The sequence below is a fragment of the Emydura macquarii genome, unplaced genomic scaffold, assembly GCF_026122565.2.
Source record: "Emydura macquarii macquarii isolate MOO-44397 ecotype Brisbane River unplaced genomic scaffold, CSIRO-AGI_Emac_v2 contig_67, whole genome shotgun sequence".
NCBI lineage: Eukaryota > Metazoa > Chordata > Testudines > Chelidae > Emydura > Emydura macquarii.
The window spans coordinates 7,028,362-7,089,309 of NW_027130204.1; the positions used below are offsets into that span (position 1 = coordinate 7,028,362).

At 44.6% G+C, this 60,948-nt stretch overlaps 1 protein-coding gene across 8 annotated transcripts; it reads left to right on the plus strand.

Moving 5' to 3' along the window:
* The first annotated feature begins 11,110 nt into the window (after positions 1–11,110).
* On the plus strand, positions 11,111–60,275 carry LOC137147156 (WASH complex subunit 2A-like). Of its 8 annotated transcripts, none has more exons than XM_067539005.1 (30): positions 11,111–11,327; positions 12,261–12,425; positions 14,994–15,059; positions 15,838–16,011; positions 17,055–17,148; positions 17,567–17,622; positions 18,493–18,540; positions 19,301–19,411; positions 20,204–20,297; positions 21,352–21,420; positions 21,899–22,014; positions 24,267–24,339; positions 25,253–25,309; positions 27,333–27,500; positions 28,086–28,219; positions 29,270–29,362; positions 30,012–30,122; positions 32,226–32,342; positions 33,938–34,098; positions 36,656–36,767; positions 37,568–37,747; positions 38,739–38,924; positions 41,322–41,450; positions 41,665–41,760; positions 43,860–43,985; positions 46,586–46,663; positions 47,291–47,503; positions 50,727–51,329; positions 51,942–52,116; positions 59,774–60,275. In XM_067539005.1, exons 1-30 carry the CDS (start codon positions 11,235–11,237, stop codon positions 59,911–59,913), a joined length of 4,038 nt encoding a protein of 1,345 aa, XP_067395106.1. In that variant the 5' UTR covers positions 11,111–11,234; the 3' UTR covers positions 59,914–60,275. The 8 variants fall into 8 exon arrangements, with proteins under 8 accessions (XP_067395106.1, XP_067395143.1, XP_067395124.1 ...); XM_067539042.1 differs by having other exon boundaries at positions 46,601–46,663; XM_067539023.1 differs by having other exon boundaries at positions 30,012–30,114; positions 32,224–32,342.
* The last annotated feature ends 673 nt before the right edge of the window (positions 60,276–60,948 follow it).

Sequence of the window (60,948 nt, forward strand, 5' to 3'; positions counted from 1 at the left end):
GACTAATGTGGAAAGGAACTGTATTTATGTTTGTGTCATGTACAGCACCAAGGTCAGCATCAATGCTAAACAAGGGATTTGCCATTGTCACAAGCAGAAAGAAAGCAATACAACCAGGCAAATAGGTTTGTTTCCAGCAAGGCTGCCTCTAATACCAATAGGTAGAATGTAAGCTAAAGAGAATACAACTATTAATCCAATGGGCAGAAAAGATCTCTTGTGGAGCTGTGACTTTGGGAGCTTATTTATTCAAAGTGTGGCTGGCGAGAGCATCATGTGGTTTTCACGCTGGAAATATGCTGCAGGTTCTGTTGAACTTACAGGGAGCAACAACGTATTCCATTCCGGCCGCAGCCACATCGGTAGCAATTTGCAGTCCAAGAGGAACCAAACTGATGTAGCTTTCCATCTTGAATACAACCTACAATAGAACAAAAACCGAAACTCTTCCCTTAAACTTCAACAGATAACTAACAACTGAAACATCTCTATGCATCTTGTGAATGATCTATGGGCCTCTGTTGGTAAAGTGCAGCTGAAATATAGTTAATTCCACTCTTTGTGTTCACCTAATTCACATTTCATCCTTGTTTACTATTTTGACAGCACAAGCTTATTTTCTCTTCATTTTCTGCACTTGTGGGACAAACCTTCTGTGACACCGAGCAGTAAATAGCTGGGCCATATCCTGCCAGAATAATGCATTTACAGTAACGTCATCGACTTCAGTGGGAGTTCTGCTTGAAAGAAATGATGGCAACCTCACTCCATCACCTCCAAACCTACTAGAAAATCTCTGGGGACCCACAGATGTGGAATCGCTGTACTGGATGGAGCTGCTTCATCAGTCGCTTACATAGAGATAGTCTTGTGTCCCCTATTTTGCGTTTGGATTCATGTAATTCTTTGATTCCTTGGAATAGAACACAAAAGGAAGGGGTGCAGCTAGAATGGATGCTGTCCCCATGCAGCATCAGAACATACACAAGCTGCTTCCTTGAGCCAAATCCATGGGAGGTCTGTCATATGTGATGCTTTCTGTGTATTCCTCTTGCTCGCTGCCTCCCACTCGAAATATATAATTGTGTGGGTCTCCTACATTCCCCTCTTGCTTCCTCTCTCCTGGCTATTCTCAATGGCAATCAGCTAATATTGTCCAATCCACAGAGAGTTTTTGTGGTTTTTACCTTTAGTAGATTTCAGTGGGTCATTTAGTTCAAAATAACAGTCTGCATCGCATAGCGTCACCAGGACGACAAAGGCAAGAAGGATACCCAGAAAGCACTTCTGTAAGAGAGAGATAAAGCCCAGGGTGGGAATTAGGTGGCTTTTCCATGGTTTCAAGATAAACCATAGTCATTTATACAAAGATGGAAGAAATCTTGGTATGCATAAAAAAAAAATCAAAAAAATCATTCCAAAGAGCAGCACAAATTTTTCTTAGGCTACGTGACTGATTTCTGATTAGGGAAAGCAAAAGAAGAAAAAGAACCAGTATAAACCTCAGTAAGAAAGTGCATAGAGTGCTACTATGAATAGACTCGCAGCTGTGACCCCTACGTCCCAGCAGATATGCAGCAAGACTCATGATATTTAAAGGTGCACTATGCAGAAAACTGAATCATAACATTTCCCCTTCATTTACAAATTTACATACACCAAGGAAACTACCTATTCTGCAAATCCTACACCCATCAAGAGATTGTCAAACTCTGTCTTTGGTTACACCTATAACTGTCATGGAGTTGCGCGGGTGTAAACCAGAGCAGAATTTGGGTTCTGTTCTCTTCCCATCTTTTGAGGGATGCCCAACTGGTCAGATTTTGCAACCTCCTCTTGAAGATAACACAGTGCTGGAGAGGACTCCTGGTATATCAGAAGATGAATAAAGGAACTATATAAATTATACAAAGTTTGTATTTTCCATCTGGAGCTTCTGATTCTGGTTCTAAACAGCTCCAGAATCAGAAAGGCTTTTACAAAGGGGCTGACTTTTCCTAGAATTAAAATACCAATAGGCAAAAGAGTCACAGAATTACGTGTACAGCTCCTAGCAAACAATTAAACAAAATTCATTGTTTTCATAAAATTATGGCCATGATCTCAATCTCTTTACAGACTCTTGCAGATATTCAGTAACATATAGGCAAATCAATTACATATCTCATCAGGCATTTCACTCTAATACAACCAAATAGCAAATTTAAAACAAATAGCTTTCTCAAGCACTATCAACTTTTAAAATCTGAAACAGTTACCATTGTAAAATGTGTTGCTCACAGTCTCTGGGAAGTTTTCTGCAGTGAATTTTATACACTGCATGAAAACAAGTAAAGCCTTGTTTGTGCAACGCCTAGTATTGAGCAATTTGAATGTGTACCAATAACTCGTTCAGAAGGAGCCATGCTGAAAGTGCTGTAGAAGTTACTGAAATTTGATCAATTGGCAATAGGAAGTTTTGGCTCGGTGAGGCACAAAATGAAGTGAAAGGCTGTACTGGAGCTCTCTGTTCAGGGTTTCACGCTCACGGTTATAACAAAAGTCTTTTCTTGTGATACGCAATCAGTGACGGGTCTTCAAGACAAGCTTGCATAAGAGAGAAGAAGACAGATACAGTGTAATGCTAAGAAGAGTGGCGGCATTCTACTGCTCGTACTGCTGCGTTCTCTAAAAGACCCTAGAGATTTCACAGGAGGCATCATTGCTAGGCATCTCCTGATTCAGAATGGTGCCATTGAATTAAGGGGTGGATTGTGGCCTACTGGTTAGAGCATGAAACTGGGAGTGAGGCATTCTGAGTTCTAGTGCCAGATCTTTTCTTTAACTGATCCATGTCAGTGCTCCGATGGTACAGTGATGAGTGCTATACAAACACCTAAGATTGTTGGACCTTGTGGATGTTGAGAGCAAAAAAGCCTCACATCTAGGAGCATGGAGGAAAGATCTTAACCTTCAGGTCTCAATCAAAGCTGGAACACTCTATAAATGTCTTGTCCAAATTCCCTACCTTTCCTCACACTATCTGGAAAACCAGCAGAAGGAACGTTTCCACTCTGACTAACTCCAGTTCTGGAGTTTCTCTCGTCCTGCAGGAAGGGACCATCTAATTTTAGAGAAACTCTGTACTATTGACTGGACTCCAGCCTTCTGCAACTGAATTCTGTTCAAATGCAAACCAGGGGAAACGTCAAACGAAATTGTGCAAGTAAAGCTACCATAAGACGCTACTGAGCAAATACATCAAATGAGTCTTAACTAAAGCAATTTACTTCTTGTAAAGAGGTTCTCTTGTAAAGAGGTAAATTGATTTGCTCACCCATTCTCACCTCCTACTCAATGGTTGTCATTAGACCTCAAGTACCTGGCTTTTATCCACCTACCCCATTGTTCTCTATGTGTTTGTATATGATGCCCCCTATATGTTACCTATTTGCTGTATCATTTATACCTACTGCATCTGAAGAAGTGAGCTGAAGCTCACGAAAGCTTATGCCTGCTGAAATTAAATGTGTTAGTCTTTAAAGTGCCACAGAACTCTCGTTGTTTTTGCTGTATACAGACTAACACAGCTACCCCTCTGGAACTCTTGGACAACATAGTTATCTATAGCAAGTTATGGGACTCCCAATCTGGACAAAGTAGCTACATTCTCTGATCACTGAGAGAATCCAGATTAACAGCAAACCCCACTAAATGTGCAACTCTTCCCCTGTGAGAAAGTATACTCAGTGATAGAAAAAGAATGATTGGCTGCCAAATGGGCAGAGACAGATACCTCATTTCACACAGACCAAACAACTAACAGATGGCACATTTCTGTCACCAGGTACCTAAGCTAAACTTGAACCAATAACCTGAACATGAAAAGCTCTATAATAATTAGTCAATAAAGAGGAGAGAAGACTGGGAAATTGCAAAAGAATCTAGCTAAGCTTAGTGATTGGACAAGTTTACAGCAGATAAAATTGAATATGTGTAAGTACAAGCATTTGAACAATTCATAATATTACTAAACTAGCTATGTGGGGAAAAGATCCAGGCATCATTCTACATTAGAACTGTGTGAATAACATTGGCAATTCAAATAAGTAAATTTTTAAAAAATTGTTTCAGCTTGAACTAAAAAAATTTTTTTTTAAATTTTGGTGAATTTGATAGTTGAAAAAAATTGTTTGGGGTCAAACAAACAAAATATTTTGAATTTTGGGGCCTTTTTTAGTGTTGTTTTTTTTAACTGATACAATCTGGCAGAGCAGACACAAAATCACCAGACCTTTTGATGTTACCAAATCTGCTTTTTTCCCCCAAAAAAAGTTTCAGATGAAAAATGTTGCCCAGCTCTATTTTAGACATCTCATTAAAGACATCCACTGAAAAACTTGGATACCTTCAATAAAGCAAAACTAGATATTAGATTATGACATTCCCCTAGTGTAATCTGGACTGGTGTATTGCTGTGACTCCCCAATCCCTCAGTCTTGGAGCCCATCTTACCCTGCTCTGCTGTGAGAACCCCCACTCCTGGGGTGTCCATACACAGCACCAGAAAGGGAGTTCCTCCTAACTGAGTGAGTGATTGCTTCTAGACAGCCACTCTTTGGATTATACAACAGAATGACACCAGTAACTACCCCCCAACCCCAGATACAGCCCTAGAAACCTCCATTTTACAATGTTCAGTGATGCCCACTGAACAGTGCAAGCTCATGTAAGGTTGTCCATTTAGCAAAGATCGGAAAAAAACAGGGAAAGGAAGAGAGTTAAAAACATGGAAAGGCTTCCATCTGGGGAGAGAGAGAAAAGATAAGGACTGTTTAGTTAAGAGAGGAGAAAATGGGATGTGATAGTTATGTAAAATGAGAAACAGTGTAGGGAATTGAAATCAAGTGCTCCTCTTTGCCCTTTCGTAGTGCAAGAGCCAGGGGGTCTCACGATTAATTAGAAAAGCAACAAATTTAAAACTGATTAAAGAGAATACATTTACACAATGAATAATTAACCAGTAGAACTCTCTGCCACAAGACCTTGAGGCAAAGCATTTAATCTGATTCAATAAAGGATTAGACGCTGACATGAATAATAAAAATATTTGGAGTCACACTAACAAAGGTAGACAAGTATACGGGATAGAAGTCATAACGATGCAGGGCATAAATCAGCCACTAATCAATGACGTTGAGAAGAAGCTGCCCCTAAGGGCAGGTCATTCCATAACTGTCCATATCTGCGTTTCTTGCACCTTCCTCTGAAGCAGCTGGTACTGGTCACTATCAGAGACAGTATGTTGGAGTAGCTGGTCCATTGATCTGATCCAGTCCTGCTATTCTTATGTACCAGAGTAAACACGATAGGGACTAAACTAGCAGGCAACTTGAAATCAGCCCTTTTACAGTAATTAGAAAAGTGTGATTCTAAATGGCTTTAGCAGCAGAGGTGCTTTTACAATGCCCACTTCTCCCAACAGTGAAATTGTTCATTGGTATACTGATAGAATTACCCTCAACCTTTCATTCCCTTTACTGACCCTTCCAGTTATTGCTTAAAATTTATGTAAATCAAATACCTGCATAGTTGGGCAGCCTTTACTAACCCGAAGAGTAACTCAAATAAATAGGAATATAGTCTGCGTTCTTTTAAAGCGAGAGGTGCACACTTTGACTTACCATTGTGAAAGTTTTCCCCGCCAGAGCTCACACAGCCCGTGGCCAGTTGTGTGTTTGGCGGATTTATAAAGAATGTAAGAACAAGTATTTTGCAATGCCTAATGATAAGAAAATCGAATGTATGCAAATAACTCCAACAAATATCTGCTCAGAAGTCACATGGATGGGTATAATTGACATTTAGGTCAGCTGGCAGTGGAAACTTTGACTCTGGTAGGTAAGTGACCTGATCCAAAGTCCGCTGACGTCAATGGAAAGAGTCCCAATGCCTTTAGCTGTTTTTGGATCAGTCCCCGAGGGCCCTGATCCAGCAAAGCCCTTTAGTACAAACTTAGCTTTAAGCATATGAGTAGGTCCATTGTCTCCGTGGAAACTACACCATGTGCTTAAAGCTAAGCACATGCTTGAGTGCTTTGCTGGATCAAGGCGTAAACAAATTTAAAATATGAACTGGCAGCCATCTTGGCCCAGTATCTTCTCATAAGTATATATCACAATACATGCTTTTTCGGGTGGTGGGAAGCCAGCATGGTCTAGGGGTGAGGGTGCAGAGCTGGGATCCGAAAAACCTGGGATCTGATCCTGACTCTGCTGTGGAACCCCTGGATGACCTTGGGTAAGTAATTTCCCTCTCTCTGCCTCTGTTGGGCAAGTGAGCCTTTCCAGCCAGAGCAGGCAATCCACGCAGGAGAAGGAAGGCTGCAATTCCAAACCAAGGATGTCAGCCCCGGCCTGCCAGTTTGCAAAAGCTCTGACAGTCGCATGTACTCTCTGGGTCTGCGGCACCAACCCCAGTTAACAGGACACACTAAAGCAAGGAAGTGTTTTTGGATGGTCTTCTAGACACGGTTGCTTACAAAACAGAGAGCAGATGTCATGCTCAGAAGAATGGCAGTGCTCTATGGTCCTGCAGCCGTGGGTCAAAGGTCCTAGAGAGTTCATCTGAGGTGGCATTGCCAGGAGTTTCTTGTTCCAAATTTTGCTAATGAATTAAGGGAGAGTGCATGAGACTTGGAGTCAAGGGATTGGGATCTTTTCCTGTCTCTGACACTGACTTTCTGGGTGACCGTGGGCGAATCCCTCGCTTACAGTTACTTACCTACTTTACAGGGATGTTGTGAGGCTTAATTAAAGATTGAGCTGTTGTAGAAGTGCATTGTATTGATTTCTGTACATGCAGTGTTAGCTTCTGCTACAAAGTATTAATCTAATATTCACCTTTTCAGCTTCTTTTTAAATGTATATCTCTTATTTTACTCTCAATTCAATAGGTTCCAGTCCAGGTTTCGTTCCCTAAGGCTATGGCTTTACACTGATATGGGTTCTTGGGATCTAGAGTGGACAGAACCAACACACTTTTGTAGTTCAGGAGGCAATGAGAGTTCAGTGAGTCAACAAAGAGGCCATCAGCTGGGGAAGAGTCTTGATGGTGGTGAACATTTTGAAGTCTTCCATTAGAAAGTAGGGCTAGCAGAAGATCTGCTCTAGGTTTTAGGTTCCTTGAGGGTCCTTTATAGCCTGCAATATATGTTATATATAGCTAAAAGGAAGTGGACTGGTCTATCAGTTGCCACTGTGTGATATTTTTCCTGCAGTTTTCTGGGCATATAAGGAACGGTGATGCGTCTGAGTCCTGATACACGGGGACATTTTTAAAATTGATATTGTCTAAAGAAGATCTGCTTGTCCAACCTACCTAATTTTGAATTCCTCCCTTGTGCGCATGATATTAGACAAACGGAATAGTCCATGTTATCGCTTCTTCTTTGTGCATATGCAACAGACATAAGTAAAACAATACACAGTCCTAAATCAAACAGAAAGAGACCTTTTTGTTGACTTCTGAAAGTTCTATCTACAGATAGGGGAATGGCAGGTAGCAGAAATGTTTCAAAGGCTCTGCTTTTGACTTCAGCTGGCATGAAGTTGGCCTACTCTGTTAATCATTTTTTACACTCTTTGCCTTTGGAATGAACCAGATTGCACCAAGCATCACATATTTTAAAAAGTATTTCCAGGGGAGGAGAGGGCTGATTTCTTCTCCTGTGGAAATCAATCAGCAAGGCCCCCAGATTTGCAGCTACTTGGCAAAGGGATGACACCACTGTTCAGAAACAAAATATATAACAAATATAGTCCCAATCCTATACTGAAGTCTGTGAGGCTCTCTGCAGGGTTTACTGGCTCAGAGCTAATTGGATCGGGGCCATACTGAGTGAGCATGAAGATGAACTGAACTTACCAAAGACAGCCTGCTACATTATTTAATGTTGGAGAGCATGGAGAACACAGAAAGCCTGTGAGAATAATATTAGATCAAACCATCTGTTTGGCTCTACATTTTTGTTTGCACAAAACATCATTGTGAAACAATTTGCCACGCCACCATGCAAACTAGCTTGCGTGGATATTTTTCTACCAATAGTTTGTTGACTCTGCTTTATTAACAATCTATAAAAAATATTTTTCTATTAAGGTTCAAGTTCAGAGTCAATGCAAAATTGGTACATTAGGGGTCTCTTTGCCCTTAGAAGTTCCTATGACCCCAGTCTCGCAAAGCACTTCAAGCGTGTGAATAATCCCATTTAAATCAACACTGGGGCACCTGGAGGTTTCTGTGACATATTTTTTATTGTTTAAATACATACAAAATCCCAGAAATGCCTGGCACTTGACAGATGACAGATGAAAGACATATCTCTAAGGACCTTTGGTTTTTCACAAGACCTTCTGTGGCACTGCTGTAGATAACCAAGATAGAATTCAGACTGCTACAAATAGACCTTGTTAGTCTTAAGTAACTCAGTTAATAACTGAAAGAATAGCCGACGTTACTGTCATTTCCTTTCCTGTCAGTTCATTCAAAATCAAAGACACATGTAACACATTAGTGTCAAGTGGTGTGTTTGTTTTGTTTTCAATGACCACTTCGCCCTTGGAATGAATTATTTCTGAAGGCACAAGAAATGGAAACAAAGAGGAAACAGTCACCATATGCGAAACTGGTGTCAAAAACCCTGGAGTCATGGCTAGAGCCAGAGGGTAAATATTGTTATTGTTGCTATTATGTATTATCCTACCGCATCAAATCCTCACTCATGTCTAATCTCTACTGAAATCAAGGGGTGTTTTACCTGACTAAAGGACCGTGTAAAAGCTGAGCAAAGCCATGAGGATTTGGGCTGTTTTTATTTCGTAGTAATATTTATAAGGCACCTAACGTCTTCATATCAAGGCACCACATTCCATTGGTGCACAATGTTGTGCAACCTATCACCACCGTAACTAGCTCATAGACCTTCTCCTGCTGCATTGGAGTCTTGTCTCCTGTCTGAGATAGGGTCCTTGAAATGCATGTTTGAAATGTGGAGTTTCTCGGTCATTCCCCCTAGTTATATATACGCTTGCTCTCCAGCAACTGCAGGATTGGGTTAATCAAATGGGGTGCAGCACCCAAGTCAAACAGCAAAGCATGTGAAAGAAAAGAGTCGATATCCTTGGAAACAGACATGCACCTTGCAAGGGGGTGTGTGGACACCGCTACTATGGAATTGTAGTCTCTGACATTTGGCTTAGTGTGTTTTCTCTCTCTCAGTGCTTAGTGTTGGGGAAGGTTTGTTTTGGGGGCCATTCTGTGGTAATTGGGCCTACAAATTTACCCTAGCTATAAACTCAACTGTAAAGAGTGAGTGAAAGATCATAAGGTGTCACCAGGCCTGCCGATGGAGGGAGCAAAGGGGGCAATTGCCCCAAGGCCTGGCAATTTAAAAGGGCCTGGGGCCTCTTCCGCCCGTGGCCCCACCCACACTCCACCCCAGGCCCTGCACGATCCTGCTGCTCGCTGTATTGCTCCTTCCTCACCCTCCTCACTTGGTCCCCCCTGATGTTGCTTGCCATCTCAGAGAAGGGAGAGTGTGGAAAAGAGGAGGGGGACTGAGCGGGAACGGGGCATGTCAGCGAGCATGCCAAGTAGGGGATGCGGCGGGGCCTGGAGCAAAGTGGACGGGGCTGCAGGCAGAAGAGGCAGGATGATACTATTCTGCCCTGTGGCCCAGAATTACTGTCAGTGGGGCTACACAGCTGCAAGGGACAGGACCTCTACTGATGAAGCTTTTGCATGGTTACATTGACAACATTTGTGGCTGACACATTTAATTTGTAGCAGCAGCTCTGCCAGTTGTCCAATACTCCACAGCTACGACCCCTGCTCAATGCGCAGTCTGCACCTTACTGAATTTACTGGGACACCAAAGCAGGCAGTTCATTTCTGCACAAGTGTTTTTTATACTTTACAGTATCATTGCCAATGTTACCCAAACCAGTTTCGCTACTACCTTGTGATTTTGCTTACAGATGCGGTGTGTGTGTGTGTTGTTTTGCTACTTCAAACACATTTGAAATTCAAGAGCCGTCCAGGTGAAAGAATCACTGTGCTTTCTGGCACCGGAGTTCTGGCGTCTAAATACCTGCAGTTCTGTGGCAGGCAAAGCAGCCAAGAATCTCCATGCTCAATCTCCGTCCTCGGAGTCTCTCAGAGCTCAAAGCTGAAAGGAAGCGCAGAAGATCACTGAGCGGTGGCAGGACTTGGGTACGCGGTTGGCTAAGATAGAAAGGTTGCCAAACTTGGTGTCTTGGAAGGCAGTGGGATCCCCTTGTTCAATGTGTGTTAAACATCCCCACCCAGTGGCTGGATCACACAGGACATGAGGTTTTGGAATGGGCCACGCCTACTGTATACTGCAGGGCCCATCCTGCCCTGGGGATGGACTGCAGGACACCAAATACACCTGTCCTCTAGCCAGATTCTGTGCTTCCCCTGCCATTAACACCAACAGCTGCTGGATCTGCCTGTAAACCCGCCCGGTGCATGGCCACCCTGTGGCCCCACTGTCCCTCTAGTGGGATGAGAACGGGGTGAGTGAACCCTGGAGGGGCTACGGTGTGGGAGGTGACAGAGCCATGGTGTGCGATCCTTGATGGGAGCTGAGTGCAGGTGGTGGATGAGCCCCAGTAGTTTGCAGGGTGTCAGTGATCTCCAATGGGAAGGGAGAAGGGGGGTGGGGACCCCGGGGGTGGGACTTGTGTGCCCTTGGCAGGGGGGAATCAGCCCTGGAGGGTCTAGGGGTGAATGAGCCCCTATGGGAGGGGAGGGCTGGGTGGGTACAGTGGTGAATAACCCCAGTACATGGGGAGAGGGCGTGATCCCCACTGGTGGGTGGGTGCAGGGAAGTCAGGGATCTCGGGTGGGAGGGGAGGTGTGGAGTGCAGCTGAATGGGGCTAAGGGGTCAGTGATCCGGAGCCGGAGGTCAGGAACAGATCCCTGGGGGAAGGGGTGGGGCCGGGGTTCGGCACGGCGGGGCCGGGAGCTGGGGGCGGGGTCAGTGATGCCGGGGGCGGAGCTGAGCTGAAGAACGCCGCTTCCCACCCCCCCTCCTCGCTCGATCCGAACGCAGCGGCAGCGGCATCTGGGCGCGCGCGGGCCACGTGGGGTGGGTCGGCTCACGTGATCGGGATCAGCTGACGGACGGACGGGCCGGCCGAGCTGGGGGCGGGGCAGGCCGGGGCCGGCCATGGAGCGCGCTGAGCCGGTCTGGGAGCGGCCCTGGGCCCTGGACGAGATCCGCAAGGGCAGCCAGAGCTGGTCGCTGGCCGCGGACGCCGGGGTGAGCGCGGGGCGGGGTCTCGCTCTCGGCCCCATGGCCCGCCTGAGCCGCCCCCCTGCGGTGTGGGAGCTCCAAGGCCCGTTGCCCCGGGTGTGGCTCATCCGTCCCCCCGCCGCTGGGCTGGGCTGGGCTGAGCTGGGCCTTGAGCCGGGCTCCGCAGGCAGCTGCGGGGCCCCCCTCTAGCGGGAGAGGTCGGGAGGGTGCCGGTAGCGGGGAGTAGTGCGGCCCGGGGTGTCCAAAGGCTGAGCCGGCGGGAGAGCTGAATCCCCCGAAGTGACTGCACGAGTAGGTGGGGAGTCGCGGGTCGGGGGGGTCACGTACAAGCTGGCCGTGGGGCACCCCACAGATGCGCTGACAGCCCCCGCCATTTCCCTGGGCGCCCCAGGGGCGGGCAGCCGCTGTGACTTTCTGCCCCTCTCACCTGTTGAGTGCAGGTACGAGTAGGGACAGGGGCAGCGTTAATTAGGTTCAGAAATTTCTCCGGTGGGCTGTGAGATTGGTGCTGTGGACAGCTGCCGTTCCGGGCTTTGCCCCCACTTCTCCGGGCCCGTGGAGTCCTCTGGGAGTCGAGGTGCCTGGGGATGGGTACCATGGCAAAAGGAGAGGGTGTGAGACCACTTCAATCCAACCCCCCAACAAATCGGTGCAGTTTTCTCCTATTTCCGTCCTGTCTTCTTGTATGAAAGGGAAGAGCTGGCCCTGAGTGAAGTGCAAAAACTAAACTACAAAAATAATGGGAAAAGAAATCACAATAACATCTAGTGTGAGGCATTAGTAATTTGGGTCAGGAGTTCTCCAGTCTATAATGTCTCTGGTTTGTCACTTCCCTGTTTTTAATTTGATTGAATAGCTGAGTCTTTTTTTGTGTGGCCATTTTATTGTGACTAAAGTTACCTGAAATTAAGCACCACTCTCTTGTGTGTTTATAAATAGCTTCTGCATTTTCTGCAAGAGTTTTCCCAGCAGACAATCTCGAGGACACATGAAATAAAAAAGCAAGTGGATGGACTGATTCATGAAACGAAAGCCACAGACTGTCGCCTCCATAATGTCTTCAATGACTTCCTTATGCTGTCCAACACACAGTTCATTGAAAATGTGAGTACACCAGAATCTGACAGATTTAGATATCCAATAGGTTGATGTGAAATCTGTTACGGTGTAAGAAAGTGATATACTTTGGAATATGTTAAAATAGAGAACATTTCTCCTGGATCTCTGTTCTTTAATAATTTTTGTGTTGCAATCCTGTGCTAGTAGAATGATGTATTGTTCCTCATGGGTTTTGTCTTTTCTGAAGTCACTTGCCTATTTTTTTTTTTTTGACATACTTTAGAGATGTTTGTGGTTCTGGTTTCTTTACACTGCTACAACTATAAGTGAGCAGCACCTTTCCTCCTTTGCCCTGATGCCTGCGGGTCCTAACCACTAGGGGATTTCCTTTTGGTTTTTAAATCTCACCTGCTTAGGTCTGACATACAGGGTATATCCTTGTGACCCACTTCTGGGTCACAGTCCCCTCCCATTCAGAATGGCTGATGTAGCCCATGTTTAAAGATGGTTCTCCACAGTGTATTTTTAGTGTCTTGTTCAATCCAGTTGTAAATGGCATATAAGGAGACTTTGGTAATCTTGGAGACTCTCCACCGTCTGATCTGAAAAGCAGTCAAGGGTGTTTTGTGATGGTCGTCTATATGAACGTATCTCTTGATATGCTGTTAGTAGGGAGAGTGTTTGTACAAGCATTTGTTAACCCAGCGTTTCCCAAACTGCATCTTGAATCCCAGGGGGATCGCAAGAGAGGGGATTGTGAGAGCTTTGAAAAAAAGATGGAGGGGGAAAAAAATACAAGAAAGGATTTCTAAAGGGTGGCAGAGGGTGAGGGGAGGGAATCAAAATCCTGGCACATTGCAACCAACTGTCAGCTTGCACGCATGCGTGGCAGTACCAGCACCGGTAGCCATGTAGCAATCGGCTCCCAGTTCACATGGGTGCTGAGCGTGCTGGCAGCCAGGTACTGCTCAAGCATGCTGGGCCTCGGTGTGCCAGGCCTCCATGTGCCAACGTGGCTGAGGCTTATGATCCTCTTGGCATCGGGGACCCAAGGCTCCCCAGCAGCGAGGGTGAGGGGTGGGGCACCTTTGAGTGGATGTTAGGGGACTCCCTCAAGGACTCAAGCTCTTGAGAGGGGGTGGGTCATATGAATAGGGGCCTGTGTTCGGGGGGAGGGCAGGGGCTTTTTGTGTCTGACCTCAGGGGCTCCCCCTTTGAGGACTCAGGGAGGCTCTGGGCGGGGGTGAGTAGGGGCTTATGGGTGGCAGTAGGGGCTTATGGGCCATGATGGTCAGTCTGGGGGGGCACCTGAGAGGGGAAGAGCAGTGGGGCCACAGCCAGCGGCCATGTTTTTTGTGCCTTGGAGGTGGCACCCCTATTTATAACTTTCAGTATAAAGGTTGGGTCACATTATTGCCATATCTGGAGTAGCAGAGTGGTCCAAAAACATTCTTTTGTGCTTTTCATTTTCAAACCCCCCCCTCCCATCTCTGACCCCTGGGGTTGCATGAACAGAGGTAAGCCCAAAGGGGGTCACAGCGTGAAAAAGTCTGAGAACCACTGTGCTAAATCAAAGTACATTTCCCTCTAAATACCCCATCTTCCGCTCACCATTTGTTACAATACATGGCAGATCCAGGAATGGGACCCAGAATTCTTGCTCTAACCTCTGACGTAGGCTTCACAATGAAAGTAAGTAATCCATAATAAATAAATAAAGCCATGTCCATCTTGATTAACTGGAATCTTGTAGAACAAAGATTGTATGTATGTTATGTTTTTATTTGTATACCTGGCCATCAATGTACGTGGTGGATTACAAAGCACATTAAGATGCCGTCTTTGCCCTGAAGAGTTTACAATCTAAACTGACTAGACCAACATGTAGAAATTAATTCAGAAGGGGGGAAGGGAGAAGAGAGTTGACAGTCGTTAAACCTCCTTTCCTGACACAGAGAGAGAAGATTTAACTTCCTTTTCTTTTGTGTCTGTTCAGTCTTGAATAACTTTCACATAGCTAAAAAATAGTTATAATAATCATTCCTGTTTTTAGAACTTCACTTTATTGTGTAATGCATTTTTCTGAGTACATCAGTTAAGTAACTTGTTTTTTGTAATTAGGCATAAGTATCTAAGGTTAAGGCTAAACCTACCAGAGACCATAAAGTCTTATTCTTTTGTTACTATTCTGATAAATTAGTGCTTTAAAATATGACCATTTGTGATGTTTGACCAGTTTTCAATTGACTAGTTATTTTTGGAACAGTCAAATGCCCAGCCCAATTCATAAGATGGCTTTGAGATCCTTCTATGAAAGGTGCTATAGAAGTACTAAGTGTTTTCTTCTAAACTGTAGAAAAAAGGCCCAATCTTCTAATTGTAAATTAATGTGTGTTTCTAAATAAATGTATTAAAAACAGTTCTAAAATAGCATCATGCTGAATCTCTGTGATGTAAATGATCGTATTGGTTGGCTGTTTCCTGCAAATGTAGTGGGAATTGAGAGATTCAGTATGTTTGTGCATTTTTCCATATATTGTGCATAGTATCTGTTTTTCACCATCTGCATCAGAATGTTTATATTAATTTGAATCAATTCTCTTGAATCCATAGAGAGTATATGATGAAGAAGTGGAAGAACCTATTCTCAAAACTGACATAGGAGACAAAGCAGAGCAGGTAGATATTTACATTATTACGAGTGCTGACTGTGTGTTTGGAGCTGTGAAAAACATGGATGTTGACACACATTTTTCCTCCAAGGCACTTGCAACTTAGAGGCCGAATCTTGTTTATGTTACTCGTGAAAGTCCACCTGTTGGATGACTTGAGTCTCACAAACCTACGAACTCAGGAGCACTGTTGAGGACGACTGGTGTCTCATAACCTATCAGTGGCCTCTTTAGCTCAGTCTCTTGTCTTGTCCAGTAGTCCAAGCTTGTCCAAGCTTACATTCTAGTTCATGATTGTAGCAAAAGGGCCAGGGGGCCAAACATTCTTCCCAAATCCTGGAGTGTGATTTAGAGACAGGATTGTGACCAAAATCCTCTAATGGTGCAAAGCCAGAGAGTCTTTTCTTCATTTGGTAATTAAATGCACTTGGAAGCTAAAAGATCTGTTGTGTTTTGGGATTGGTAAAATGGAATTTAATCTCCAATGAAAAGATGTATTCAATTCTATCAGTTTTAAGCTTACCTCAGGTGTGTGTTTGTCATTTTAACTATAGTGAGACAGCTCTGTTCAGATACAGCAATATTCAGTCACACTGCCATGTGCCTATGGCAGTATTTGAACCCAGGACCTCACCATCAGACTTGGGAACCACTATGCCAATAGGGCACCTGAAGATATCTGTATTGCAAGTGCTGATTTGGAGCTAAACTCCTGCAGTCACGTTTGACAGTGAGAATAACTTTGACTGCAACTAAACAGGAATATGGTGTTTCTATTACTAAAGGAGAAAACACGGGAACAAAAAGAAGCAGATCTGATTCCTAAAATCCAGGAAGCGGTGAACTATGGGTTTCAAGTGCTGGACAGTGCATTTGAACAGCTGGACATCAAAGCGGGCAATTCAGACTCTGAAGAGGAAGAAGCTAATGAAAGGGTAGAACTAATACTGGAGCCAAAGGTAAAAAAACCTGCCTTTGTGCGGAGCTTGAATCTTATCTCATTTACACTAGGGCAAGTGCAGAGCAGTACCAGCCAAGTTGATTATGCAGGCGTAAAAGTGATACAAGTTGCATCCGAATCGGGCTTATTGTTTGGGGCTGAAGTGGCAGCCGTGCTCCTGGCTGAGCTATCCATGGATTTGTGTAGCTAACTTCTGTGTCTTAGAGTCCACCAGATAATAGTTTTCTGTACATGGGAAGAGTACATTAAAAAGGCCCTGCCTTTTCTCTGGGTTTTCTGGTGCATGTTGAAGTACAAGTGGTAGTTCATGTTGATATGTTTAGGTGGGGGCATAAGGAGGTCTTAATGAATATGAACACTTTGGGTGGCGGGGGGCGTCCCATCTTTATGATGATCAGAAACTGTGGTCTATATCAATTAAATTATCTCCATTGGACCAATGAATAAGAGCCCTGACCTTCAATCATAGATCTAGGACTCCAGCATAATATGTGTATTCTGCCAGTCTTCATGCACATTATTCAATACCTGGTTTGGAACCTAAAACTGTTTGAGGAATAAATCAATGTTTATCACCAGAATTGATAGCAGCATTCAACTACCTGAAGGGAGATTCAAGGGAGGATGGAGCTAAGCTGTTCTCAGTGGTGGCAGATGACAGAACAAGGAGCAATGGTCTCAAGTTGCAGTTGGGGAGGTCTAGGTTGGATATTAGGAAAACTTTTTCACTAGGAGGGTGGTGAAGCACTGGAATGGGTTACCTAGAGAGGTGGTGAAATCTCCATCCTTAGAGGTTTTTAAGGTGTGTCTTGACAAATCCCTGGCTGGCATGAATTAGTTGGGGTTGGACCTGCTTTGAGCAGGGGGTTGGACCAGATGACCTCCTGAGGTCCCTTTCAACTCTAATCTTTTATGATTCTATGAATTGGTCACTGACTAACCATCTGCATAGTGTAGGGAGTATTGTTTTGAAATAGGAATCAAAGTGACAGAGAGATACCTAAATATATAAAAAAATTACCCCTCTTTGTCTCTTTACAGGATCTCTATATTGATAGGCCCTTACCTTATTTAATTGGCTCCCAGCAGTTCATGGAACAAGATGATGTTGGGTTGGGGGATCTCTCTAGCGAAGGTTTGTGCTGGTGCTGATCTTATTTATATTGCTAACTAGTTCATGGCTTATTGCTTTGGTTTATGTTGAACTGAATGGCTCTGATTCTGTTGTGCGGTGGGGGTTTTGGTGACTGATGCAACTAATGGGGCGGGGAGTGCACCATATCAATTATCTGCTAAGAGCTAAATGTTATATTGGAAATTGGCCAAGCTTAATGTCTGAGTGTTCCATGCTTACAAGATCTGGTGCTTGTAAACGTGGAGTGGAGGGATTATTATGACCTGTGTTTTTCAAACCAATCTCACCTTTGCATTGTGCTTAATTCTCTTACTGAAGCCCACTTAAAATGCTGTAGGTTAGATGTCTGTGTTCTGAAGGCATGTGTCAGTGTGCTGTATGAACTGAGCTCCTTTTTCTGTTTTTCTTCTTTAAACAGAAGAGTCAGTAGATAGTGATCGTGGGAGTGTGATCGACAGTGAAGAAAAAGATGAGGTATGAGAGGAAGATAACTGGCTTTTTAAGCTTGTTGGGGCAAGAGTTGTCTTTATTCTGTTTGTACAATGCCCAGCATAATGTTCTGGGCCATGACAGGCGCTCCTAGGTGCTATGGTAACGCAAAAGTTATTTGTTATCAACACTTGGGCTTCTTGATTATTTGGTGGCCTCATTATTCAGAATGATATTTTCTACCCCAACATCACTAAGGGTCAAATGTCCTTTTTTTTTTTTTTTTTTTTTTTTTTAAGTTGTATATTTTAACTGTGATGCAAATATTTCACATTACTATTCTTGTGCGATTCCTTTTCCTGAAATTAAATCTTTTCAGTAGAGCAGTAAAGAAACATTAGTTCCAATTCTCCTGCCTGTATTTAGCAATGCACATTTGGCTGAAATATTTTCGGCCTAATCACATTCCGTGAAATCACAGAAAACTAGATTTTCCTGTGGCATCCCAAGCACTGCAGGTATATGCAATAATCCAGTATGGTAACGGAAGGTGAACAACAAAAATCCCATTCCCTGCTTGGTGTGTAATCCTGCTTGGTTCCACTGATTATGGTGAACCATTACTTGTGGTTTTATATATTTACTGTATCACATCTTTTGCATCTGACAAGCTATGTTTACAATGTGTACAGTACATGTACCAGCTGTGTTCTAATTTGTGGAAGCACACTCTCCTCTGCTCCTGAAAAGTTTTGCTTTAAGCATTTTATAAGAAGTGTCTGATTTCCTTTTTAGCCTATTAAACTGCTATTAAAACATGTTGAACATTTCTCTAAAAACAAAGCCTTAATAAATCTTGATCATGGCCGATTGCGTTTATCAAACTGTGTTTATCAAATCTCTCTTGCGTTCTAGGAATCAGATGATGAATTTGGAAACCCAAGTGAGGATGACCAAAAGCCGGTAAGGGCAAGTGCTTTGGAATGGAACGAAAGGCTGGCTGATTTTTGAATACTTTTTCTAAAAGACCTGCTCTAGGAATTATTTGGGGAGAGTTCTGTGGCCTGCGTTATACAGGCCAGACTAGATGAACACAGTGGTCCCTTCTGGCCTTGGAATCGATGAATCTATGCTTGGTATACAATGAAGATGCAAGGGAGAGGAGGTAGGGTTTTATAGGGACAGCTGTTGAAAGTCGAGGTTAAAACGCGATTCATATAATCTTTCATATCTTGTTTGTTTGCTCAGTATCTTTGGATCTGATGGTTCCTGGTTTGGGGGTGGGTGTGTGTGTGTGTGTGTGTGTGTGTGTGTGCGTGTAAGCTTTAAAGATTAAGTAAAGCTCACTTGCAGTTCAAGTGCAAACGGTCAGAAATGCACAATGTCACAGATAAAACAGAAAATGCAAAGTAGGCGAGGGATGAAGCTGAAGGGAAGCTGGAAGGTAGAAACGGAGGAGGGAGGGCTGTATAATATGTAATGGTGAGGATGCTACCTTAATTATCAAATTCTTTGTAATCTCTTCTATGCACATTTTAGTCAACTGGATAAATTGTCTATTAGTGCTGAGGCTTTCTCTCCCACCTACCCCCCCCAAAAAAAACCCCAAACCCATAAAACCTAAAACCAGTTGAACGTTCATGTAAGCTACTTCAGTTCAGTCTGCTGGCCTTTCTGTTCCTCGCTGTAACTGACAACAATGGCTTGTGGTGTTGCTTCTCAGAGAAGGACGTTGGTGAGTGATGAAGAGGAGGAGGATGACGGCTGTGACCTCTTTGGTGACTCTGAAAAAGAGGAAGACGAGGAAGAAGATTTAGAAGAAAATGCAAGACTGGTAAGAGAGAACTGCTGCCACGGGGAATGGGGCATGAGTCCCTCTGGTGGGTGTAGAGGAAGAATTGCAATCCTATCAGTAAATGAGCACAGTGATGGCTAGGAGTTCTCTGGTAGAGATGTTATTGCTTGTGCGTGATACCTCTGGGGGTGCAAGAGGCCCAGGTTGGCTCCAGAGCAGCTTTCTGAGACTGTGCAAAAGTAGCTTGTTGTGCTACTGCACGCAAATGTTGTTTGTCTCTCACTCTGGGGCCTGCCCAGAACCAAAGTGACTTTAAGAATTTTGAAGAAGAGTGGGAAAGGGCTTGTTTCTTGCTTCATGTGACTCATTAAATTACCTGCTATTTTAAACTTGCACAACACCTTCTCTCCTGAAGGATTCGGAAGGGCTTCACAAATCACTGGCATATAGCCCCAGTGAAGCAGTGCTGCCTCTAGTGTGGAGTATGGTAGCCACTAGGGGAAGGGAAGTGATTAGCTCAGACTTGTTGGGACAAAACCCTTCTTACACATAGTGCTAGGATGTGAGCTCCCTTGTCTAAGGTCTGATCTCGCCCCCCCTTCCTCTCTCATGCAATTACGGGGTTGTAACTTTGTATATTAGCCTCAGGCGAATGAAGGGCTAGTTGATTCTGCTGGCATCTACAGGGAATCTAAGTATCAAACCTGTTGCTTGTGCTGCTAAGCCGTCCCCTTGGGTAATGTTTTTATCTCTGCTGGTAGGGTCAGTCCAAACACCCATTGAGAGATTAAACACGATTTCACAGTATTCTCTTCCTTTTCCTTGTTGTAGCCTCAGAAAAAGAAAAGACCAACATCGTTTGCAGATGAGCTGGCAGCACGGATCAAAGGGGATGTGCCTAACAAACAAGATGAAGAGCAGTCCTGTAAGCTGCTCTTTAGTACATGTCAAGGGTCTTGAGGCTGTTTGAGGAAAAGTTTTGTGTAGTAGCAGAATAGTATTCTCATGTGTGTGAGTGGGTATTGTGTGAAAGCAAGTAGCATGGATCTGTTTTCTTGGAAAAGCAAGGAATGATGATATTGTAATAACACTGCATTTGAGGATGGGATGCTAAAGGGGCCAGGGGTAGGTATGAATGTTTGGCTGGAATTTGTAGAGAGAATCCTTCCCCATTCAGGTATCTGCTGACCCTTTCTCCACTTCCCTGCAGATTAGGTCAGAAAGGGGATTCTCACCTAGGCTGCTCCCTGCATGGTTTAAAATTGCACATTTGGGCACGTGCATTGTTTGGATGTTACAGATGATTTAGGGGAAACGCTGGCCTCTTCCCCTTATGCCTGTTCTAAGAGTGAGAGAAATAAAATATCACATCACTTTAATATGTTCCTTCATTTAAATGAAAGCGAAACTGTCCGTATCACTTGTACTCTGAGAAACATTCCTTGCTGCTGATGTTAATCCTACCATAGACTTGAGACTGGGAGAAATTTTTAGCATCTTATTTACCCTTGATCATTTAGGCCACCTGCTTTTTTTCTACTTTGCTGATCTTGAACAGTCAAACTAGATTGGTCAATTTCATGCTCAATTTGCAAAATGTACTCCTTTAGGAAAACAACTGAAGGACTCTTCCACATACGCCCCTATAAAATACTTTTAAAGTAAAATCTTTAATCTGTCTAGTGCCTGACACAATGGGGTCCTGATATATGACGTTTCTAAGTGCTACTGCAATAAAACGTGACCAATTTCTATTCACCTCAGGCTCTGAAAATATTCACCCAGTTGAACAATGGGCATAAAACTAGTTTGCTGTGTTGCTTCAGGAAGCTGAGCAATGTAGAAAAATATGCAAGCAGGCCCTGGTTTTGACTCATTATGCTTAAGCTGCATTTATAGCAAATTGGTCTTGGGTAATAAATCACAAGAATAAAGGTGGACTATTTTTAATTCCCTCTTCATTTTTTTTCTTCTCTAAGCCCTGCCAGCAGAAATCAAAACAAAGAAGGTGGTGAAAGAAAAAAAGGAAGTTAGAGTTCCATCGGACGGTAGGGCTTCCTCCTCTTCTACTGTAACTTCTGCTTCCAGATGGTGGGAGATGAGGTGGATTCTGATCCTTCTGGAGAAAGTGATACTGTATATTCCAGAAACCCCACTTCAGCATTGTATCAATTAGCATCCTTCATTTTACATGAGTGGCAATAGAATAGCCTGCTGCAAGAAGCAAGAGTAGAAATGGGTACAAAGGAAGTTCCTTGCTCACATGTGATCTTTCTTGGCTTGGTCAGTTTGCTACAAATTTCATGCTTGGTTGCTATAGTGAGGAGCATGCTATAAGAACTTGCATAGAATAGACCGACCCAGCTGATTGTTTCCTGTGCATATACATCTGTAAAATCAAAACAGGTTGCTGCCATGGAGCATGTGTAATTATTTGGCCACTTCTCTGTGATGCCTTTCCTGAGAATATGGAGGAATAGGCCCAGTTAACAGCTGTCCTGCAGTACATGTGTGTTGTATTTCTAGATGATGAGGATGACCTCTTCAAACCTCCCAAGCTGACTGATGAGGACTTCTCGCCATTTGGTTCTAAGGGTGGCCTTTTCAGTGGCGGGATGGGACTCTTTGATGACGATGAGGAGGTTAGTTACCGTCGGGGTGGTGGGACACATGGCTTCCTGCACAGGTGTCCCCTAAAAATGGGATTGATGCAGTTGGAAGGTGAGGAGAGAGGAACTCCCAAATTTACTAAGACACCTTTCCTACTTGATCCAAACACATAATACTCAAGTGATGTTCTGCCTTTTGTTCCTCTCTGCACACTGCCCTTTCTCCAGTAGTGGAGCTAGTATAAAAAGCAATGAGGGATAGCTTAGCGTTCCAAAAATAATATTTGAAATAGATTCCTTGGAGCCACAGGTTCAGCTCCCAGCTGGGTTGATTCAGCTCTTCTCTCTCAAGGAAAACGCAGTTAATGGAAAAGACCCATGCTGAGTAAAGACCTTTAAAAGCAGCTCTGCGTTGATGCTAAAAATCATGTGCTCTCTTCAGAGAATGGGTTTGATGCTGAATTTTTGGACAGAATGTCCCTCCAACTCCCCCTGCGCCATTAGCATGCAGGGGTGCTGTCAATAACTGCTCTGCCACCTCTACGCCAGAGGTAGCCATATTGCAACAGTGCATTATATACATAGCTCATGGAGTGCTGTGTGATTCCTTGGAATGGAAGGCGAGCTGTATAAATGTAAAACTAACATTTAAAAGCTTCCCTGACACATCTTAAACTCTATTGATTCATCTCTTGGTCCTGTTAACCTGTGATTGTACAACTCCTGGGTATCTGCACTGCCCAGAAAAGTGTGTGTGCGTGTGGAATTGATTTACAGAGAAATGCAACCACTCTTCACACCCCCCCCACCCCCCAAATTTACACATACCTCAGTTCTAAGCAGAAAAATGCTGCCACTGTGAAAAGAAATTCTTACTTTTCTAATAAGATTCAAGAGTCTGGAGGTAAACAAGAAAGAATTGCTTGTGTGTTGTGAGATAGTCAGCTAGCTAGAGTCAGACTGAAGCAGCAATGTTTTGGCTTTTGTGGCTGCATCTGTGCAGCTCCTCAAACAGGATATTGAGTTACTAGTCACGACCAATGAGACACAAGACAGAAGCATAACATTAACAAATGCACCCACTGATTCAGATGTTCCCCAAGGACAAGATTTTGCTATCTAGTGACTTCTAGAGCAGACTTACCCTGGAGTGGGTGTCCATGAGATCACAGAAAAATTCTGACATTTACTGGATACTTTCCAACAGAAGAGGGAACCTCTTTATTATAGATAATTGTCCTCCCACCCCAACTCTGCCTTCATCTGTTTTAAAGTTTTCAATTCCTGCTGCTTAGAGACGAAGTGTATTTTTAATACATTTCCTCTCTAAGCAGCAGTAATTAATTTTTTCTTTCTCAGGATTGTAGATTTGATTTTTAACATCAATACAGATTTGGGTAAAATCATAACTCAGCTCTCATTTATTGCAAGGGTTATCTTCATCTTCTTAGTTTGCATTCAGTGTTTCCTTTTTCAGTATAGACACTTTCCTCCATGAAGCTTAGTAGAAGAATGAGTCTGCAGCAGAATTCTCCCAGGAGCCTATTTTCCAACCACTGTGCCCAAATCTCCCTTATACTCTAGGACTGGGATATTTTTTGAGGTGCCTGAGGGAGTTAGCCGCTCAACATGTTCTGAGTTTCAGTGATGCCCAGCTCTTAGGATCCTTAGGTACCTAAGGATCCTGATTTTCAAAGTGCTCAGTTGAGTGAGCAACATAGTGCAATTGGAAACTGTGTTGACAAAATCTGTCATGCTGCGTGCTATGACGGGTGATCTTTGCCCTTTCTTTTGTCCTGGTCTGAAACTCAAGAGGTTCATGCTATGCCCCCATCACCCGCACTGGTCCTTCTTACATCCTGTCTACATGGAAAAAGTTGCATTGGGATACCCGAAAGGATGGATTTAAATCTATATAGTTAAAACCATTGCAAAACCATGTGGATGCTCTACCTTGATATAGGAGGAGTGACTCTTTGGTTTAGCGTAAATCGGTTGGGACCAGGTTTAATTTAAAGTGAATAAAGCTACTCTTACACCAAAATAAGGGTCCATACAAGTTTGCACTGGCTTAACTAACTTGGTGCAAGTTTGGGTGGCCAAGCCCTTAGAGCACCAAGTGAAGCAAAGGGGAAGAATTTTCCCTAACCCAGAGTGAAAATGGAAACGTTGAAATCTCTGCATTTCTGCTCCTTCGCCATTGGCTATTGCCGCACGTCTGTATCCTTGCAGTCAATTGATAAATTTCTCATGCTCTTCTGTTGTGCATCTTTGTCGTCAATCAGAGTGATCTTTTTGCTGAAGCACCAAAAGGAGAGGATTCAAAGGAAAAAGAGCTGCGAGCCCCAATAAATGACGGTAAGAACTGATTGGTACAAGTAGCAGACATCTGTTGCATTATAGGTGTCTGCATTGTCTGTAGCTGGTAATCATGTCTCTCCGCGGGTGACCTGAACCAGAATAGATAAATAGCAAACTAATAAACTAGGAAAGCAGTTAACTCAAGTAGATTCCCAACAGAAACATTTAAACGTTTTCTGTTCTTAGTTAGGGAAATGTTCACATTTTTCTTTGATTTAAAAAGTTTGATGTTTCTCCACCGTAATTTTTTTTTATAGTTTATAGCCCCATCAAGTTGCAGAGTGGATGGCGTTCCCTCTGGGGGCTCAATGCAAGCTCATGCACCTTTCAGTATGGAGTAATGTGCAGTGAGGCGGGAGGAAGTGTATGGCCAAATGTTTTCCAGAAGTGTTCTGGCCTAAATTTATGCTTCTAAATTCATATGTAAGCACCTAAATAAATAGGCTGACTCTCAAAAGTGCTGCATGCCCAGCAGTTCCTACTGAAGTCATCTAACTCCAGTGGCCAAATTTTCAAATGCACCATTGGCTTCTAAGTGATAGCTGTTGTTTTTTGGGTATAGAGTGGATTTTTAAATGATGTATAGTTGTGGATACAAACTCTTGTAAATAACCACACAAGAATTCTTTTTATTCATGGCCTTTTAGTTTCATGGGCATGGTTTGCAACACAGCAGGAACATCTGGACTCACTTTGTGTCTTTCAAGAAAAAAACCCCACAGAAATTCAGGAAGTGTGTCTAAAGCATGTTGATTTGAAGCCATTTGGCCTCCTGAACAAAAAGGAGAGAGCTCAGTACAATCACTACGCTTGGTTTTTTTTATACTAGAGTATTGGAGGCTTTAATTGTACAAAACAAATATTTTCATCCATCCGTTATTGGCTTGTCTTGTATTTCCCATATTTTCAGAGGCATCAACAAAGGCTATACGGAAAGTTCCTGCAGGTGCGGTCTCTCTTTTCCCAGGTATGGTTCAATTGACAATGACCTGCTTCATGCATGGAACATGTCTCTCTCTTTAAAATATACTATGATGGTTTTAAGGGAAAAAACACAAGCTCAAAATGTAGCACTGCTGTATTGGACATTCAGCATCAAGCATATGAACTGTAAACATGCTAGGACTGAACTGCAGTGTGCTGAGGAAGGAATTCAAGAAAAGTGTGAACACCAGTCAGGTTGAACGTATCGTTACTAAACTGGCATAGTCTTATTTTTAAGAGTGCCTGGTATTTGTATCAGTGATTCATATACTGAATGCATAAGGGCAGGATATTTGCATGTATTAGTATGCATACAATTCAGTCCTATTCCTCTTTACAGCAGTAGTACGAGCTGCATTTAAAAAGTAGGTTCTTATCTTTATGGCATGGTACCTTTGTGCACTTTCTTCAGACTAGCATGTTGTTTTTGAAGAAGTCAGTTAAACTTTTAGTAATAACTTGTTCATTAGTCAGCTTGTTCTGCTCTTTTTCATCATGGGAAAAGAAGTAGTTACAGATCACCCTGCCCCCTTAGTTTCTCTCAGGAAGCTGATCTGTGTGGGGAAGAGCTTTTGCTCTCAAAAGTATATTTAGTTCGCTCCTGGACAGGATATTGCACATTTTATCTGTAAGTTTAGTGACAAAAACAAACTGAGTTAACGTGTTTGTACCAAAGTCTTATTTTTATATATTTGACATGTTTCTTCCTATTTTATGCCATACTGGGTTGTTCTAAGACTGGCTAGATGAGCTCAGAGTTCCTCCATACCTTTTTCTTGGAGACACTAATGCATCAGGAATGGCTTTGGCACTGTGTTAAGTCAGATGCCGTCTTGCTCTTCTGAGGTGAGAGCACACTTCGTCAGTATTGGAGCGGGCTAGATCTGTTGAAAACAATTGAAGTGATGAATTTAGTCCTCTCTTCCTATTCAGGAATTGTGCAACTAGATCATGACTTCTGTGAATTTAATCACTGTTCAAAAATAGCTGGATAAATCACTCTTAAATTTCTTAGTGAGTGTTCAGTCAGTTATTCAACATTCAGAATTCACCAGTCTGGCTTTGAGTGGTCACTCAAGCCGCATGTCGCTGGTTCTTTTCCTTGATTGGATGATCCAGGTTTTATAAACTTAAGCTTCTGCTCAAAATGCATGTTACTTGTTAATTTAAAGAAAATATCAGTAACAGGTATAATCTGCCTTCCGCAAACCTTTGAGTAAAGTTTAGTCATACAGATTCTTGGGAATAGCAGGTAATAAGGGGAACAAATAGGCAGACTCGAAACCCGACTTCTGATGTGGTGAAGCATCTTCAAACAGGCTGTTAGCCTATTGGAACAGGTATAGTTAACACTCAGACAGGACAGCACACCAGAATCAAATGCATGAGAGACCAAAAGTGTCAGGCTGGTCCAGTTTGAGCACTGCCTTATCTGAAGTACAGAGTGGACACTGTGCCTAATTCTGCGCAGAGGTTAAAATACCTCTGAAGTCCATGTAGTTGCATGAGGGCAGAACCTGGCATGTGCTCTCTTCTTGGTAAGTCGTCTCCTCCTCTTCTCCCCAATCCTCCTGTCTTGCCACACTATGGAGAGCGAAAATGGAAAGTCTGAATGGTTTATAAAGCACTTTGAGATCTTTGCTTGGTGTTTATATGGGAGCAGAGAATTAAGACTAATGGTCTTCTGATGTCAACACAGTTGCTTCATTGACATTCCTCCTGGAGATACGTGGGCTTGCCACTTAGCAAGAGAGAAACTGATTGCAGTGTGTCTTTGAGAAAGAACCATCTTGAATTCTCTGCTGCCTTAGGTAGCAGTTTCTCTCTTAATGTTTCTGTCAAGGGGATGTTTCAGGAACACACTAGAGGCTTCTGCTGCATGGATAAAACCACCTGCTTGACTCTAGTTAACTGAAGCAGAGGTGTGAGGCTGGTTTCTGGAAACTCCAGTGGTAGCTTCTTCAGGTGTATTAATGGTGTCTGTTTGTTTCCCCTCTGACTTGCAGGTGGGAATGACGTGTTTAGTTCCGCCTCGGTTCTCGTGGAAAAAGAAAACAAGAAGCCTGGGGAGCAGAATGCCGACAAAGCCCCCAGACAGTCTGGGAAAGCCAGTCTGTTTGATGACGACGATGACGACTTTTTTGTGGAACCAACTAACAAACATTCAAAATCGGGTAAAGTGTGTTCAGAAAACTATAAAAGGTTATAGAAACTAGGGCCAGTGGGGACCTCTAGATTGTTAAATCCCTCCTGCACCTGGTGCTATTTCAGCCTACGCTACTCCAGTGTGTCTCATCTGTATGTGATCCCTTTGAACATTACCATCATGGCATATCTGATTTTTCATGGCAGCTGTTCTGATGGCAATTCGCTCTTCCTCTTAAAGGCTTTTTTTTTTCCTGGGAGGCTTTTTAGTCTAAGGCGATGTCTAGTTTTGGTTCAGAACATCCGTATGTGTCTAGATGGGCATGCATATTCAGTGTGTATGGGAAGGAAGTGAGAAATGCAGCACCCATTGACACTGTAATGGCTAATGACCATTGTGTTCAGCTGACGCTTCACCTTGTGAGTTAGCCTGCACACGCCTCATGACCAAAAACTGAGACTTCTGGTGTTCATTGCTATCATTTGTCTCTCTACAGAAGAGACTATATGCCTTTTATAGTGTCAAAATCTTGCTTGATCAATAATAGCTAGTTTCTTCTAATGAAAAATATGCTCCAATATGAATGTGTATTCTTTCTCTTTTTTCAACAAAGTCAAATCCACTGCTGATCTCTTTGACAATGATGAAGGCGACTTATTCGAGGAAAAGCCTGAAGTTGTTCCTGCAGCTGTCAGTAAGGCAGCTAAAGAAGCCGAATGCCGTAAAGAAGCCATGGGAGGGGGAAAGGTAATGTTAGAAGTGGATTTTTCCATTGTGAGCAAAGAACTGATCTGAGAGGAATAGTTAGGCACTCTGACTCTTAACTCTGCTGGAGTCTAGCCCACAGAATAACAGGAGCATGTTTTGTCTTAATGAACGTGATGCTTGGTTTCCAGATTCCTCCCCAGCTAACTCTGGGGTTGCCTGTGTGTCTTCCCTAGATCTTTGAATTTCTAGGCTTCCAGCCATGGGTTTCCTGTGCCAGGGGGTTGGTCTCTGGGTGTCTCACCAAGGCTGGAGTTGGTTTTCTTGGTCATGTGACCATGGTGCCTCTCTTGTTCCTCCTCCTTGCTCTGTAGCAGCTGGCAGAGGTTGGCTGTGAAGTAGAGCTGGGTGGAGTTTTCTGGCCGATGAGTTTATTCACCGAAAAATACAGTTTCAGATTGACTGAAGCCATTCATGAATTCGGGTCCAACTTGGCTAATAGTTTTGGCTGAATAAAAATGGGGAACATCTATTTTCAAAAGCCAAAATTGTTCATTTAAACTTTTGTTTCTAAACAACGTCTTGTTTAGAAATTTAGCTAGATTGATTTAATTTTTTTTTTTAAAGGATAAACACCCAAACATGAAACAAAGAAAAAAAAATCAAATTTCTGATTGAATGAAATGTTCCGTACTTGGTACTTAGAGCTATTGTACTCTCACCATTGGCTAGTTCATCTGTGTTGCCTCCATATGGGAGTTTGTCTTATCCAGAAAAATATAGCCAAGCCATACCATGGAATCCCTACAAGCAGCCCCTGTTGAAGTCAATGGGAATTATATGCAAAATAATCTGTGGCCCTCACTCAAAATAGTCCTCATGTTGCTGAGGCTCTGCAAAAAGATCTGTCTTCCAAACCACATGTGTTGGATTCTCTAGATCTCTGAATTAGAATTTTCTATGTTTTAGCTGACCCGTTTCAACAGCTGGGGCACTTAGTAGCTCTGCTAGTAGCTGGCTTGCTAAAGAGGAAATGTACAGTGTGCTGTTTGCATTGATTTAAATGGCTGCTGATGTGTTCTTGTTTTGAAGGGTCAGCCATCTTCCACTGAGGACTTCAAGTCTTTATCTGAAATGCTCCCTAAAAGCCAAAAAGGCCTATTCTCTGATGAAGAAGATTCTGAAGTAAGTGCTAAATGCCCTTCTTAGACAGAAATGGAATTCCAGGTGCCTTAGACCAAAATGTGACAGCATTTCTATGGCCATATTAACTAAAACCCATTCCTGTTGAGAGATGTCTCAAATCGTTGCTTGTCTCCAAAGAATTGGATCTCTGGTATGTGGTTCCCCTGAAAACTGTCTCCAGCAGGAGTAGTATTTGTGTTCCAGCATTTTCCACCAAATTTTAAAAATTGTATTTTGCACGCACACAGTGGCATGAGCTGCAAGAATGAGATGGAAGGTTAGAGGAAGTAAAAAGGAGGAAAGAGCATCAGATTTGCTTCAATATGTGTAGGGTCATGCAAAATCTCCAGTTCCTGTGTTCTTGCTTCCCTGCTTGGATATGCTCTACATCAGGAGTTGCAGGTGTTCAATATCTCTGAATCGGGCAGAAGGTGTCTTGAGTTGGGCCCCCAGAATCAGTCACCTCTTCTGAAAATGTGAGCCTCAGTTTTTAGGTGTGGTGAGAATCAACTATCTTTCTCCTCTTTGGTAACACACCAAACAATATCATTTTTTAAATGAAAAGCAATATGCACATTGCATTTGAGTTCTTAAACCCTGTTTTGCTTGTATCAAACTGTCTTGCTAAGTGATTGTGTTTTGGTTCTAGCAGGACTTGTTTTCATCGAGTCAAACGGTGAAGTCGAAGAACACATCCCTACCACCTAGCAAGTCAGCCACAAAAGCCCCACTCTCTCTCTTTGACGATGAAGATGAAGAGGTAAGTGGCCCTCCCCAGTGCTAGCCATGCTTTCTCTTTAGCCCGCTCACTGGGCTCTTTCAGGAAGGTAAATCAGTTAAAAGGGCCACTGTTCACATATCAGGGTTTAATGCTGTGTAAAACTTGCCAGTGTATCTTCTCCTGTAACAGAGTGAGCTCAATGGCAGCTTGAGAAGAGGTACAGGCAATAGTAATCTTTGATTTAGTACTTTGTGCTCTCATAGTCCTCTTCTACCCTTGAGCTAAAGCAGTGTCTGTATCCTTCTCACTCTGGAGATGAGGAAGCTGAGGCAGAGGTGAACTGTTTTGCTCAGGGTTATGTGGTCAGTGGTGCCCTGTTCTCTGGGATATGCCGCCTCTCCAGTGGTTAACTACTATTGACAGGTTCCCTGTGTTCTTTATTTAACATGTGGTAGTGCCCGAGAGCTCCTGTCCTAGGCGCTGTACAGACACTCAGGGAAACAAGACCTCCAGCTCTCCAAGGGCTTACGGTCCATCTTTGGACACCCAGCCCCCATAGTAAACTAGCCTGTTGTACAATCTTCCCCTGAGTGTGATGAGGTGTCAGCAGATAGTGGCAGGCCTGTGGCTTATGCAAATTCCAGAGCCCTCATCTGAGAGCCCCCTGCCTCCAGCTCTCATCTCTTCCCATCTGGGAATGTTAGCAGAAGCTTCCCATTGCTTAGCAAGCCCCTCCTACTAGGCATTCATGACTTTGGTTTTTTGCAAAGATTTTATCCAGGAATCCAAGTTCAACTGGAAAAACTTTTAGTGGATTTCTGGGTTTTATCCCACTTGACAAGAAACTTCCATATGGACAAGTGCTGACTTCACCAGGTGTCTTTTTTTGCATGTACAGCAGGCCACACGAGGGTTGCAGATCAAGATCTTGGTCTTTTTCCCAGATGCAGTAGAGCTTTCTTTGCTCACCTGTCCTGTTGGAAAGAGTCCCTTCTCCATCCCTATTATGCACAGATGATAGCTGTGTGTAGTTGGCTGCTGAGCTACAGCAGGGCTGCTGAGCAGTGGGTTGTGGCTGGGAAGACCTGAACTGCAGTAATGAGCTTGTCAACATATGGGACCACTGTTCCTGTGATGGAGAAATTTTCTCTGAGGCCAGGGTCAGAAAGTTGTTGGGGATCAGCTATTAATGTTCCTGAGGCAGTTTCTCTGTCTCAAAGAATAAATGTGACTACATCTTTTGACTGTCAGAAAAACTTCCTTCTCATGAGACTCTTAGGAGATATACTGTACTTTGTCCTTTCAAAAACTCTGCCATAAACAGTCAGTCAGAATGTCATAATTGGGAAGATTTGCACATGTCTAAACTGAGTAACTGCTTATTGATATCATGCTTGCCATGTTAGATCACCTTCTTGATGTCCTTTCCACTGACCTTGTCTACCCTGGCAAACTTCATACAGCCATAATTTACCACTGCACAGCTCCACCACTTTTAGCAGGGCAAGGCTAAGGTGACATGGTGGCTAATGCTCCTGGGTCCTGTTTGCACTTGTGGTGATTCACAGCTGCAAAACTGGCTACTGTAGACGTGAGACCATGGCTTTGTCCATCATGAGGACAGAAAATAAATGACAATGCGAAATAAATGATGGAAAAGTGTACATGCAAGGTGCAATCAGTAGAGAATCTCTTTCAAAGTGGTGGTGTGGTCTTTAAAATACCATGTTCAGATCCTAGGGTTAAGCCTGGTCGAATCGTATTATAAATCCAAAGTCTCCAGCTGAAACAGAAATTACAGAATAAAAGCCAAATCCTGCAATGGGAAATTGACTTCATTGGGACTGAGGGCCCCTGACTAGCTGATCCCATTGCAGGACTGGGTTCTAATCCTATTTTGTCAAATTGTTGAAAGCGTTGATACTTAGAGGCTTTTGGTCTGTAACTTCTCTACTAAACATCTATCTGTGCATGCCACGGCTGAGAACCATCTGCTCCATGATCCCTGAAGCTGTTCTCCTTTGAATAGGTTTTGGTGGAAGAATTTATTTCCTTGACCAGTTGAATGTCACTCAGCCAAGAAATAGATGTTGATAGGAACCTGAGTCTGATACTTATCTTTCTTGGCTTTAATATTTTTAGGATCTCTTTGGTACTGCACCCATCAAAAAGCAGCAGTCAAAACCACCCCAGGAGAAAGCAAAACAATCGGAGCCTCTCAAAAAAGCCTCTGGCTTGTTGTTCAGCAGTGATGAGGAGGTACAGTCGAGCGAGATGCATTTTAGTATTGGGCTTAAAAGGTGAAATGTTGTGGTGTATCTGTGTGGCTGAGGGAGCTCTGTGTTCTCTTTGGCTGCATGCACATTGGGACTGGCTGGCAGAGGCACGATGGCTGGGAAAACTAACAGGAGGTAGACTATAAATATCTAACAGAAAATGGCCCAGCAAGATGGCTGACTTAAAGGTAACCTAAAAAAGCGTGTATGCTCCTTTACTGTTAGTGTATAAAGAAGGCATGAAAGTTTTGGGGGGATCGTCTTTTTTTTTTTTTTTTTTTTTTTGGGGGGGGGTTTTTGTTTTAAAAAAAAAAAAAGAAATATGGGGGAATTGGAAAACAAGATTTGACCCGTCTCTGTTGGGAGGGCTAGTTGGATGACTCAGTACAGGGCTTGGGAGTTCTCCCAGGCCTTTATCAAAGTGTTGGACGGTGTTGGATCTTTAATCAAGATTTGCAGCCAAGTAGTTGAATTAAGGAAGTGTCAGCATGACCCAATTAAAAGAAACTTTACTGTGTGAATAAGTCACGTTCTTGCTTAATTCATCAGATTTCACTGTTTCTTTGGTGTCTGTCATAAAACTACTGCCTCTCCAGTTAATCTAAAGTGGTTTTTTTTAAGGTAGATAAGACATGAATATCTAATGTAAAAATAAAGCAAGCCCAAATTTAAAAAAGCCTTCTAGTCATATTTTAATGCATAACCAAGGAAAGGGATGCGGTCTTCTCCCATTTGCAGACCACCTGTAACATTAGGGATAAAGAGACACACTGTAAACATGAAAACAGATATTTCTGGAATTTGCAACATTCCGTGTTAATGCAAATTCTGGCTTCTCACTTAGATAGGTATTTATATATTAAAATTTTCTCTCTTCTGGGACAAAGCTATGCCACTGATCTATTAACCCAGCCTTTCAGAAAACTGTCTTCAGCCAATCAGTTTTTAGTAGCAAAGGCATACAATCAACCTTTCTCTTCCTATTTCAGCCCATTCACCGCCAAATGAGGCATGAACATAAGTCTAGTTGGGCCATTGAAGTGTTAACACTGTATTCAGCATAGTCCCTATTTTTGTTAACCCAAGAGGAAAAACTGTCTTTAATATTACAATTAAAAGTCAGGAAATGAGACAGCGTTGTTACTAATATTATCTCAGGACACCGTGCATAGTGTGTTTTTTCACACTTGTCTAGCTGTCTAATCAAAATGTTATGGGCCAGATTCTCAAGAGGAGCTAGCTTCTCCCTTCTGTGGCTGCACAACATGCAGTCAGGTGCACATCTGAGATGTTCGTATTCATTTACATCTCCAACTCATTTAACACCTGCTAAATGGGAGCCAGGCCTATGCCCTTCTGAAAGCTTGTGCAATAGGGGCTAATAACATTGTTTTCTGGCCTTGCCTTGCATTGATATTCATATTTGATGCACAGATGTAAGAACAGCCCATGTACTCAAAGGAACAAGCGCTGATTCTAATATGCTGACTAAAGTAGAGAAGATGAGGAAATGGCTGGAATGACATGTAGGAAATAGGCTTGTAAGAGAGTAATTCCTATATGATGATTATTTTTTAGGACCACTGGAACGTCAGCAAGCAGGCTAAACCAATTTCCGAAGACAGCCGAAAGGGGGAACCTACAAAACCTGGCAGTGCAATCAATCCAGCTAAGGTTGCGAAAAAGACCAGTCTCTTTGAGGATGAGGAGGAGGATTTATTTGCAATCACTAAAGACAGGTGAAAATATTTGACTCATTGACTCAGACTGTAAGGTCAGAAGGTACTATTATGATTATCTAGTCTGACTTCCTGCACAATATAGGCCACAGAACTTCACCCACCCATTCCTGTAATAGACCCCTAACCTAACACTGAGTTATTGAAGTCCTCATGTATTGATTTAAAGACTTCAAGGTACAGAGACTCCACCAGCAAGTGACCCATGCCCCATGCTGCAGAGGAAGGCGAAAAACCCCCAGGGCCTCTGCCAATCTGCCCTGGGAGAAAATTGCTCCCCGTCCCCAAAAATGGCGATCAGCTAAACTCTGAGCAGCCAGATACCCAAAAAGGAGCATGTTTCTCTCCAAGCTTTTGGAGCAGGCTTACCTATTCCAATAGTCTGTCAACGTATTAGGGGTTTCCCTTCCTGAAATAACACAATACCTCCATTTTCCCAGGAGGCTGAGATGCTGTTCAGGAGTCTTAAAATCATTGTTTCCTGCTGTACACGTCTGCTGTTCAAATGTTATACTGATGATCTGGTTGCTTGTCCTGGCTGAAATGCTGATTTCCAGGTGGAGATTAAGATCTTGGTGTTGGTTTCCAGGTGTTGGTTTCGATCCTGGTTTCCCATGACCCTATGATGCTGCCACAGCTGTGATCACGGTAGTAGGCATTCAAGCTGGAGAAACCTCTTTAAAGGGGCTGCTAGCAGGGCATTCACAGTACTCTTGACTCTGGAGCTCCCCTCCTTCTTTGGGACCAAAATAGCTCAGATGGGATTGCCTGCAGGGCACATGGCAAAGCTCACCTGTTCACAGGATTGGTGGGGAATTTTTATTTGCCTCAGTGTGGTGTGGTTGTATGGATGGAGGTCAATCTTTTTTTTGCTGCTAATTTTTGCATGGATCTATTAATTTTGTGTAAATATCGTCACGAACAGAAGTGCAGCCTTGGATCTGCTTTTACTTCTTGGGTGCAGCGTGGTCATTTTGGGGAATATCCACTTGACTTACAAAATGTTTGGATCCTGAAAACTTCAGATTTTAGGCCAAAAGTCTAATTGACTGAAAGGGTGTAAGAAAAGTGCATGGTTTGAGATGCACAATAAGTTATTAATCATCCTCCTTTTTTTTTTTAAAACCTGCAGTCATCCAATCATGCAGCAGAATTGATATGAAGTGACTTAGGTGACTGACTTACACACCAGGAATAGCATAGTCAAAGTGACAGCTTGTGAACACCTCGATAGGCAGAACTGTCTATAGAATGTGCCATTGATGCTTAAGCGGTGACTAATGGATTTGCAAAATCCAGGATGGGTTTGTGCACAAGGCTGCACTAAGAATGAATAATTAAACTAGTTGTAGTGTCCAAGTGGACAGAACCCCGTGTTCTGGTGAGATGATTCCACGGCCAGAAGGGACCATTGTAATCCTATAATCTGACATCTTGTGTGGGACAGGCCATAGAATTTCCTCCAAAATAATTCCTAGAGCAGATTTTTTTTTTTTTTTTTTTTTTTTTTTTTTTAAATCGTGATTTTAAAATGGCCAGTGGTGGAGACTCCACCACAATCCTTGGTAAATAGTTTGTGGTCAATTACCCTCACTTAAAAATTTACATCTTCTTTCCAGTCTGAATTTGTCTAGTTTCAACTTCCAGCCATTGGATCATGTTATACCTTTCTCTGCTAGATTGAAGAACCCATTAGTAAATATTTGTTCCTCTAGGTACCTCTAGACTGAAATCCAAGTCATCTTGTAGCTTTCTCTTGGGTAAACTAAATAGATTGAGCTCTTTGAGTCTGTTGCTATAAGACATGCTTTCTACTCCTTCAGTCACTCTCATGGCTCTGAAGCATCTCCAATGTTCAAAGTGATCTATTTGTTCTGTAAATACAAAAGCAAAGTCCCAGTGATCACACTGAATTAAGGATTTTGATCAGCGTATTTCAGGAGTGTATATGAAAGTCTTCCTGGAGTTCACCCCCTACTGAATAGTGACTTGGGCCTATTTCCCCCAGCAGTCCTGCCATGTGCATCCTGACTTGAATGTGGGAAGGATGTCAATGTCAGAGGCCACAAAATCCTGCCTGTGTTCCCCTCCAATAGTGCTGCTGCTTTGCTCCTTATGTTAATCATGTTTTATTACAGAAGTGCCTAAGGACAAACCAAGACTGGGGCCCCGGTGTGCGTTGCACTATACAATGAATAGTAGACAGCTTCTGCCCCAAAATACTTGCAGCCTAAATAGGCAATGTGGACGTAGGGTGAGGGAAAGGAGTATGTGTCACCTTCATGTGAAGAGGTGAGAGATGAGACTCCAGTGCTGCTGAGGTTAGGAATGGAAGCAACTTGCCCTGGCACTGACACATCCTAGTATGGACTGAGGCTGGAGGCAAGGTCTCCGACTGGAGCAGCAATCCTGGGCCTCCGTAGCCTAGGGAATACCTGGCTTTGATCGTACTTTCAAACTTTGTGCTTTTCTATACTGTGTGCCTAAAGAGGACAGTCTAAAATGGCATCGTTTGACCAGTTAAACATGTCTGATGTGCATGGATATCTCTCTACAGTCAGAGGAAGCACCAGAAGTCGTCTCTTCTGTTCGAAGAAGATGCTGTTAATGGAGGATTGCTCTTCAGCTCCCAGCCAACCCCTTTTCCTTCAGCAGCTAAAACCACAACGGTACCTCTTCTCCTGCATAAATCTAAAGCAGATGATTTACTAAATGGCACTGTTGTAGCAAGGCAGGCTTCTCCATAAGTCATGAGCCAGGGCTTTTAGATTAGATGGATTCCAAGCAATTTATAATAGGTTTAAAGTGGTTGGAATTTTTGGCTTAAAACGACTTGCCTGCATTAGGTTAAAATTCTACTCTGAATGCGGCCTTCTCTGGGGCTGGGCCTGGTCACATTGGCCTGTGAGTATTGCTGAAGGGGTTTTGAGAACGGTCCTTGGGGTGAAATCCTGGCCCTATTGAAATAAATGGCACAAGATTTCACCCTCAGTGTCAGACCCACCAAGCTCTGACTCTCTGCATGCGGCTTTCGTTTTCCCCAGCCCACCCTCCATAGGAAGCTGGGTGACTTCGAAAAGCCCGATCATCCCAGCCCCATGTGCTGACTGCTGGGGGCAGGGAGGAGATCTCTGGTGATTTTAGCAATGAACACTCTGCCACCCAAGGCCATCATATCTGTGTTGCCAGCCCCAAAATACAACTCCAAACAGCTACTGTAGAACCTCCTCTGACTTGCCGTATAACAGCCCTGAACCTCTCCCTTTCCCAAGACCACTCACTATGTGTGGAGCACAGACTTCTCCCATCTGTTAAGCCACTGGGAATGGGGGAAGCCTTGTCTACCTATCTCCTGTCCCAGTATGGGCCAGAGACCCCACTTTCTCATAGATTCAGGCCTCTTATACATATCCATCTGTGCACATGTTAGTCCTCCATGTGTGAGTAGTAACATCCTTTAATTTCACAGGAAAAACCAAAAACGCCTCCGGCACCACCTTCGTTATTTAATGAAGAAGAGGAAAAGGAGGATCAGTTGGACGCATCGAAGACTAAACTGATGGAAGAGAAGTCAGGGCATTCAAAAGAGCATGGAGCAGTTCCAGTAACTGGAAAAACAGTGGTTGCAGGGCAGCAGGAAAAAGAAAAGGTAAGGGATACTCTTTTAGTTAGAGATTTGGCAGATGCTCACTTAAAAACTGAGTGCATTTAGCAGAATTCTTCCTCTATATGTTTTATGCTTTGCAATAATCGCCGCTCCCCTCCCCCCCCATTCCCTGGTTTCAAAGTCAAGGGTGCAGCCCTATTTGTTGGCCACCAAAACCATGCTTAGACTAAAACAGCAAACTGAATAATTGCATTTTTTTTTTTTAATGTTTCACAATTAGGTCATACTGAGAAGCACTTCTCTGTATGCAAAACATCAGTCACACAGGCACAGCATCCCTTTCCAGATGGGAATTGGACAGGCTGTTTTACCCACACACACACTTTGCAACACAAACCCAGTAATGGTTGTGATGCTATTGAAACATCCTGTTTATAGGTATCACTTTAGTGTGACCATGGATCACAGACCTGCTAAAATCATGAGTTTCTGCTTTCAGCAGCAATATTTGATAGCTGAGTGGCTCAAGTGTAATGTGGGACCAGGTCAGCCAAATACAGGCCAACTTCCAGCTACTAAATTGCTCAGTAACTGTTGTGGGACTTGCTGGGCAATGACTTTCTAAGTACTTAATGCTGCTAACAAACTTCATGTGCTTGTAGAAAACTTTTCTGAGCACATCTACCGTTCATAGGGTGCTTTCCATTTCAAAAGATCCAAACTGTTTAACAAACTGGATACATGCAGCACAGCTATTGAAAAGCAGCTATCTCTAGAGTGCAGCAGAAGAAGCCAGGCCAAACAAACCCTGATGCACATCATTCTCTACAACAGTACCAGGGTGCGGGGTACTGACGCAAACCTGTGTTCTTCTGAAGGAGGGATATGACGTCCTCCAGTAATGTACATAGCACTCCTTTATCTACCTGTTTGCCATGTTACTGGATCCCTGAGTTCTGGACTCTGCAAACATCCAAACCAAGATAATCCAGCAAAATTGAACCAAATTCCAGTCTGTGCTTTGTTTTTACAGTCTGAGCCTTTCGCAGCATCGTCTTTGGGGCCGATCAGTCATTTGGATCTGTTCCCAGCCTCTCCACCACCGCTGGAGAAGGAAGCCAAAACCAGGGCTAAGAACGTGCTGAGCTTGTTTGAAGAGGAAGAGGAGAAAACGGAAGATCAAGACATCAGGAAGATAGAGCAAAAAGAAATAAGAAAGGTGAGCAAAGAGTAGGGTGACCAGATGTCCCGATTTTATAGGGACAGTCCCGATATTCAGAGCTTTGTCTTATATAGGTGCCTATTACCTCCCATCCCTTGTCCTGATTTTTCACACTTGGTATCTGGTCGGCCTAGCAAAGAGACCCATTGGCTCCCTGGCTTGCTTGCAGACCTAGTCTCCCTCTAGCCCCCTCTCCTTGCAACGTTCCTCCCCTCTGTCTCGCCTGCTGTCTAGAACAGCTGTTCTGTGTCTCTGCTTCATCAGCTTTCCCGATCCTATGTGAAAACAGCTTTACTTTGGTTGCCTGTTCCTCTGGATCTCTCTTCTTCTCTGATCAGCTTCTCTGTAACTAGGTCTAGCTCTGCAAAGTGTTCCTAGGAGATGCTGTGCATGTGCATCCGATACTGTCCAAAATTAAACTGTTCCTGTAAACAAAGCTGCGTGGGGTTGGCCTGGCACACAGGACCAGAGCTCAGATCCTGAGATTGCTCTGGCAGGAGGGGCTGGGTATGCAGAGAGCTTCTGATACCTCCCTTCACCGCTCCTCTCCCCACATCGGAGCAGGTGGATCTACCAACAGGAGCCATTTCCCATTATGAAAGGGGCCGGGGGGGGCTTAGCTCAGAGCTGCCTGTACATAAGGAGTGAGTGAGCCCCGAATGCCTGTTACACTAGTTTGTTGTGGGGAGGTGCCTGTCCTGTGCCAGTGAACCCCATCTGGTATCTCTACTGTTGCCCTCCCGTGAGTGTTTCACCAAGGGACAGAGACACTGCGTTCCTTTCTGCCAGGGGCACTGTAGGAGCTCTGCCAAGGGGAGGCTTCTCTGGGGACACCCTGAATCAACCCACGTTTCCACTGCCCTTTTCCAGTAGGTGCTGCAGCGTACCTGATGTTCCATCATAGGGACTACCTGGGCCGGACCTAGCGCTGCGTGTGTGCGTGTGTGCGCGTGTGCGCGTGTGCGCTAATGCTTTTTAATACAGGAGTACAATTAAGAGAACTTGTGAACAACTTCATTCACTTGCATTTAGGGGCCCACGGCATTCTAATAAGTCTGAGTTCTGTCACATTGAGTGGACAGCAATGTCTGGAGCTGATGGAAAAAACCCTGCTTCCATCCCCCACCTGTTTGAAACCAGGTGGCTGTTGGCTTCCGCATCTCTGCTGATTGCTGCTATGGAGGCATCCCAAGTACCTAGGAAGTACTGTGGGATACTTGAAGTGCTCCCAAGCAGATTGGGGCACATGATGGGTTTTTTTGATTCACTGGCAGTTTTGAAAAATTGGGAGGGTGGAAATGATGGGCTTTCAGGCAGTTTGAGGAAAAGCAAGCAAAGGAGTCAAGCAACAAAGCATGGTGGTGGGCCTTGGCTATAAGCTTTGCCTAATGGTTAGGGTACTTAACCTGGGCCTCTCAATTCCCCTCTTTATATGATGTGGAGAAGGGATTTGAACGTGAGTCTCTCCCCTTTCAGCAGAGTGCCCGAACCCCTGAGCTATGGGCGATTTGGGTGTGGGGATCCCTTGATCTCTCCTGTTGAAAACCTTTTATAAATAAATTAAACTGTAAATCCACTTTTAATAAATAACTAAAGTCATTGGATTGGGGAATTAAACTTGGATCTCCCATATCATAGGTGAGTGTGCTGATCACCTGGCTGTAGAGTAATTCACACTGTTTCTCTGCCCCAATGACTATAGAGTCGTAGGGCTGGAAGGAACCTGGAGAAGTCATCAAGTCCAGCCCCCTGCGCTGTGTCAGGACCATGTAAACCAAGACCAATCCTGACAAGTGTCTGTCCAACCTTCTCTTAAAAACCTCTAATGATGGGGATTCCACAATCTCCCTTGGAAGCCTGTTCCAGAGCTTAACTATCCTTAGAATTAGCAAGTTTTTCTTAATATCTGCGAACTGCTCCATGGTCTGCATTTGTAATGGCAATGAAGTAATATATAGACTGTACGTGTTCATTTTGATGTCTGAATCTCCCTTCTAGGAGTCTAATTTTCAGGTCTGTTTTGCATCAATAAGTGGAGTTTGAAATTGTCATCTGTTAAATTTCCCGATGCTGAGGGCTTGTCTTAACATGGAAGTTGCACTGTTTAACAGGGTATTTAAATCAATTTAATTAAACTAGTGCAAACCTCCGTGTGCACACTGTTAAATAGAATAAGCCAGGATAACATCTAGTTCAATGTGTCCATACGGCGACTTTACCTTGTTAGTTTTTTGCTTTTTTTAATTAAAGCTGTACAGCTGTGCCTCTGCATGTATAAAGACCAGCCTGGATTGCTTTGCAAGCCTGCTTCATTAGCATACAAATGTGGTGCTGGGACCACACTGTTAGTGGGGTTTTGTAACAGCGTGTCTTTTTTTCCTCCCCTTCCTTCAGCCCTCTGAGAAGAGCTCTCATTCCAAAAGCACTGGAGTGTTCCAAGATGAGGAACTTCTCTTCAGTCACAAGCTACAGAAAGACAATGATCCTGATGTCGATCTCTTTGCCAGGTCCAAGAAATCAGAGGTGAGTTCAAAGCCCTGTTCTGAAGGTGCTGTTTAAAAATGGATTCATTGAAATGTACAAATTGTAAAAATTGCTTTGGTGTCCCTTACTTGGGTATTTCTGGATATGGTCACTGACTGCCAGAGAGGACGGGTACTAAATGTGGATGCAGTAATTGGCAGCTAGAAATGTGGCTTTGTTATCACGATGGTAACATTTTCTGTCTTTATTTCAGTCTGCAAAACTCCTTGTGAAGCTGTCATCTGGAGGAGGGCTCTTTGGAGATGATGATGAGGATGATCTCTTCAGTATTGCTAAAGCAAAGTCTCCGGTACTTGCCTTTTTATATTAAATGACTTCTTTAAAAGACCTAGAAAAAGGGTGTTTGTGTGTGTGGTGTGGGGGAGGGAATAGAGGTTGTAACATAGATTTCCAGGTGAAATCAGTTGTATTTAGAGTAGAAGCTCATTAAAGTGACTCTTCAGTTAATGGAACCTTGCTCAATAGGTTCCCATGTGTGTTCAGGTTCACATCAACTGATTTTAGTGACAAATGTATGTTTTTACTGCATTTTTTTTTTTTACTTCCACTGAATCACCAAAGCTACAGGAGAATGAGCTGGATTCTGTTTCTCCTTGTGCATTGTCAGTGAAACTGGCTGTTCCAATTGGTCACAGTTGTGCAAAATCACTGGGGGCAGTAAGGTTGCCATTGTGTTGCTGAGCTCTTGACTTGTTCTGCAGAACCTTTACAAAGGTGATGCTGTGGGAGATGGAAGGAACTCGGCCTTGCTGTCTGATTCCCAGGCAAGTTTGCACAGGTGTCCATTCACAAGGTTGTTTAATAAGCTGATCCCACTTCATATGGAAAGGAGAGTTAATAAACATGGAAGCCTACAATGCTGCCACTTAGTCGCTTTTCATACTAGAACTGCACATGCCATAAATATTCTGTGCACTCTTTTGAATGACTGTGTTATGGTTAGAACTCCCCCCCTCCCTCCCCGAGACCAGCAGACTTTTGTAATCTGGACCCGACTAGACTTCTTTGACAGATCTAGAAATTCAGCAGAAAAAGGAGTCTAACAAAACCTTCCCTCCCATCTTCCTTGCAATTATAGTGTATTTAAAAATACTAATACTGGTTTTCTACGGGGGGGTGAGTGTGTCTGTGTACGTACGTATACAGAGCATCTGTAGTCCTATAAAGCATACACACAAGGAGATGTTAAGATTGAGCTTACAATTTTAATGTTAAGATGACTTGTGGGGTGGGGCAGAGAGGAAGGGAACGGACTGTATGAGCTCTTGAGATCCCTTCCAGCTCTACAGTTTGATCAACCTTTACACTCTGACTTCTGAATATTTGATGGGCAGTTTAGTTGTGTGTTAGCAGGTGAGTTCCCATTCCCCACCCTTACCCTGAAGAATTCACACTGTATAGAGTTCAAATTTACGTGGTGTTTAGTTTATTGACAACTCCATTAACAACTGCCAATCATAAACCATCCCCTAATCTTCTTTTGCAAGCATGACTATTCCTAGGCTTTTCTCTGTAGGACTTCTCTGTCCCAGACCTTAGTTCCCTCTGTCCAGAAATCCAATCCTTGTGAGCTGCTTGGACCTCAGAGATTCACTTGGTAGTATAACTTGCTAGTAATTACCTTCGTGCATGACTCAGAAGAACCCTCCTGCCCCCAAATTATGTCCTTGGAAACCTTTTGCAGATTGGCTTAATTTAATGTCTTAGGTTGGTTTTAATGAGTAAAACTCTAAGCACATCATTGAGGGACCAATCAGGGATGGTATAGTGTTTAGCATGACCAACAGCAGATAAGCGGGGATCAGGATGGCCTCAGTTAAACTCTTAGCAAACACATTCTGTACTGCTAACTTTAAGTATTCTTAGGCTTTAAATATATTGACCCATTTTCCTTTAACTTTAATCTTATTTTACATCTCAGTCCATGAAACGAGCAAAGCTGTAAAATCACTAAGAACATGCCAACTTTATATCACTTGAAAGTTGTGAAAATTAATTTGGAAAAGGGTACACTTAACTACGAATCACACTTCTGGACTTATTTACCAAAAGTATGAGCGTTTGGCACTTAGTCAATTTGTTTGAGACCAAGCAAAGACACCAGTCCTCAGCAACGGCTGAATGTAGTCAAAGCCCTGAACCTCAGCCCTTCTTTCTGCCACTTTGTATGTGAGGGATTTATGTTCTGTTAGGAGATAACATTTGCTTGATTGGAATTCAGAAGGCAGGGGGAGAAGGGATAGACAGAGTGTAGAAAACACTCAAAGGCAGATGATTTGCTTTGCTTTTATGTGCAGGTAAAAACACAGTTATGATGTAAAATATTTCTGCAGAATTATTTTCCTCCCTGTATGCATGCTGTATTTTAAAATAAACTTCTAATTTCAGAAAGTAGCTGAAAAGAAAACAGTAGTGAAAAAGGACAGCTTTGGCCCTTCCGCGGAGAGCAGCCAGGGTCCAGAGAAGAACTTGAGCGCCAAACCAGATGAGGTACCTAAGCCAGGAACCACCGAGGTACGTGTCTAAATTCAATGGTTTTGTCTGTGTAAACAGTTAATCGAGACTAACTCTTTGTCTTATCGGAGGCATAGCAGCATGACCTGCAGTAACTCATAAAGATTACATTTAATATTGTATTGGGGAAAACTAGAACAGTAGTTTCCCGTCCTAAAAGGTTGAGGCATTCTGCCACTGGGTTTAAAATGTTACTGAATCAGAACAATAGTGCATTACATCCACTACTCACCTTCTTTGCCTTGGTGTACATGAATACACAAGGTGCAGGGCAGTGGAGAATTGGGCCACTGACTTAATGAGTTAGTAAAAAATGAAGATGTATTGACCCTTCCCCTCCAATTTGCATCTTCTAACAACTCTTTAAAGCTCACATCCACGAGAGAAATTAAGTGTGGTTAGGGTCAGAAGAGACTTCCCAACCCTCTGACACGTGCATCCCCTCTGTGTTCAGAATCCTATTTTGGATTTTATTGTCCGCTAATAAGATTCCTGCTCCTGTTGGCCCTGCAGAGGCCACACAGCTCTGAGAGAGGCAGCAAGATTGTATTCTGGCTCATGCCTCAACAGAATTATCACTTAAGTTCCAACTATAGCATCTTATAGCTAGACTAGAGGGAGGAACACAGTGTGAGTTTGCAGGGCTGGTAGTTAAAGAGCCTATCTTGACTTGTAAATCGAGCCTACTTGATGTGGAGATGCTGAAAAGCACACATTTGCCACTTCTCTGGTCACTGTCACAACCTGGCCAGTCCCATTCCCTGGACGGACACCAGTCTGAGGAGTCTTGCTGGATTCTACTTGCTTCTAGGGCCCACTGGGTCTGGATAGCAACTGCTCACCGTTTTCTACCTCTGGGTCTCTCAGGAGTGCTCCCAGGGGCATATCCTGGGTTTGACACTCTTCTTGGGTAGTAGGACCTCACAGTCTGGCTACCTTTTAGACCCCAAAACCAGTGCCTCAACCCTTCTGAGCCACCAATTAGACACATCCACTTCTCCCTTCCCAACAGTCCCCCTGGCTGTGGGAGCTCTCGTTCCCTTATTACCCCCTTCAGGGACAATGTGGCAGTAAAGCAAGGCTCCCAGACTTAGCAAAGGCATTTTTTCGCTCTTAGGGGAATTGAAGGGAATTGCCATCAGTCTAATCTCACCACTCTGTGGGTTTGGGCTGAGTCCTTGGGCCAGACAGCCCTTCTTGGTGGTTTTTGCTTCTGCTGCTGTCTGGCCTCCCTTACAAAGAGGAAAGCACTCCTTTTTGACTCTTGTCTCGTTCTCCCATGTGCGGCAAGCTGCGTGGAGGTCCAGGCCCTAGTCCCTGGGTCTGCTTCTGGGCTTGTTCGGAGAGTGTCGGTCAGAGTCAATGGCTGAAAACTCATTGTTCTAGCAAGCAAGAGCCATTCTGCATAGGTGGCCCTTGATTGCTCTGTCACTGTAGCTCAGACCATGGTGTATCAAGGCCCCCCACCATCCACAATGGAGTTTACAATCATGCCTGGTGTGCATGAAACAAATGGGAATTCTCAATTTAATATGGACAGACCTAACCCTAAGCTGTGTGCAGTGTTGTTGTAGCTGTGTTGGTCCCAGGATATCCCGAAGCTGTCAACCACCTTTTTAGAGCTTTGAAGTAAATTGAACAAGTAACAAGAAAATGGCTTGAAGAACTGGAGTGCAGTGTGTTGAATGGAAAAGTCCCTTTAGCTCTGTTGTTTTTCAGCTTGAATATTAGTAGTCTAGAGTTTCCTTGCTGATGATGCCAGAATTGGGTACATTGATATTTTGTGACTTGACTTGTTTAAATCTAACTGCCTGAAGGGGGATAGTGTAGGAAATGGTGGGCAGATTTGAGCACGAGCAGGCATAAAGTGGGATGTAAAACCATAAAGCAACCTCGTAATCAAACGCATGGCCCCTGCCCTAGAGAGCAATCCTCTTGACTTGATGGTACAAGGATGGGTCATCAACAGATATGGGGAGGAGGAAGAGGGTGGCGACAAAAAGTTGGTGCAGTTATTTGTAGGACATGTATGTACCCTGATGGCTTGGCTCCTTTAATTAGGTACCCATCCTCTCCTTTCCTACTTGTAGGCTGCCATGCAGCCTACAGTTTTTGGGGAGGGAATTGAATGAGGAGTGGGAAGCCTAGACTGTCAAGCTTGAAAGGTGTGTTCCAAGCATACTGGGCAGCAGGGAAAGAGATGTCCCCTTGCCTCGAAGAGAACATAAAGGCAGTAATATGGTTGACAGCATTGGTGGGACAAGATGCCAGGTGGGAGGAGGTGCAGGGAGCCTAGGTCAGATATGTAGGCAGGAACTGTATGCTGTTGGGCCTTGGGGACAAGGACAAGATGTGGGAATAGCTGCCTACCTACAGGGGGGCATAGGGAGTTGAAGTTAAGGGTTAACTATTCAGGCTTTAGGAATGAAAAGCGTTATGGTAAGAGTCAAGTGTTGGTTGCAAGGTCACCTCTCCAGCTCTCGCTGAGCTGAGCAATCAGGGAGACCAGAACTAGCTTCTTCCCTCTAGACATGTTAAAAAGCAGACTCCAATCTGAGTGAAGATTTCTATCTCATTTATCCATCTGATTTTTAATCCAGTGTAATTTTGTGCAGAAATCCACAAGTCCTGCTCCTATTAAAACCAAAGAGCCCTCGTCTCGGATTGGAAAACTACAAGTAATTATTTTACTGGCATTTTGACTCTCTCTCTCTCAAAAAAAAAAAAAAAAAAAAAAAAAAACAACTTCCCTGCTTCACTAATGGCTCTTTATTTTTCAAAAACTCCTTTTTGCTTCCTAATTTTCAGCTTTTCAGGCCTCTTTCCAGATACAGTTGATTTTCAGTTGTTGCTTTCTATATGCTGCATGTTTAATGCTTTTTTCTTGTGTTTTGTTTGGAGGCTGATTTTGGGCAGCAGTATCTGTAATTCTTCATCTGAATTTGGGGGACTGTTGCCTGACTCACTGTAACTTTCTTCAGCACTGTGTTTCTTAAGCGTGTACAGAGACTTGGTTGACAATCTGCTGTGGATTGCTCGTAATTATCTGTTACAGCAGCCTCTGACCAGGGCCCCATTGTGCTAAGTGTTGTACAAACCGAGTGAGACGGGTAAAAGATAAATAGAGGGAGGGGAAATGGAGGCACAGAAAGGTGAAATGACTTGGACAGGTCAATGGCAAAGCTAGAATAGAACCCAGAACTCCTGAAGCTTAGCTCAGCACCCTATCCATTGGACCATGCTGTCTCTTTGATGCTCTTCTATCTCTACAGAAACCCTAATGCAATTTTATTCATGGTTTTTAGGCTAATTTAGCTATTAACCCAGCAGCATTACTACCCAGTGCAATTCCTAAGATCTCCAGTGTGAAGCCTGCATTACCAAATTCAGAGACTTCCTTGCAGGAGCCTGATGGTGTACGAAGTGCTGAAACCTTTTCTGCTGCAGGAAACAGTGAGGAAACTGGTGTGAGCTTTGATCATCCCATGCAAGTGGATACCTTGCACAGTGTTAATAAGGTAATCTCCGTTCCTAGGTACGAAGGTACTTACAATGTGCCAAATTGGTATTGAAGTTCAATAGAAAACTGTGTTTGAGCAATTACGTGAGCTTATCTATTTATTTATTTTACACTTACTGAGTCTAATTTAGTGGTGTAGGAAAAGTGACCATACTGAATTTTCTGGATACTTGAGGACTGAATCTAATTTAAATAAGTTTTCATAAAGTCTTCCCCTCTACCCTTATTCTGCAAAGCACTTAAGCATGTTCCTCTGAAGTCAATGGGTTTAATGGCCCATGCCTTAAGTACTTTGCTGCGTAGGGTGGTTTGCTGAACTGAGGTCTGCAGAAGTAGAAGGGTTATCCGCCTTTAACGACACAACACTGTCTAGACCACAGAAGGATAGCAGCTTACATCAACATAACTCTCTGCCAAATCTAGCTGGGAGGCAACTCTGTTCAAATCCTTAGAGCAGCGTCCCTCCATGTCATGCATAAAACACCTTGAGAGCTGCAGAAGCTGCCAGTGCTGTTGCTTTCCATGCTGTCCCTGTTCCATGGATAAAGAATATTGCTTTCCAGGGCATTCTCTCTTGATTCCTACATGAGCAATAAATCCACTCTGGGGTGGGGCTGGAAAGCTGCTGCTCTGAAATTACAGCTCTTTTGCTCCTGAGTAGTTTGTTTTCCATTCATGCCTTTATTTTATTGACTGTAAAAGCCATATTGTACTTAAGGGTTTAATGGGTCTTTAAATGGAATTGAACCGAGCAACTAGAATTTCAATCTGGGAGTTTATGGATCCATAAATCTCTTATTTTCAACAGAAATGACTGGAACAAGATAGTTGAGGATCTTAATATTGATTTTTTCTATCATAACTAGGCTGATAGTTACTAGACAAAAAACAGGAGGAAACTACAAGGATTTAGAAGGATGCAGCAGATGTGGATATAATAATAATAATGGATGCTATGACCTTAGGACTGGAAGGGCCATGGAGCTTACACATTAGCACTAATCCATTGCCTTGCAGGCATCCTTATTTTCAGTGTCCCATGCACTGTGCTGTGAAAACCCTTCTCTAATGCTATAAGCAAAGTGATCTGTAAACGGGTAAGGTTGTAGCAGTTGCATCTAGCCCCCGAACCTGGACTGCCCAAGCTCTGACTTCTCTTTAGGGTGGGGAAACTTCGCAGTCATTTCTTCCTACACTGATCTGAGATGGATGTGAGAGAGCACACTGAGATTTTCTTCACTGATCCGATTCTGCTGTTTTATCTAGCACTGTTGCTTCTTGCAGACTTTAATTCTAGGTTAAACTTAAACCCCCTAAGATGCAAAAAATTCCTAAAATAATACACCTCTGGTGCTTTCCCCCAAAGGCTGGATTAAAGCAACCCACCCAGCATTCTACCTTCCCTTTCAAACAACCCGCCTCCACAGGGATCAGTCTTAGTGTCTCCCATCCATGTGGGATCCTGCCTTCCAAACATGCCCTTGTTAATACAGACCCACTGTCTGACTCAGCTTTCTGCTCCAGGGTAGTGCTCAGTAACATGGAGAATGTGGATGGCCCACCCTTACCTTACCCTGGCTCTGTGAAATCTCCCTGCCTTTACACAGTACCACAGGGACTAGATCAGCGGTTCCCAACCTTTTTGGCTCGAGGGCCACAGGTGTCCTTTTTACAACCTTAAATGGCCACCAGTCTCCACCAGCAGCTCACTCCCTCCCCCCCACTGCAGCCAGACAGAAAGTGTTCAGGGAGGAGGCTGCCTCTTGCTGATCTCCTGTCCCCCTGGCTGCAGCAGGGAAACCACACACATCATGTAGCCCCGTGCACTCCACCTGTCCCTAGGTAGTGGCTCCTCTCTGCAGCCAGGGAGACTGGAGATCAGTGCTCCCTTCCTTCTGGCTCTGGCAGGGACCCCAGGACCTAGGGACCCAGGAGTAGTGCTTTGCTCTCTGCTGGAGCCCGGGGAGGGGAGCACTGATTTCCCATCCCCTTGGCTGCAGCAAGGAGCCTGCAGCGGTCTTGTAGCCCCGTGGCAAGGTGCTCCGTCTGAGTCCTTAGGTGACGGTCCCTTCTGCAGCCAGCGGGAGAGGAGTAGCTGGACTTTGAAAGACCCCGCAGGCCATGGGTTGGGAATTACTGGATTAGACTAAAGCCTTCAGGTTTTTGCAGCAGTCAGGTGAACTGCAGGGGTCTGTACTTCAAATAAATCAAATTTAAAAAATCAATTAAAATGGAAAATCTACATCCAGGTGTGAGAGCATATGACTAATAAAATCTGACATTAGCAGGAGGGACTAGTTAAAAATGAGCTCATCGCTTACAGTATTCAGTCAAATCCTACTGCAAGATGATTACAATAGTGTGGTCCAAGCCAATAAAGGGCCTTCCTATCCACACTTTACACAAGCAAAATTAACGAGTGATGTGACTAATGTTAATTGAGCAATAACTGCCAAGAAAATCCCTCTACACTGACTAAATAACCTGGCACAAAGGGTTGACAGCTTGAACAGCAGCCAAGAGACTCAAGTTGGTGATTGACCTCGATGCAGGGTGTTTCCTGGCAATTATTAATACCATTCTGGGATGGCCTTGTGTTATGGCACGAGATTGAGGGTCAGGAACCCTGAGTTTTATTCTGAGTTCTGCCACTGACTAGCTCAGTGACCTTGAGCACACCGCTTTCTGTCTGCCTCACTGTTCTCATGCTACTGATCTGCCTCGCAAGGGTGGGCTGAAGCTAGCTCAAAGCTGGCTGTGTGTTGTGGCTCTAATATTAAACGGACCTTCATTAAATGTTCACTAAGGCCAGACTAGAATTGCAGGGTGATGGTCAAAAAATTGCAGCTGAGTTGCAGATGAGCCCTGGAAAATTGTGGAAAGGTAATAATGGACCTTATTTGCGGTAAGAAAGCCCATTATTACTTTTCCACAGTTTTCTGCTGTCGGCTGCCTGGGGCTGAGGAGTGGGGGAAGCCTGATATGATATTGTGGAAATTGCAGGTTCTACAATAAGTTAAATAGGGCCTTAATGTTCACTTTAAAAAAATTTGCAAAATCCTTTTCAGAGCTGGGATTAGATTTGGGGGGTTCATTGGGTCCCCATCATGTGCTAGACTAAAACATGAAAGGAGCAAAGGTAGAACATGAGCAGAGCAGGGACTCTGTCAAGTACATGCCTCCTTTCAAGCTCCTAACGCAGCCTGTCTCTCTCCTCACAGAGCAGGATCAAAGTGACAGGCAAACGAAGGCCTTTCTCCAGGAAAGCCCGGCGACTGGCTGCTCAAGAATCCAGCGAAAATGAGGAGCTGAATAAGACGGAACCACGGCTGCTGCTTCCCAAACAAAGCTCTGCATTGGTGGATGCAAAGGAGCCGTGCGCTGCTGAACCAGACACTAAGAGAAGTGTGGAAACCATTTCAGCGCCTAAGCTGCCATCGCCGACAAATGGTGGTAGCCTGTCTCCTGGAATGGACAGAAGCCCTCCAGGGAAAGGCCTGAGCCAAGCAGGTGACCTGTTTGGGTCTGACAACCTCTTTGTGAAAAGTTCAGTAGTGAAGCCAGTAGCCAAAGCTAAAACTCCAGAGAGCTTGCCCAGCAAGCCCCTTACAGGTGGTGAAAAGAAGCCTGCTCTGTCAGTGCTGGATGATCAGGGCTGTGATGATCTCTTCCAGCCCATAAAGCAGAAATCTTCCAAGAAGAGCAGCCCTGTCTCTTTCCTGGAGGACACAGATCTCTTCACGAGTCAGAAAACTGTGAGGAAGAAGGAGTTGAAACCCACCACCCAGCAAGATCTTGACCCTAAAGTCCAAGATATCTTTGAGGTAATGGCTGATTTTATTTTTTTCCCTCAGTAGAAAGGGGGGAAATGGATTACTTGGGCCTTGATCTTGCAGGGCCTTGGGCAAAATCATTCTGCCTTCAGCAAAGAGGGAGTGGGGCCTGTGTGGGCAAAGTGAGGCCTGGTCCTCTACTGAGCTGCAGAAAATGCTATCTTCCGAATCTCACTCTTGCTTACCAGAGCATGGGGTAAAAGGGATGGAATGTGGGCAGACAATGGGTGTGTTTGAGGAGACCTGGCTCTCTCCCTGCTAATGCGATGCTTAGCTCCCTCTCTGGCCTGACTCCTACTACATGACAGGAGTAACTGAGCTACTTGACAGTACTGATGGTAATGCAGGAATAAGGCCCCCATCCTGCCTCTCCATTCCCCTTAACCTTACTTTCACCTGTGCTGCACCTGGCCTGTGCAGCATCAACCATTAATGTCTCTACCAGAGCCAAACTGGAGACATGATCCTAACCTGATAGAGTTGCGATGTCCAGGGAAGTTACAGGGCGTTCAGCTCTATCTACTTCTGCATGTAGCTGAACTCAAACACTTTTATCAGGACATGCCCTGTACTGATGCTGTTCAATTTATGTTTTGCTCCAAGGATGATATATTCGCAACAGAAGCAATTAAACCTCTGAACAGAACAAAAGAGAGAGTGCTGGATTCTAACCTGTTTGATGATAACATTGACATTTTTGCGGATCTCACCGTAAAACCAAAAGAAAAGAAGACCAAGAAAAAGGTGGACTCCAAATCCATATTTGATGATGACATGGGTAAGGGCCAGATTATTACTTAATTGTGTTCGTTTGAATTCTGCTTTGTATTAAATTCGCCAGCAACGAAGGATGGGTTTCAGAACTTTCTAGGTTCCTTTTCCTTCTAAAAATTTTTAGTACCATCAGCTTTAAGCTCTGGGCATGAACTTCCAAGTGATGATAGGATTTAAACAGTCAGGAGAACTTATTTTGGAGTTGAATATTCATCTGCTCTGAAGAGAGGTGAGAAAGAAGATTTGAATGTTGGCATGGAACAAATGGCTGCATCTTTGGGGAGGGGGAGGGGGAGAGAGAGGGAGAGAGAGAGAGATCATCTTTATTGGATTTACACAGTATAGATATTTGTTTTTATCAGTGTCTGCTCGCCAGTCTTAAATATTTGACACTAGAGGGCAGTTTGTGTTAGCCTTACTCACACACGGAAGCACCTCACTTGACAAATAGTTTCCATTCATTTTAATGGGGAATAGTTCTTCTTTGAGTGCTTGCTCATCTCAATTCCAAGCAGGTGTGCATGTGCCGCATGCACGATCACCGGAAGGTTTTTCCCCAGTGGTACCCGTCGAGTTGGTGCAAGCGCCCCCTGGAGTGGCACCCTCATGGCGCCACATATAGGGCTCTGCCGACCTGCCACCCCTTCAGTTGTCGGAGTTTTCCTGCCTTGTGTTTGCAAGCTTTCTTCTAATTTAGCAGTTCCTGTTAGTTTTAAATCAAGTTAGAATTAGTTGTGGTTAGAGTTGTAGTTTAGAATTAGTTAGGGGAGTTCGTCTCTGTTCGTGGCATTCCCCTTCCCAGGGCATTTTGGGGGCCCAAGGTTTTAAGCCCTGTGGTGCTTGCCATAAACCTATGCCCAAGAGCAACCCGCACGACTCCTGTTTGAGGTACCTACGGAAGTCACACCAAATCGACCGGTGCAGGCTCTGTAAAGGGTTTTGCCTCAGGAGCAGAAAAGAAAGGAGTGCTAGGCTCAAGCAGATCCAGATGGAGGCAGCTCTACAGCCACAGGCCCCGGACCCAGCACCTAGAGCTTCGGTGCGCAGGGTCCCGGCGTCGATTCGAGACCCAGTGCTGAAGAAGGGCTCAGCCCCAAGGGAATCCTGGCACTGCTCGCCAGCCACAAAGCAGTGTGGCACTGGTCTCATTCACCAGTGCCGCACAAGAAGCAAAAGACAGGTCAGGCCCGCTCCTCTACGGTGCACACTGAGGGAAATGACGCTTCCATACTGTGCCCCTGGTCACACCAAACCAAGGAGCTCCCAAAGCCATCTACGCTTCCCCTGCAGGAGCCCATGAGTCCGGCACTCGAGGACTCTCTCGCAAGGGATGGCGAGTTGGAGGAGCTGGATCCCCCTCGTCCCCAGACACCTTTGAGGCGGCAAGGGACTTGATCGCCATGACGGCCCATCAGTCCCCAGCTTCAGCAAGAGCCAACCAAAGAGTGCAGTTGAGAGGCAAGCCAGCAATGATGCAGCACTGGTTGCCTTTGCCATGGCACAAGTCCCTGACTCATCAGGGTCAGTCACCCACGCCCCAGCACTGGTCACCTGCATGGCAGCAGTCGCCTGAACCGCAGCACCAGACCAGTGCCATAGCGCTGTGTTGCGGCACCGGAGAGCGATGTGCGGAGGATTGGTGTCTGCGATAAAAGGACCAGTGCCAGTACTCAAGTGATCGGTGCCGGGGCAGCAACAGACAGTGCTGATCTGCTAGTGAACAGTGCCGCGGCAAAATGACCCGGTGCCGCGGCAAAGCTGAGTAGCATCTTGGCGATGGTGACCATGGTCGCCAAGAGGGGATTCACGGTCCTCGGACGTGGGGTCGCCTCCACCAAGTGCAGCAGGCTCAGGTCAAGCAGGTGCTGCCCTGCAGAGAACAAGGGGGAAGGCCCGCCCATGGGCACATAGCTGGATCAGTGGCAACTGCCCCAGCAATGGTCCTTCTGGACCCCATGGGCGTACCATCAGGCCCAGGGAATGCACTCAGAGGCCCTTACTTGGTCGTGTCAAAGGCAGAGATGTCCCATGCCTTGGAGCGCAGAGCCCCTCCCAGGACTGAGGTCCATGGTCACAGGGAGAAGGAGCCTGTGGCATCAGCCAGTGAAGGGCATGGTGCAGGGGAAGGCGCCAGCACTGAGCAGTGCCCTGAAGGGGATGTGGAGGAACCGGACAGGGAGGATCTGGACCGGGAGATACTGGAGGCTGGCATCGGGCCAAGAGCCTCGTCATCCTCTTCCCCAGATGCAGTGGTGGCAGGTTCGCCGACAACACATGTCCCAATGGACAAGAGAGCCCATCAGCAGCTTCTGAGACGGGTGGTTCAGAACTTGGGGTTGCAGGCAGAGGAAGTAAGAGTTAGTGGACCCGATGGTGGATCTCTTGATGCCAAAAGGGCCCTTCAGAGTAGCCTTGCCACTCATTAAGACAATTCAGGCCACAACGAAGACCTGGTGGCAGTCTCCGGCCTCGATTTCCCCCGACGGTGAGGGGCATAGAGAGGAAGTATTTCGTGCCCTCCAAGGGATACGAATACTTGTTCACACACCCTCAGCCAGGCTCACTGGTGGTTTCGGCAGCAAAGGAGAAAAAAAGGAAAGGGCAGCAGAGCCCAACACCCAAGTTCAAGGAGCCCAAAAGACTGGACATGTTTGGAAGAAAGGTCTACTCCCACATGGGGCTCCAACTGCGGATTGCTAACCAGCAGGCGATCCTCAGCAGGTCTAACTTCAACTCATGGGAGGTGATGTTGAAGTTTAAGGACCTTCTCCTGCCCGACGCCATGTCTGAATACAAGGTGGTCTCCCACTTCCATACAAGTCAGGAAATCTTTTTGCCGGTGCTGCCCTAAGCTGCATGCTAGCAGCAGGGAGCGTACCCTCCATTCGCTTCATGTTAGATGAGCGTTAGCATTCTATCTGGAGCATACCAAGATGTTTCGGAAGTCAAACCAGCTTTTCATAGCAGTGTCAGACAGGATGAAGGGCAATCCAGTGTCATCCCAATGAATTTAGTCATGGATTACTACTTGTATTAGAACCTGCTATGACTTGGCTAAGATTCCAGCCCCGCCTTTGACAGCACATTCAACCAGGGCACAGGCAACTTTGGCAGCGTTCTTGGCGCAAATTCCCATCCAGGAGATTTGTAGGGCTGCAACATGGTCCTCCATTCGTACATTCGCTTCACATTATGCCATCACCCATCAGGCTTGGGACGACGCGGGTTTTGGCAGGGCTGTGCTGCAGTCAGCCATTTTGTGAGCTCTGACCCTGCCTGCTTGGAATCAACATGAGCAAACACTCGAAGAAAAAATGGTCACTCACCTTTCGTAACTGTTCTTTGAGATGTGTTGCTAGTGTCCATTCCAAGACCCACCTGCCTTCCCCTCTTGTCAGAGCTGAACGGCAAGAAGGAACTGAAGGGGTGGCAGGGCCCTATATGTGGCGCCATGAGGGCGCCACTCCAGGGGGCGCCTGCACCAACCCAACGGGTACCACTGTGGAAACTTTCTGATCGTGCATGCAGCGCACGCACACCTGCTTGGAATGAACATGAGCAACACATCTCGAAGAACAAGAGTTACGAAAGGTGAGTAACTGTTTTTATACTATGTAAGGTACTATTCAGTGAGAGTGAGGATAGTATAAACTGGCTGCAAGTACTTGGAGTGGGATTTTCAAACCACTCACCATTGGCCTTCATCTCTTCCTATTGATGTCAATGGTAAAATTCCCATTGCCTTGAACAAGAGCAGAGAGAGCTCAGTTCCGAGTGTTCTGATAACCCAGCCTTAAGTTTTAGCTTCTGAGCACAGTTTCCCAGGAGCCTTTCATGAAACTTATCAATAGAAATTTGGACAGAATGAATCCACAAGCACCTGATGAGCAAAACTGCTTTCGTTTCACACTATGGGATGTCTTGACAACTTCAAAACTTGATTTCAAAACATTTTTGGAACAGAACATTTTATCAAAGCTGAGCCTTTTCCAGTGAACCAGTTCTGTTCTGATGAGTTTGCATTTTCTGACTAAAAACCATTTTGTCTAAAAATTCCCAACCAGCTCTAGTTACCTTAGTCTCCAGCACTTCCGCTCACTGTTAGCCGGGGCGTTTCTGACACCTGGAGCACAAGTCAGAAACATCAGTGTAAACAAATGTACCTTCTCCCCAATCTTACGCCCCTTCTATTCTCAGTGGCTTTAAGGGCACTGATCCTCTAGCTGAAGGATCCATGCATGGGCGGCTGCTCAGTGTCCAGACTAGGTAGTGCACTCTCCACTAGGGTTCTCCAAAGCATCAGCAGAACTCTGGGGAAGACACTTGAATTTCGTTGATCAACCTGACTGCCCCAGAACAGGACTGGCATGGTGTCTTCCCTAGTTGTTTAGCTAAGGGCTGGCTGCAGTGCCCGTTTTGGCATTTTTACCAGAGGCTGCCACTGCCTGTTGAGCCTTTCCTGCTGGAAATACTGCCTTTTGAACTGCACCCAATCACTCCTAACTTCTGTTGTATTTGCAAACTCTGTTCCCCTGCCTCATCACCACTTTCACTCATTGCTTAGCTTAGATGCACATATTTAGTTCCTTTAATCTCTCCCCATAAACCTGTGGTGTTTTGGGGATTACCCAGACCAGGAAGGGCTTCTGTCACCACCAGCCTTGTGACTTTGGCTGCTTTAATGCTAGGCTGCTATGGCTCAGAACTCTGACACCAGTTGCTAGCCTACGAGCATAAAAGTCTCACCCTGGCTTTCACCAGCCTAGTTTCTCCTTGCAGGGTGACCCCAGTAGCCCTTCTGGTCCCAAATCTGTCCATGTCTTTAGCTACCAGACACTCAGACTTTTCCCTTTTGGTTTGTCACCCCTGAAGGAGTGAAACCAGCCCCCAGTTATCAATCCACTTAAGGCCACACAGTTTGTATAATAGTGACATCCTTGGAGTTAAAAATAAAGGAAAAAGTGTATTTAATAGAAAAATACAGGTTCAAAGATGGAATGAATAGTCAGAAAAAGCAACACCGACAAGTTACAGAGACAATAAACGTAAAGACGCTGCCTTAGGCTTTACCTTCCGTATTAGACAAATTCCCTTTTCTAATTCAAGTCACCTCTTGTCATCGAGCAGTTTCCCAGCATACCCTCTCTCATAAAGAGGATCCAGTGTGTCACAGACAGCCCCGTTTAGATGCTGGCCCTGTTTCTGGATAGCTTTCGCTTCAAACCCCTTCCTTTCTAACAGGGTTTGCTGCATGGTTTTTTTCATTCTCTCAACCTGGTAGTTCATGGTTACCCCAAGCAGGGAAACTCCCTCCTTCCTTAGTTTTCCAAGACTCAGATTGTCTTTTCAATGTCTTTCCTGGTCTTTCCCTGGGTTGTACAAAGCTGGGAGTTCATTTTGTGTAAGCTACTAGCGTGGGAGGTGCCCCTCCTTGCTTGATTGCTTTTCCACTGCTGTGAGGTAGTGCTGTAGTTGCACCCTTGTTACAATTGTCATAACACACACATGCACACATTCAGAACCACAACCTCTACACACACTTCCCAGTGGCTGTCAGGTTTGGAACATTACACGCTTTTATGAAATACCTTACTTGACCTCTATTTATGCACAGGAGCATTGTATGCAACCAGTTGGTTCGGTTGCTTATTCTTTGAGTTTCAGACCCTCTGTTCTTCCCTTGGGATGTCTGGACCCTGGCTATCACAAAGCAGTCTTTCAGGTCTTTATAGTGCCTCTCTTCCTAACTGATTGATTTTGTGGCTGCAGAAAAGCCTCTGCCCCAGGACGATGCTCCCAGGGAACTGAGGATTCATCTGCAAGTAATGCTGCTTTCCTTGTCACAGAGAACAAGCTCCCTCCTCTCCTTCTTTTAACCGTGTTGCAGGCTAGGGCTGTAACTTCACTCCCTGCCGTGCCCAGTACTCTTCCTGTGGAAGCCGGGAGGCCCTAAATGGCTGTGAAGCTAATCCCTCAGATGGCTTGTTTTGGAGGACTGCCAGTTGGGATTTGCTCTGTTCTGCTGCCTTTCTAGACTGCTCTCTTGTGCTGAAATTCTACCCTGGATTAAAGCGGTGTATCCCTCTAATCAGCACAGCAGTGTCCACGTGCAGCAGAGGGGAGGTCAGCGAGAACAGACTCCTCGCACAGGCAGAGTGGCACGTTGCGACAGCCCACCTCTGATCTCTGGTCCACATGTCCTAACTTTCAGCATGCAGAGCCCAGATGAGGGGCTAAGTCATGGGGGTCCATGGCTGCTCTGAGTGCACGTCGGTTCATGTTTGCTCACTGAGTACTCAGAAGAGTGCTTGGTGCCAGACTTGTACACTAGCTTACCCCACACCAACACCCAGGAGAGGGGAGAGAATGCAGTGTACTTCCACCAAATGTTTATAACCTTTTATTAACCCATAACTAACCTTTCTGACCCACCATTGTTCAGCAATCCCTTTTCCCGGCTGCTTCTTGGCATTTCTTCTCTTTTCGCCCCCTCCTCCCCGCCCCCCAACATATTTGGGCCTTCCTTCAGTACAGCCCCCCAATCAGCTGCAGAGACCATTCCCTGAGATGAGCCCTACTGAGCCTAGAAGTTATCATCTATGCTGCTGCTGCCCAGATGGTACGCCTCACCCTGCGGGAGGAGAGGGGAAACTAATAAACACCATGATGAAGTATTCCTGGCCCCATGAGTTTCTCTGCCTCGCCTCTGAATGAGCACAAAATCATCCGTGAAAGAAACGGAGTTTGTTAAACCTCCATCTCCTATAACCCTGAGACTGTTTGTTTCCAAACACTTCCCACTGAGCCTGTGATCCATGTATGCCATGAAATATCTCTCTGAATCTGTCCTTGCTTCCAGGTGAGCCACACTCTCCATTTACATTGCTGCTTTAAGGTGCCTGATTTACAGAGCCAGAGGTGCCAGTGACGGGTGAAAGCTCCCACCAAGTGTGCGTCTTTTCCAGCTCACTTGGGTAACAATTCTGGCACTTTTTGCCGAGTTTGTTTTAGCAAAAAGTCTCTTAATTCTTTGAACCTGGGTATTTCCAGACTGCCAGCCACTGGAATACCTTCATGGGCAAAGGGAATGTGAAAGTTTTGTACAGCACTTGAAAGATGAAAAGCGTTTAATTAGTAGGACCCATGTGTGCATTCACGAATACTACATTCTCCAAAGGGCAAATCTGTAGGCAGGAAGTATGACTTAATGGTTCTAAAGCACAAGACCGGATGTATCTTTAAGTCCTCTCCCAGCTCTGCCTCTGGCTTCCTGTGTGGTGCTGGGTGAGGTGCAGAGAAGTTAAGCGACTTACTCATCTGTGAAATGGACATAATGCCTAACTCAGCATCGTGAGGCTTCACTTATCAGGTGATAACTTGTCAGGTGCTTTGAAATCTCTGGCTGGAATAAATGCAAAGTATTATCAGGATTTCTTTTGTTCCTTCTCTTGACTGTAGCTGGTAAAAACCCACAGCTAAAAGCTCCCATGTATGCCCTCTCAAATACATTTTCATGTCACAAGCAGCAGGAAAGCAATTGTTTATGAGCAAAGTGTCCTTGGCAGTAACTACTAGATGCTAGGGATTTTTCTGCATAATGTCTCTTATGCCCGGCAGCTGCTTTTCTCCTTTTCAATCACCTTTTTTCTTTTTCTCTTTAGATGATATCTTCTCCTCTAGCAGCCAAGCCAAGACGTCCACTCCCAAAGGCCGATCCTCTCAGGCAGCCTCTGAGTCAAAATCTGAGAGCAAGGCATCGAGCACATTTGATGACCCACTGAATGCCTTTGGAGGTCAATAGACAATGTTGGGAATTGCAGAGAGGAGGCCCTCTCTGTGGTTATTCAGTCCAATACTAATACTCTCATTTCAGCTCTATTTGATTAGAGAATTGGATGGCCATGGGCATTCAAATGACTGGCTCCCTACTTTACATGGTTAGTATCTCTTCCCTGCACAGGGTCTAATCACGTGTAACACTGTAAAAAGACTCTCCAGTCGTAACTTTCTGCAGTCCTGTTTCAGTGCTGCCCAGATGACCTAGCCTGTGCAATACCTGCGATAATGTAATCTATTATACAAAGCATAAGTTCTTTTATAGAACAGCTCTATAGAAAGAATCACTGATATTGTGAAATAGTAAATGGTGTCTGGTAAACCAGGTCCAGCTGTGCTTGTCTTGCTTTCTGCTCTATTTGCTAGCAGCCTCTGCCTCCGGATTTAAAAATGGGGCAAACCAATGCCACATCTCTCATTGGGTCAGCAATCGCAGTCTGCTGGGTACATCCTGTAAATTCATGTCAGTTCCTCCATCAGGGGCAGCTTTACCTCTTGTCTCTTGCAGACTGGAGCATGTTGTGAATCCTCCTGGAAGAAAGGAGGCCAAATGAGAATTAGAGGAATGGAGAACTGTTGTTTGCCCAGGACTTTCTGCAAGCTGCTAAACTGCTGAAAAATAATGGATGGAGTTTCCATTGGCTTTGGGAAGAGGAGGAACAAGGTCCTTGTGCTGTGGCACTGTGCCAGAGTATCCTTACCTTGAGGGATTGTTTTTCCTTCTTCTCTTAAAGCCCATTTACAGTTGGCAAAGAAGGAAAGTAATTGGAGAGCCCGGAAATTATTCAGGAGCCTGAGAGGAGTTGAGGACTTGCAGTTCCCATTGAAGTCAGGATTCTGAGCGCCTCTCAGGGTTCGGGCCCTCAAGGTGTTACTTGGTATAACTGTTTTATCATGCATCACTGGGCACACCTAATCAATGGTATAAACTGTGTCCCACTTGTAGGGCATAAAGTCTGGAATCACTGAGCTCTAGGGCCTCTGTGCTTGGGAGTAGTGA

Bases quoted from the DNA above. Each gene is read 5' to 3' on its own strand.
- LOC137147156 (XM_067539005.1), top strand. From the start codon at position 11,235: ATGGAGCGCGCTGAGCCGGTCTGGGAGCGGCCCTGGGCCCTGGACGAG. The intron at 36,768-37,567 runs GTACCTCTTCTC...TTAATTTCACAG, and splicing joins CAGCAGCTAAAACCACAACG to GAAAAACCAAAAACGCCTCC. The intron at 43,986-46,585 runs GTACGTGTCTAA...TTTTTAATCCAG, and splicing joins CTAAGCCAGGAACCACCGAG to TGTAATTTTGTGCAGAAATC.